Source organism: Meleagris gallopavo, chromosome 3 (genome assembly GCF_000146605.3).
Source record: "Meleagris gallopavo isolate NT-WF06-2002-E0010 breed Aviagen turkey brand Nicholas breeding stock chromosome 3, Turkey_5.1, whole genome shotgun sequence".
In the NCBI taxonomy this organism is placed as follows: Eukaryota; Metazoa; Chordata; class Aves; order Galliformes; family Phasianidae; genus Meleagris; species Meleagris gallopavo.
In genome coordinates, this window is record NC_015013.2 from 76,508,535 (window position 1) to 76,580,623 (window position 72,089).

Here is a 72,089-nt window from a genome sequence, read left to right on the forward strand (position 1 = left end):
CATCAGAGATGATACAGCCTTTTTAGCTCTCTGTTTATTCCAGAATAATGTTAATGAAAATAATTCTCCATTCCCCAGACAGATTGGATTGAGCAAATTCTGGTGTTCAATTGAAAAACGAAGGAGAACAAGAACCAGAACTGCAGTCAGTGTTCTCAGTTGAAATTCCTACAGGTGTTTGTGGAAATGTGACTTGAACATGAGTAGCAGAATTCAGTCATGTTACCCAATCTTACACTTTTTAAGGCCTGCACACCCTTTATGATTTAATATATCTACAGTTTTGAAACATTTTGTTTTTCACGTTCACTGGAAATATTTTAATAGATCATTTTCTACAGTTCAGAAAGTATATCTTATATAGCCAAAAAATCACCCTGTCTTCTAATGAAGTGACTTTTCTTTCCCAAATACTTCCCTATTGCCATAACATCTGTAGATCTAGATTCATTCAGGATGATTTTTTTAGGGTTCCTCTACTGTCCATCAACATGTTAAACTTAATCTGTTTAAGAAATCTTCAGGTGTCAGTTTCATCACCCAAGCATTTTAAGAGCCCTTTGTTTGAGACAAAGTTTAATACAGCCAACAAAAGACATGAAGAAAGGTTACATCTTGGGCTAGGGCTTTTTCTTTGGCTTTAGTTAATGAGATAAAAAGATAGTAAATGGTATGCTACTACTTGTATCTGTATGGCTAAATTTCCTTTCGCAAAAAAATATGGTCCTGTTTGTGGCACAGACTGCCAAGACCCTGCTCTGTGGAATCCCCTATATGGAAAAATACTAGTTTTATCAGGCTAAAACTATTCAAAGAAAGGGACAAACAATTAAATATATGCAGGTAACTGTAGATTCTTTCTTAAACTCATGAATGGTCTTGGTTATTCACACCTGAAGCAGCTTCAGGTCACAGCACCCAGCAGAGTTCCCAGGCTGACAGAGGGAAAAATAGCACTGTGCTACCCCAAAAATCCTTGCCTTTCCCCTGCCTTGGGCTTAAGACAGGCCGAAATCCCCAAAGCATTTGCAGGTTTATCTGCTATATTACCAAAAAACAGCCTAGAATTTAAAAACAAGACAAGAAGTTTTCTCACTATTTTGCCAGGAATTATATACACGTATTCTTAAAATCCTTAACATAAGCTTTAACAGAAGTTAAATTTGCAGCATTCTTCTGGTTCCTCAATGGTCCACGTTGTCGCTGTTCAGTGTAGAATAAATGCAAGCAAAAATGAAAATGACAGTAATTCTGTCAGCAAAGTCTCTGTCATTTTAATTCACATCTAAGTAATACTCCTGGCACCTTTAATTTTCATCATATTTTTTAGATGTACATGTAACTGTATGTTGATTTTTTTCCTCATTTGACAAGTATTTCTCTTATCTTTTCCTCCTGTGTTTGAACATCTTCAAATGCATAAGGTTCACATAATACACATTTACACTTTTGGTTTTAGGTTTTGTAGAAGTGCTTCTATCTTTTGTTTTAAGGGATTTTCTTTATTCATTTCACTCTTTGCCTAAGAGTAACTAAGAGTGATTCAGGTGGAGTTCCACCTCCATCTTTGTGAATCAATGTTTTATCTTCACATAGTAATATACAGCATTCTGATTTTATTCATCACTTACTCTAAATTTTAATTTGGAAATATCGATATTCTAATAGTACTTTTGAGTACCTTTTCCTATCTCCATTGCTTCACTCTTAATATTTCCAAGACAAAAATTCTCAATTTGTAATATAATCCTTTTTTTTTTTTCCTATTCAAACAGTTTTGAGTTTTGATGCTCTTAGGTATGCAAAAATTTATGCAATTTTAAGCACTTCTTACAAATAGGGCCATTGTTTGTTCACTCCTTATTTCTCAAATGTATTAGATTTTGTCTAACCTTTCATCAATGAGAAATTAGATTTCTATGTCATTTTTTAGTATCCTTTTGACTCTACGTAAAAATTAAAATCATATTATTATCCTTTCTCATATTTAACAGTGAAACAGCAAACAATGTTTATCACTCAGCAGAGGAAAAAGAATTTCAAGAGATTCTTACCTGTAATTTTGCTTTTCATTTCCTATGTGAAATCTGTCATACTGTGAATAAGCCCTATTTCCTTCCCAGTCCATTAATTCAATTCTTAGAGAATATTGCCTCTGACTTGTAATTGCAAAGATGAATTCATTCCCCAGCCAATGTTCACCTGATGGGCTACCAAAACCCTGGAAAAAAGTTGGCAGAAAAATTAGATTTAATTATCATAATTTATAGAATATTTATATAATAATAAAATCACCATCACTTTTTACCTATATATCTTAATTACTGGTCATGGAGTTTTGTGTCCTAGTCTCTAAAATGAGTCCATCAATACTTAACATGAATGAAAATTGTGAAATTCAACTGATATTTTTGGGGGCAGTGGATATTATCTATTGAAAATCACTTCCCAATTACAAGATATTAATAGTAGGATGCTAAATTTCTACAAGGATTACTCCAAAAGTAATACTTCCTATTTAATTATGTTGGCAGATAATACGAGGCGGATGCTGGTGGTATGGCAGTAGAGGTTGATCCTTCCCATCAGTATCTCATTATTTTTTGTCACCATGTGATAGATGGCAGCTGATGGACAGTATGACAAAAAAGGCATCTGACACAGGAGTGTAGATGAAGAAAAAGTGTGAAACTGAATTCCTCCATGAGGAAATAATTACACCCATTTACATTCACTGATACTTGCTGAAAGTTTCTGGAGACCAAACAGTGGATGTGATCACAGTGAGGCGGTGGATGGTGTGTTTCAGCAGTGGAACAGCAACAGTGGATCACTTCCACTGGTGCTAATTTTTAGAAGCATGGCATGCATCTTGTTCATCACTGGCAAAAATGCGCAGCTAATGATGGAGACCATGTTGAAAACCAGTGTTTTGTAACTGAGAATTTGCACTATCAAACAGTGTTATTTCTCTCTTTGTATCTTTCATATTTTCCATGGTAATAAATAAGAGGCTTTACTTTCAGAAAAACCTATGTATATGCTTCAGTGGCAATATTGAACATAAAGAATTACTATGATACATTTCATATGATGCTATACCTCATTATCATTAAGACAATTAAACCAAATGAAAATTCTATTGTATATTATGATTTTTTTAAAAAAAATATTTATTTATTTACATTTATTTAGATTACACACCGAATTGAAATTAGCTATGGAGGACAGTTCTGACAATTTCTCTGCTGTGACTGTGCGCTGTAACTGAAGGTGTCAAACTTTTGGTTTAAAATTCTCTTCTGCATATAGCATATGCAGGACAAGATCCAGCCGATGAGTGATCCCCAGTGAAACTACTTGTTTCCCTCATTCTTGATGTACTCAGAGTCATATTGCCTAAGATTTTGTCTATTATAAATTTCATTTTATCTTACCAGGCTGAGGTGGCGTAAGATATCTATATGTGTTATGTTACTTTGAAACCTTTAATTTAAGGAGATAGAATATTTTTATAGATTAGCCAAAGCACAACAGAGGATAATGTAATTAAAGGTACCTAACTCTCCTTACATGTCCTATATTCAGATGATCGCATTTCCAGGCTATACAATTCTCTAACATGGAAAAATGAAAGAGAAAATATAACCAGTGTTCAAACTGCACTCCTAATCACATATATATTTTTTGTGCATCCTCCAGGTTTTAAACTTGTTTATGTTTAATTAATATTTTACCATAATTAAAAGATTTATTTAGCACAAAAAAAAAAACAAACAACACTATATATTAAATTTGTTCTTCTTTTTCTTATAAAACTGTTATTTTATACTACTGGCTCTAAACAGTAGATATTATTTTAAAATTGTAATCTATCTTTGTGAAGAACTATTTCAAGGTTACTAGTTCATGCTTTTTCATATTTCTAGTGTTAGGAAAAGTGGAAGCTGGAAAAGTGCTGATTTACTTATACTGATACGCCAGGAATGATTTTAGAAGCCCCTTGTGAAAATTTCCTGATTAAATTAAATGAATGACAAAATGATATTCTTGCTTTGATACAAATTCACCTTCTGGTACTAAATTGTGTCTGCCAGACATATGAAAGAAATGACAGAAGTTAACAATAATGAAACTCTGCTTCTGGAGTAGACTAGACTGCAATGAATGTCAAATATTTTCCTTTACCATTCACTATGGGAAGTTACTTCTCTCTGCAGTACCCATCGTAGTATTAACAGATGATATTCTGTATGGTTGCCCTTTAGGTAAGAGGGCATGAAATGATACCTGCGTACAAAGTGTTTAGTCTGCAAGAACTGAGATTCAGTCTGTGGTGAGTCTCAGAGAGGACTTAGACTTCAGTATAGAAGCATACTGTAATTCCACACTTCTTTTCCTGCACATTATTTCACTATATCTTCCTTCTGAAATAGATGATTTTCCATTTTAGTACCTGTGAATACTGTTTGTAGTATTCCGTTGATATCTTACTTTGAGTAGAGCAGTTTGAGCTCTACTCCCCAAGCTTTCCCATGATGATGGTTCTGTGTCTCTCACTTACTGCTTTATTCTGTTTGCATGCATATTTTAATTTGTACATACTTTCTAAAATGTAATGGCCTATTTCTCATCTGCATAAACCCTGCCTGAAGCTGAATAGTTTTCAGTATTTCATATCTGTTCTTTTGATCCTTTCCATCACCTCACCTTCTCTCTCTGCCCTATGGCTCTCATACACGGTCACTCCTGCCGTAGCAACTTTGGCAGTGACCTACTGGAGCAACCTCAGCCAGTCTCTGACATCCTCTTTTGCCCATGGTTATTGCTGCTTGTCTGAGAGGAAGGGAAAACATACTCTGCAGGGCTACTCAGCCGGTAGCTTTTCTCCCTAAAATCCAGAAGTGAGAAGTTCTTTTATCACTGGAGCTTAGGTGTCTATATACCAGTCAAAATATGCGACATTGATATCTAAGTGGTTTCTTATTCTAGAAAATATATATTATTATTTTTAATAGATTTCACCCTTTAAAAGAAGATTTTTGTCAAATTATTTCTCCCATTTTCTCATTGCTGGCAAGCAGTAGGGGCTCTCCTTTGAACTGTGGCTCTACTGAGTTATATTAGTCTTATCTTATTTAAATTACAGCTTATTCAGGATATAGTACATATGGCTTTTTAACATTGTGTTCCCATATGTGTTCTATATAAACTCCAGACACCATACATAATTATTCTGAAAATAATAATTTTTCTTCTTCACATTTACACTTCCTTCTCCTTTTTTCACGTGTTATTACGCTAAGATGAAAATCTATCACTAAGTGGTTTGCTCTCCTGACCACAGGAAATGAAGTTGAAGCAAAAGAGAACAGAAGGAATATAAAAATGAAAAAAAAAAAAGTTATGGGGAAAGTCTCTGCATTAGCTACATTAGAAAGTGCTACTTTATTGAAAATCAGATTAGAAATGAGTAGGCTAAAAATGATTTGTGTTTCAAATGTACTGCTGAATTTCTCAATTAATATTTTTTTTAATTGGAGAACAGCATTCTCGAAACCAAATTCCATTTATAATTAAAGGCTTTTTTGTTACTATATACTCTAATAAATCTCTTGACATGCCCTAATTAGAAAAAATACATATGTATTTTTTTATTATCATCTCTTTATCGGTGAGACACTCCTTTTAAATTAAACTGCTTTTATGAAATAAAAACAAAGAAGTAAGCAGAATATAAAAAATACCTCTGAAGAAATGAATAATCCTTATGATGGGTACTGTATTTTATTAAGCAATTATTATGATTGGAAACCAAACAAATAAACAGGTAATCAGAGCTTTATTAGATCTATTCAGACACTAGTCTGATTTAGTATGAATTAACTTTTAGTTTGCATTCCTACCTTGAGGCTGGTAGAGAAAATGATAGCAAAGAAAGATCATACAAGGCCCTTTTGGTTATACCTCAGTGCCTTTAGCCCTCAAGTACAGTTGTGAATTTTATCTTCAAATACAAAATCTTTTTTTCTTCAGCCAGAAGACTTACGGAAACAACTTGTGCACTTGTGATGCACACCTGTATGCTATTTTTATGAATTGCCTGGAACAGTTTTGAAACATCTCACAAACATGAAGTTCAACAAAGTAGCAGGAGAGCTGCTGCCTGGGATGGGCAGGCCCAGGGAGATACAGCAGCTTTCCAGCTGCCTATCAGCAGGAGCAAATCAGCCAGCCAAAAGCAGATATTCAACACATATTGCCTCTGAGGGATCCTTAGACATCTGGGAGAGATTTGATGGAGATTACAAGGGAACTCAAGCTATCGCCACAGCAAATCTTAGAAAATACTTAGAAATTCAGGAAGATTTTTAGTAATGAGAAGGGACTTCAATAAGAGACAAAATTCTACAAAAACAAACCTCATTAGGATTGTTGTTCACAAGTTGACTCAGTAATTGTTCAGTAATGAGAGTCAAGCATTTTAGTTAACAGGAAAGTTATACACATTCTGCTGTTTAACTCTGTGCCAAGTGATAAGATGCTTTCAGCCTTGCCTATAAACCATGTTTATCAACTTACATGGGAAAAAGTTGTTTATTTCAGACCCCAAACTGTTATTAAATGTATTTGTTTTCCTTCACCTATTGACTCTGTCAACATTTTTGATTTTTTGTATTCAGATGACTGTAACAAATGCTTCATGTTAAGAGTTTGCACTTAAAAACAGTGAAGTACGAGAGGTGTTCCAAGCCATCCTCAGCCATCAATTTAGTAGAAGAAACATCTGTATTTCATGAATGTGTTTGTATTTAATTATAATTCCCTTTGAAACCCAATGGGATTTCAGTACTGTTCCAAACTGCATTTAAAGTGACTAAGAGATACAATTTTATCATTAACTTTTTGTATTTCGTCCATTACATGTTTCCAAGTACAGGGGTTAATTCCTTAAACTTTAAATTTTACTGCAAAACACTGTCATATTCCTTTTTCCTTGAAATTTGCATAAGGTTTGGGGATAAATGGTAAACTGGGCACTTCAATTTCCCAAGAAAGTAGTTATCATAACAGCAAAAATTCAGAAATTTCCAAAGGTTTTCAGAACTCTTCTACATTTTCCTCATTAGCACTCTATAGAAATTGAGAAAAGCTTGCATTCCATATTGTATTTTCTCAACTGCTCAGCATTAGTCATAGGCAGGATATACAAATCTTTGCACTGACTTAGGTTAAGTTATTTTCATGTTTCATTTTATTTTTCACAAACTGGAAATATATTTTTGCAGCTGTTGAAAACTGCATTATGATTGTATTTTGGCCAAGTTTTACCTGACGTTAGGAAAAAAGATATTTAATCACAATCAGCGAGTAGTTTTGTTATCAAGGAATAATCTTGTGGTGTTTTGCACTACATTTAGAATGGGTTTTGAAGACATGATAACACAACTTACTTTCAGAGCAATATGTATATGTACTAGGATGAAGTATATATATGTACTAGGATGAAGCATATATGTACCAGGATGAAGCAAAGGAGTTTTCTGGTTCTCTATGCCTACTGATATATCATAGAATTGTGTATGTTTTGACACAGTGTCCAATTGTTACATATATATATTTAAAAAGAAAAAAAAAAAGGAATGTGTTGTCCTTTTATATGCATTAACACATAGAATCAAATACAATAAAAGTGCATTTTATAATTACTCTAGATGATTTCCAGGTTCTACATCACCTCATTTACAATGGCATAATGATTAACAAAAACAAAAATCAGTTATGAGCACAAAGAAATTTAATTCAATTCTGATTTGAAAAATGACCTGAAGAATTTAAGAAGTTGATACTTATTCAAAAATAATAAGTAGGGTGCAAAAGACTTTTATTAGGTTTGGCAAATGCTGTGGGGGTATTCTGCTTAAATCATGTTACTCTAAGTTTATTAAAAAATTATCTCTCTTACTTTATTTATTTTGTCTGATAATGTTCATAGGAAGCTTTGACTTTTATAGACAAAATAAAATTGAAACCAGACACAGTCAATATATTCTATGGGTTCATCTTCTGTCAGACAATTCACTGAAAAAGGCAGATAATATTTCAGTGTTTTACAACAGCAGTGTCTTCCCAGAAGCCATAAAGAATATTCAGCTCATTTTGCCGTAGCTGAGGATTTGGCATGCATTTTGTGCAAGAGGATAATTTCTTAAAAGCTCAGAATAATTTTTCATTTCCATCACATCAGATTATTCACTGTATATTTATTTTAAAATAAACATATGGCCTATAGAAACAGCTTAAACTTTTCTGAAATAACCAATGTGTTAAATAATGCTAACTTAAAAATATATTAAAATAATAATAAATATTCATAGTTATTTTTATTAAATACAAATAAATACTTTGTGCAATGTTTCAAAAATATGTTTGGGTGGAACTCAAAGGCACCTTCTCCAAAGTTTAAATGAAAAGTTACTTTCAAACTAAATACAGAACTAAATGTCTGTACAATTATTCCCCACTTGAAGTATTTCTCACAATCTTGTTCAAGTTCTGCAGCCATACTTGTTCCTTCTAATCCAAATGTATCAGCAGACACAGAAATTATTGTCTTTGTCCTTCCTTAACATACAGAGCATCAGTAGAAGCGGATTACCTCATGAGGAAAAATCCCAAAAGTAGAGACCAGTTTTGAAGTACAAACTTCGCTTAAATGGTACCTCTAGCCTGGCAATGAGTCCCATACAGCTCACTTTCCTCCAGTTATCTACATACAATAGCCAGTGATTCTTCCTCTTGCCTGGATTTCAATCTCACGTCTTGACTCTACAACTAAAATTAGGTATTTCCTAACAAGGCAGGCTAGGTGGAGAACCCCTTTCCCAAAGTTCCTGCACTCTAGCAAAAATGGATCCTGGGAACATACAGATACTTACTGTGGCTCTTACTATATGTATTCAAAGGAGATGAGTTTATTTTAAAGAAAAGAAAGCTTGATTTTGTATTCTAAGACAAATTGGGAGTGTAAGAGAAGTTTCTCTTCTGTTATTTTCAAATAAATAAATTGTGTAGATTAGAGGTAAATATTCATGTCCTTAAAAAGAAAAAAGTAATTTTATTTCACTTTGGGCAAAAAGAAAAAATTTTGGAGGTAGGACTTAATTTTCTTCTACTCTCTCTCTCTTGGCTTACAGGTTGCTCTTCTCTCTTTTACTTGGACTTCACTGGGATACTAAAAATTGAATGAGAGTAGAAGATTAACACCAGAGTTAGATAATTATAACACTGATTTTACGTAAATTCCTAGGTGAAGGGCTGCTTCAGCGAGTCCCAGATGGAACAGATCAGGCAGACATATATCCGTCAAAAGAAAACTGTTCTGTGATGAGAGCATACATGTTCATTTGGAGAATAGCAGAGCAGGTACCTAAGGATCTCTCTCCCTCATTAAAAAATAAACAAAACCTCTCAAAATATCTGCTGGATCTTGTAAAATAGCATGTCCACCTTTTGCTTAGAGAGTTTCTTCAATAAGTGTTAAAGACTATATTCAATACAGCATAGTTAGAACGCAACTGCTCAATACTATGCTAATTTTTTCATCAGGAAATATTCCAAAAAATGAAGATGCTTTCTTGTGTGATAGCATCTCTGTTGCCTAGTCTAGTGATCCAAAGCTCTCTGAAGCAAAAATGATTTTGTTCTTGCTCTCTTAGATCCTGTGGTAGAAGTTCTGACAGCCTTGGTCAGAACTAAATAGTTTCAAGAGCTAGCCTCTACTGGACATGCTAGACCTCAGAAGAAGAGGAGAATATGCTGGCTCATTTTGTAATACTGATGAAAATGTCAATTATTATTACAATTAACTGAGTAGCAGTTTCAGTCAGAAGTGACTTTTTAATAAAGTATGGTGACAGGCAGTTCCTTATCAGAGATGAGTGAGTTTCTGGAAAGGCGTTACTCGCAGGATATCTTAATACACATTCCTGTCACTAAAAATCATTTCCTTATATCCAAATTACTTGGTAAATGTTTGAAAGAAAAAAACTACTTCTATGTCATATATTCCACTCACTTGAAGTAATGATTTTTTTTCAGATGCAGACAATTTATAACTCACGTCTTTGAAATGTACTATTTGTAAGAAATGCATTTGTGCCTATATGTTATGAAATTATTTGTGTCTTAATCGTGTCTTTTCTATCCCCTTGCATTCCTCTCTCATGAGCTTATCCATGTAACAAATATCACTTGACTCATCTTGTTTTTTTTTTTTTCAGTAAAGGAGCAGCATGCTTTCTGTCTTTTCTGAGGATGTGTATTCCCTATTATTTTTCTTTCTTCCAGGTCCATTCTTGTTCTGAAGAAGTGAAGCCTCAGGGGAGACTTTATAGCTCTCTACATCTACCTGAAAGGAAGCCTTGGCGAGGTAAAGGTTGGTCTTCTCTCCCAGGTAACTAGAAATAGAACGAGGTAGTGGACTCAAGCTGTGCAAAGGGAGGTTCAGTTTGCATACTAGGACAAATTTTTTGCTCTGAATGAATCAGAATGAGCAGACTGACAGGGAAGTGAGGGAGTCACTGTCTCTAGAGATGTTCAAGAAACATGGCAATGTGGCACTGAGGGACATGGGTTAGTGGGCATGGTGGTGGTTGACTGACAGTTGGAATTTATTATTTCAGTAGTCTTTTCCTTCTTTAATGATTCTATGACGCTGTGATTCTCAAAACCTTCATTTTTCAGGAAGGATCATGCTTGCACTGCAATGTAATTTGTATAGTTCTTCACATTACTGACAGGGAAAAAATTGAATCTGTTCCTGCAGAAGTTATAAGATATGCCTCCAGCTAGGTAGATAGATAGACAGATACAAGATAGATAGAAAGATGCATAGATTAGACAGACAGTCTATTTGGAACCAGCAGTTCTTCTCTTCAGATCTGTTTTAGTAAGCCAAAGAAGGAAGGAGAACCTGATCTGAAGACTGCTCAGAACAGAAGTCAGACCGAAACTCCACTCAGATGAAAAATTGCTTAGATAAGGTATTATTTATTTATTTACTTATTTATTTTAAAGACATTCTCTTTCCAGAAGTTGAAACTCTAATTCCCACTTCAAACAAGGAAATGTGAAAAACAGCAGAAACCTGCTTTAGGGTGATCCTAGCTGCTGTTGCTAAAGGAATTATCAGATACTAATATTGAAATATTTTTGATAAGATACTAATAGTAATGTGAAAAATCCATTGCAAAACATGAAAGAGAAGATAAATACTAATAAGAAAAGTACAGGAGACTGAATTCAAAGGACTTCCTCAGAATTTCTTCAAATTTATATATCTGAATATATAAAACTGATACGGTCTACAAGAGTTTGTATTCAAAAATGAGTTATTAAGAACAAAGGCACAAATTTCACTGCATAGGATATGACTGATGTAAAAAAAAAAGAACCGATAAGAACTTATGCCAATAAGAAATGAGATAACAGAATAAATCTGAACAAGACTTTTATTCGTCAGCTACTGTTTTAGATACCAGAGAAAGTTTAACTTTGTTTTCCAGAATGGGTATTGGGTATGAGTGAAAATGGAGCTAAAAGAATGAGGAGAAGAAGTTTGTAGTGCTGTTATCACTAACTTTGTGGTGATTAAAGTGTGGATTGAGTTGTGCATTTCCTACTTATGAAATATTTATGGCTGTTTTATCTCTCTATTGATTCGTTTCATGTGTTTATGTCTGCAGAATACACTGAACAGGAACTGAATTCCATAAATCCTTGAGGCACCAGTGTGAAACTGTCAAAGACAGTGATTACCTCAAGGTTTTTCAGCAGGATTAATCAGCGGTAACTGGGTAACTTCTGTAACCAGCAGTGTTGTCAATCACCTTTGCAGAGAACATCCCATGTCCATCCTTTCAGAGCTACTTGTCATAAGGATCTCAAGGTAGGGTTAGAGAAAATACGCAAGGGTTTCATAAAACTAGTAGAACCAGAAATCTGTGAAGGTGCTAGAAGTACTACAGGTTGGTGACCTGAGATTCTTAGGACAACATCAAAGCTGGCATTCAGTATTTCCTTGTAACAAATCTTTCCAGTGTTTTCGAGGTTCTTTTCCCATAGAAACCAAATGCACTGAAGGTGAATGAATCTACAGAGATTCATTATTGCTGTTACATCATCATGATAATGCTTATTTCTGTTAGATTAGATGCCCTAGTGAGAAAAGCACAAGAAGAATCTTAGAAAATCTAGAAACTATGTCTGAGCATATTTTAAGAACTGCTGCATCTCCTACCACAGCACCTGGTTTTCACTGGAAGAAAAAATAAGTAGATGTGTTAGAACAGAGCTGTGAAGTGACCTAATAAACTCTTCAGACCCTCACTGAGAAAAAATAAAAATGAGGCAATTAAGTCAGTAGTGCTCTTATGTTGAAGCTCAAACTCCTACACGTTAGAGTAATCTCCAGTTTCTTCTACCATCTTCAATTGTCCAACATTTGATGGGATAAGATAATCACAGCTAGAGGCCTTCAGTAGTAACTTTGGTGGAAGCAGAGAAAAAGGTATATACCAACTGTATTCATCATTTATAGGATGTTTATCAGTTAAGTCTGAAACAGATACTACAAAACTGAGGCATCTACTAGAAGATTATATTTTCATAAAGAAAATGAAAATGAATTCAGATTGTTTGAACTAGTCAAACCCTCCATAATCCAATCCTCAAAATGTTCATACTGTTGCAATGAAATTAAAAAAAAAAAAGAAAGAAAAAAAAGGATTGGTCTATGAAAAAGCAAATGAGGGAGTAAATCTCTATAATTCATGTGGAGTGTATAAATTAAAACAAAAAAAGAGCAAGTTAGATTGCGCACACAAATTCTAATTTCTTCATAAGTAGGAATGGTATAATCTTAAGATACCTGGTTCACCTCCCCAAAATGACATTTTGTATTTTATTTGACTTCATATCAAAATAGAGTAGAACAGTTTTCAAATTTTCTGCTATATTAAAACTCCAGACAGCCTGATTTTCTATTTTTATGATTTCTAAAAAATTGTGTCCAATTTTGAAAATTCATTCAAAAATATCTGTCATTTCAATATTAATTTTATCTCACATATATTAAGTGACAGATTATATCATTTTTTAATCCACTGTCAACAAGGTCTGATGTCAGGAACCTAAATGGTTAATTTTTCCCTAAAATTTATATTTTCTAGTTATATAAAAATATTAAAAACAAAGCATCCTTAGAATCCAAAATGATATTTTGGCTAAATAATCTGACATTCCTTTTATTTACTTATTTATTTTAATTTTAATTTCTGAACAGAACTTTTCTGCATTTAAATTATTACTGACTGGACCTTACTTTATTTTTTTTAGCATTTTAAATATTCTTTCCATATGGTACCTTTCAAAAACTGCTAGAAAAAAGATTTTTCTCTTCCAAGCTTGTAATACGGTTCTGAAAACTTCACTGAGAATGTCTCGGAAATAAAATCCAGTTCTCAGGAATTCAAAGAAAGAAACTCCACAGAGAAGTTTGATCTGGGAATGAGTGAGAAGCTCAGAAATTATTTAGACTAGAATTATTTTTTAAGTTGGCAATGGGAAAATAACCAGCTAATGTAATGTTATCTGTAATTTGGTAAGTTATTTATTGTTCTTTAATTCTATTTGAAGTATCAACGTTTCCAGTACATTGTCTTAATTGGCAGAGGTCTTGTGTGGCTTGGGATAAACCCCAGTAAAACTCTTTGTTCCTATCTGAGAAGCTCCAAATTCTGAAGGAGTTCCCCTTAGTTGAAGGCATCTATATGTTAGGAATATCGGCACATTCTCATTACCCGTCAATGTGACAGCAATTCCAAACTTCAGAGAGGCAGACAAGACATTAACATTCTTTACTATATATGCCTGGACATCATCTCATTTTAATCTCAGTAACTGAACTGACAGAAACCCTAATTCATGCAAAATAATACTCAGCTGAGTAAAAAAAAAGAATATTATGACTTTAAATAGTAACATGCATGAAAAAGGTAGTTCACAAAGGACTATTGGACATCACACCATTATAAGACCCGCTTAAGACAATGAGAAATACTATTTGAAATCTTTTTCCTATGAATTTACAGCTATTCCACATCTTTTCCCTTACCATTTTGTATTCTTTCCAACCTTTCTGGAAATCCAGACTCCCATCTTCTCGGTGCTGTATAACTGTCCATCCTCCTCCATTGATTTCCATATTACAAAAGACCTGTGCAGTAACAAAAAAAAAAAGAAGAGATGCTTGCACTGGAATCCTGTCATTTTAGAGGTGGAAAATGTGAATAATGGAATTATGGAAGCCTGTTTCCCTATGGATTCATGCTTTATGCTTTTGATGGCATGCTCAGACCCCGTATACATTCAGTGTAATTCTCTCAGTAAAGTATGTTCATACAGAAAAGTACCCATTTAAAATGGATATTTATTTTTTATTCATTTTTCACCCTTCTTACCCTACATTTAAAAAAAAAAAATAGAGGATAAGTTATAAATAAATTACAGACACTACTTATACATTCACTTTTCTTGGTATGTGGTGGTAGCATTCATTATTGTATGAAACAATTTTAAGATCCGACTAAGTTTCTCAGTGCTCTTAATTGAAGCAAATTTTCCTGATTTTCATTCCCAAGTACTCGTCCACCCCAGAGTGGCACTGCAGTTATCCTAATTTTCATTTGACTCTATGCTTTTATAGTTATATTTTGTTTTTTAAGAAAGGTGCTAATATGTGAGAAGGTGGAATAGATGCCACCTATCAGTTTTAGCTTTTGGCATTCACATCGACTGCACTGGAGAGTAACTTAGAACTTTAAGTTGCTTTGCCAAATCAAAGGCTAATATCCAATTCATAAGATCTCTTATTTGAGAAAGAACCATATTCCACCCTCAGGCAAAACAGTTTAAATCTTTCTTTCTCATAACCATTGTCACAGTAATCTGTGCAAGAACTTTTGTTTTAATTTGCTCCAGGCATGACAAGCGAAGAGACTGTGTAGGTACAGGAAGGAAACAGAATACTGAACAGTGCAAATATGTGAACTTCATTTAGGTTAACCACAAGAAAACCCACAAATTTTTACAAATATTTTGGCCCTATACTTTGTTCAGGGAAGATGGTGAGAGTCAAAACATTTATCTGCAAGATTTAATTTCTTAATCTGATTTACAGTGAGAATTTCTAAATGACGGATTCACTTTCCTTACAAGTCATGTAAAGCTCCCATGAATCCATGCCAATTTCTAAAGCATTAAATCCTCAACTGTACTAAGACTACTCATTTTAAAGACGCACACACACACACACAATACAAGTCTTTTTATTCTAGAATAGAAAAAAATGCCTATTAAAGTACTTGAATGTTTCTATATAATATAGCAGATTAAAGGAGAAAACTGCAGAGTGAAAGAGAGATTTACAGCAGCTGTCATTGTGTGGTCTGGCACTTTCTGTGGTGGTAGACACAAACACCTGCCACACTAACAGGGGTGCCAAGCTCCTTATAGATGTTTGCTGTGCACAGTTCTAGCCAACAAATGTCCTGGACTGGCTTCTGTCCCAGGCAGTGTCAGAGCACTCAATCGTTAAACAACTTTTAGCACATTCTGATGTTTAATCCTCTACCAAATTAAGAAAAGGATGAAGTTACTTTGAATTTTTACATATCTCTACATTCTGAATTTATCATCAACAAAAAGAACCTGGTTTAAATTAAAAGGGTATCCAAAGTGTTTCACTACTGCCTTCCTTAAAGGCATGAATAAGAATACCCAAGCTATTAAAAGAATCATAGAATCATAGAATGGCCTGGGTTGAAAAAGCCCACAATGATCATCGAGTTTCAACCCCCCTGCTATGCACAGGGTCGCCAATCACCAGACCAAGCTGCCCAGAGCCACATCCAGCCTGGCCTTGAATGACTCCAAGGATGGGGCATCCACAACCTCCTTAAGCAACCTGTTCCAGTTTGTCACCACCATCTATGTGAAAAACTTCCTCCTACTATCTAACCTAAATCTCCCCTGTCTCAGTTTAAGACTATTTCTCCTTGTGCTATCACTATCCACCCTAGTAAACAGTCGTTCCCCCTCCTGCTTATATGTTCCCTTAAAGTACTGGGAGGCCACAATGAGGTCTCCCCGGATCTTTCTCTTTTCCAAGCTAAACAAGCCCAGTTCCCTCAATCTTTTTTCACAGGAGAGGTGCTCCAGCCCTGTGATCATAATGGCCCTCCTCTGGACCTGCTCCAAGAGCATTACATCCTTCCGTATTGGGAGCCCCAGGCCTGGACACAGTACTCCAAATAAGCCCTCACAAGAGCCAGGTAGAGGGGGACAATCAGCACTTCTCCCTGCTGGCCACCCCTTTTTTAATGCAGCCCAGAACACAGTTGGCCTTCCGAGCTGCAAGCACAAATTGCTGGCTCATGTCCAGCTTCTCGTCCAACAGGACCCCCAAAAAGCATATATGGAATTATTTGTACATAATTCACAGTTATGGATTAAATTATTAAAAATGTATAATAATACTGTAGAGGTCTAATAATGTAATTCTACTATAAATGAAACTGGTGGGATTACTTCATAATGTACTTTAAGTGCTTCCACAATATGACTTCACAAGTCGACACTGTAGATTTGTATCAACAAGCTCAAGATCAAACAAGCCATTTGAGATTCAGGGAATATATCTCTTATACAGAAACCAAGGCTGGAGGTAACTGAGCGAGAACCACAGACTTTACAGTGCATGCAGCATCCATATAGTTAATGAGTTAAAGTTCTGGCAGATATACTCAGAGAGGTCATCAATGTGAAGCTTGCAGAAAGTCCACAGGCAGAAAGCAGAGAGAGGGTGAAGACAGAATTCATGGCAGTGCAGATTCTTTGCAGAGTTGTAAACACACAGATACGCCAGCATTTAACATGGCATTTTCAGTGCAGTGCACAAAGAAGTTTATAGAAATCATCCTTGTGATGACTTTGGTTGATGTTAAAGCAGAGTTATAGAGTGAAGCATGATAGGATATGGAGATGCTGCAATCACTCAGAGCTGTCCCTTTGGCTTCCTCCACCTCCTGTAACAGCAGTGACATCACCTTCACTGCCCCTCTATCCACAACAGCCTCTCTTCCCCCAGTAGGTGCCCCCACCTGTGTATAACCCTGAGCGGACTCTTACCTTTGCTGTCACTATGACTGAGGGATAATTGTTTATCAGCACCATCAAGCACTGCATGCCCGCACACAAACACACACACCCCTAAATAAGGCAATTGATTAGCTTAATATTTTAAGGCAAATCTTTTCTCAAAGATATGGAATATAATTTGGATCCTTTTCATCAGAAATGAATAACTTATTTTTCATGTAGGATTGGAAAACATTTTAAGCCAATGAACAGTTGAAGCTAGTGGCATGAAAGAAAATTTGCAAGCTGTTTTTTTAAGCATGAAAAATGAGGCATATAAATATTATGGAGCTGTATGCATAAAGGACAGTTTTCCATGAATATAGGAAGGTATGAAGAGCAAAATTATTAGAACTGACAGTAACAATTGTATAGATGATGAAGGGGCTTTTGCTATTCAGTGTCAGGATGCAAGTATCCCTAAGGAAATACATAATGTAACAAAAGTCTATTTTCATATCCCAAAGTATAAAATGGCAAAAAATGAGGCAATTGCTGGTGGCTGCAGGTATTACAGAAGGCAAAAATATTAGGCCACTTCAGAAATGTAGAAATTGTGCACTGCTGTTGTGATAATCCAGATAACTGAGCCTGCTTTAAGCAAATGGGTATGTCTCCATGGAATTCAAGATACTGCATGGATCCCAGAGCAATCTAACTGTGTCAGCATGGTGCTCTCTCTGGGCTAATTAGTCCTGCCACAGTGATGCGCTGATCTGATTTTGAAGCTACCTCAGCTGGAGTTGGTTCAGCTTTCTCTGCACAGCACTGTTTTGCAGATTGTTGATACAATCTGAATGTCTGAAATAACATCTGTTAAAGCAATTAGAGTCCTCACTTGATTAACTTGAGCATGCCTAGGATCAGTTCTTACTGTGTTATCATTAGGGCAAGACAGAAACAGGTGCTAGCAGAAACTCTCTCAACACACGCACATTCGCACAATAATTCTAACTCAAAAGGAAGCCTTCAGGAAAGAAAAAAAAACAAAAAGTAGTACAGTGATACCAGCTGAGCTGTGCTACACGTATTGATTGACAACATTGTCTGCAAACAGTGATATAAGCATGGACACAGAGTAGTTTCCATTGTGTTAGTGCACTTGCATCATCAGTGAAGTGTGTTTAGGTACTCTGATGCTCCTGGAAGTATACCAGGAGCATAAGTGCTACAGTGCTTTCAGATACCTACTGTTTTTCATTGCAATCCAGATTCTGGAACATTAATAAGGCTAAGTAAATCCAACTTGTGCATGCAATTCTGACTTTGGTGTAACAACTCTGTTTTGAGATGAACAGCTTCTATGGAACTGCTTTTGTTCTTGTCCTGTTCAGTAAAGCTTAAAGGTGTCTCTGCATTTCATGTCATGTCCTTTCATATTCATCAGAGCTTTATTGGCCTTTGCCCAAAGCACTCTCCCACTACAATTATAATCATGCTTTAACGAACACTAATTACTCAGTAAACCATAACGAGTGGACATTCAGAGGCTTCCAAAGGCTGTCCAAAACCAAATTTTCTTTAGAAATAAATTTTACATACCGTAGTATCATTGTAAAGTGCCTATAGAGAGTTACATTGGTAATATTTGTACTGCGTTCTTCTATTTGCAGGGTCACCATTTTACTGCAGTAAGAATAAAATCACCTCAAAGACAGAGTTCCCTTTCTTCCATCCAAACCAATTGCTGGACGACACTCTACTTTTCTCTGGCAAGTAACTAGCCCATAGCCATGGTGGGGCTGCTCGCAGTAGTGCCCTGTCAGAGGGACAAGCCTGCCTTTCTCCCTGTCTGAATTACCATTAACCTATTTGTTCACTTTCCTAGCTTCAGCTGGCTCACTTTAGCCCCAAAATCATTCTAGAAAAAGCCTTTTTATATACTGTTTCATTTTCATCCAAAAAAGCTTGTAAATATCTCTTCAGAGGACAAGAAAATACAAGATTCATCATCAGTGCTAATATTTAATGTGTTCTCTGCAGTCATTCTTCCTTACTTTGTACAAGAAAAGTATGATTTTCGTAAATTTTTATTTTTAAATCCATTAATTCTTGTCTTTCTTTCTCTGCTACTACATCATCTGCTCATCAGCTTCCTCATTACAGCATTTTATGAAAGAAAATAATATAACAGAAGAAAACAATTTTATAATAGAAGATAATAATTTTCTAAGCCTCATTGCAGGCTTATTGGTGGTCATACAGGGATTCAGCTGAACTTGCTGAGTGGGAGGAAGTGCATAAACTCTTGAGTGCATGTTGGAATTTAGGAGGGATTCTCTGTCAGTGAGAAAGAAGAATGTCTGGAATAATACACTTTATCATTTTCTTCATTCTATTGTATTTTTTTCAAGTCTGAATATAACCAGGTTTATTTGTTTCAGTGCAATAGTTTGAAGAATGAGAATAAAGGCTCCAAATGCTCCTTTTAAGGTCAGGGTAACTTCCCATTTACAAAAATGAAAATAGATCATATATTTGCCTTACCTTTTTAGGATCTGACACATTGTTAATATAAATAGTGTAGACACCACTTTTGTTAAAACCAGATTGGTATACATCTGCACAGTCTCTGAAAGGCTTTTCTTCCTCCTTCTTCGCATTCTTAAGTAAAACTGCACAGCAGAGAAAAATACAGTAATATAAGTTACAACAGTAATATTAAGCATGTTTGTATGAAAGAGACTCGTGCACACTGTATTCACTTTAAACATTCACATTAATAACTATACTGTGGTCCTTAGTAATTGAGTAAATTCTATTAAAATTTATTATGAAACTGTCAGACAGATGGCAGAGGAGGCACCAGCAGAAATAAGTCATGATGAAAATAGCTATATAGAGCATCCTGTCTACAGAGAGATGAGCACAGCAGATTCCTTCTGAGAGCTAAGGACCGTGCAGCTGCAGGTGTTGCGCCTGAATAAAGCTGTGTCTGAGAGGTTGTCAAAGAACACTCCAGCAACAGCATGTGGAGGTGGACAAGCTTGTTCAGTGCTGTGATCCAAGACAGACTTCACCTGAGAGAGCAATACAAAATCTGGAAGGAGACTATGCCTTTTCTCAATGATGCACTGCCTTTTGAGCAGCCTTGGGGCTTGTAGCAAGGGAGATGTTTGCTTAAGTTTGCTTTTTTTGGATGCAGAGAATGGTTTCATGAGTTTTACACCTACATATAAGTTGCTAGACACAGCCTAAGGAAAAAAAAGAAAAAAATGCTCCTGAAGTCAGTTATTTAGAGTCATGTTTAGTCTTTTTATGACTCAGAACAGGAAAACAATTAATATTGGAACACTGATGCAGATCATCTTGCATATCACAGATTGCTTATGAGGGCTGCCCCAAAAGTAATGTCTCCTATTTTATTACACTGGCCCACAACATCAGAGGCAAATGTTGGTGCTATGGCAGTAGAGTTGGACCTTCCTGCCAATATTCCATTATGTTCTGTTACCATGTGAAAGATGGCAGCAGAGGGGCAGTCTGACATGGAAGTGTGTTTGGAGAAAAGGTGTGGAGTTGAATTCCTGCATGTGGAAAAGATTGCACCCATTGACATTCACTGATACTTGCTCAACATTTATGGAGCCCAAACAGTGGATGTGAGCACAGTGAGGCAGTCGGTGGTGTGTTTCAGTAGTGGTGACAGCAGGTCACCTCTGTTGGTGCGTTTGTTTACAAGTGCAGCATGCAGTCTAGCAAAAATTAATCACTTTGCCAAAATAAATAGCCAGGGATGGTGACCATATTGAAAAAGAGTTTATTGCATCTGAGAATTTGCTCTAATAAACAGTGTTATTGTTCTCTTTGTATCTGTTGTAGTTTCCATGGTAATAAATAGGAGGCATTACTTTCTGAGTGAACTGTGTACCCGGTCGAGGCTGAGAACTCAAGAGGGAATATTTGAGAATCGTGGTTTTAAAGCTACAGGAGATTCCCAGTAGAAGGAGATGTGAATGTTCCCTTCACTTTCACAAACAAAAGTAGTCTGACCCCACACGATACCGTAGAATATGATTTCATTCCAACAACACATACTTTAAGCACATCAGTATTCCCATAGAAATCCATCAGTCTACTCAGAATCTTACAGTTAAACATGTCTATAAGTGCTGTGCGTGGCTCAGGCCAGCACTTCATTAATCCCTTCAATAAGGAAAAAACATTTATGTCCTTCAGACACACTCATTGTCTGGTGACACACACATTTTTTTTTCATTTCTTTTGCTTGAAAATCAGATTTGTACGTAGAAAAAGGATTGTGTCTTATTCAGTCTCAATAAAGTGATCCATAATGTAAATCTGGTGTTTAATGATAATGATGTGCAAAAGAGCAACAGTCTTGCACAGCATGTAGGATGATCTGGGCCATAAAAGAGTTTGCTTTGCAGCTTGTTATGCTAACTTACCTCTGAACACTTCAAAGCAATATTTGAACATGGTGAATTTCTGCAGGATTACTTGTCATTTACATCACTAAACAGATGCAGAAACTGAGGAAGAAAAATGTTAAGTGTTTTGCCCCAGTGTGTTTTTGTGAAAAGGCAAAAATGAAAAAAAAAAAAAAGTCCAGACTTGAATTATAAGATTATTCTACTCTGTAGGTACAGATGCAGACAAAATCCTCTTAGTTTTCCCTTTCAACGCATGTTGTGCTTATTGTTTTTTTTGAACATCATCAAAAAAATAAATAAAAATAAAACTAGGTTCAGGTACTTCCATGTGAACTTCATTTGGAACTTGGAAAAGAAAGGCAGTGCTGGTGATGTAATAGATGACACTCCCCTGTGAGATGGGGCCCTCAGCAAGGCACACAGAACACTGCACGATGGTGTCAGGTTTTAAATAAATCATAGAAGTGAGGCCTTCATGACTCGTATTAATTAAAGATTTCACAGTACTTTTCTGTATGCAGATGGTGTTAGCATCAGTGACCAAAGTCCAGCTTGAATAACTACTTGGGGTTTGAGCCAAATCCCAGAGGAGTTAAAGCAAAGACTCTCATTGATTTCAAGGGGCCTTAGATTAAATCCATTCTTCCAAGCCTGAATTTCTCTAATAATGGTGTTTCAACTGCAGACATTAGTTTCTCTTGTTTAAAAATGTATTTTATTGTACAGAGGCAGAGTCTTCATTTCCTTCAGTTTTAACTACTTATATTTTAATATGTATAATACATATAGAGAGGTCATGTTACCTCTATTTTACCATAATATACACATAGCAAAACACTTAAGAGTCACTCAGGGATACTAAGATTAGAATTTTGTTCCTTTTTAACTGAAAGTTAGACAAAAATTTAAGGATTATCTCCCAAAGTTAATATTATCTGACTTTCAAATGAAGTGAGATTTTAATTTCAAATGAATTAGAATTAGATTTGAAAATAATTTTCTCAGGAAATGAATATCTAAAAAGCATTCTTAGAAAAATATTTTTACCTTTTGCTTAGAGACTAGAGAAAACACAACAAAACTTCTGTTGACATCAGAGAGGAAGGTGACAGGGACAGATAAATGCCTTGCATACACTCAGTTTTCTTCCTTCACTTCAGTATCAGTCAACCAGAGACCACACAAAGCAGATATGTTAATTTCCTATAGACTAAGCAACCCAATTATTTTACAGCAGTGGGTTTCATGCACTGAACCGCTGTAGCCAGGAGAAGACAGCTTTCTCTGGGTGCCTGTCATCCGTTTTCCAGAAAACGAGAAGGAAAGCTCAGCCACTTAAGTGTGAATAAATATTAAAAAGTAATAAAGTTCAAGGCAAGACCTTCAAAACAAATCACGTAGTCATTTAATTTCTTTGTTCAGCTTAGACACCTGAACTTTCTTTAGAATTTTCTAATGCTAGTTTAGCTATTTTCAGATATTATACTTAGTCAAAGGTTTATGCATCCAAAGAAAAAGATACTAAGTCAAGTAAAATAATATCATGATTTTTAGACCTGAATAGTTAGCAAAAATTAGGAGACCTGGAGGGTTTTTTTTGTTTTGCCTTTTCTAGATGAATAAACTGGTGATGAAGTCATGCCCTGTGAAGACACAATGTCTATACGTAAAAACCTACTTTCCTGAACAGAAGATTAATTAACAAGCAAAATGAATTTATTTCAGTGTATACCCAAATACTTCTGCTCAATTTTCAGTCCAATAACTTTCTCTTTGGTCTATACTATCTACGTTTCCCTATCTGAGGAGTTATTTCAATTGTCAGTTCCTTGGTTTTATTTTTTTTTTTTCTCCAAAGCCTTGGATGACAGGTTGAGTCCAGGTAATATAGCAAGTATCTTCTATAAGTGCTCAGGCCTCTTCCAGTTGACTGTTCCCACATAGGTGCAAAAGCGCTGGCGGGGTGGTTGCTTTGCAGCTTCACAGAAGGACAGGAATCCAAATAAATATGGTTTCTGCAGACGCAGGAGCTCTGAGGTGCCAGAGCTGAGCAGTTCTACTGCTAGTAAGTGCTTAGTAAATTAGTTCATAAAGGTCATCTCGAAAGGAATGAAGTACTTAATTCACTGTTTTTCAAGTCTCTCAGATATTTGGTGAACGAACAATGTGGTTTGTATATAAATAATAAAGAATATCAAACTGCAGTTAATGATGTTGACTGAATCAACAAAATCACATTCATATTTACTAAATAATTTAAGTTCTGAACTGACATACTTTTGAAATCAGTTGAGACTGAGTTAATCACTAGAGTCCTGTGTCCTGTACTGATATTGTCAGTAAATGAAAGGCAGCTGTTGTTTTTTTCTATCGTGGTGACTTAGTTGGACAGATATTCAGAGATTTCTGCAGTACCTTATTGAATTCTTTTATTTTCATGGCTTAAATGTTTCATTTACGCAAATCTAATTTTCTTTATCAGATTCAGTAGTCACTAAACAAACCAAAAGACACAAAAAATATTCTTTGTGCTTTTGAATCTTAGAAGGAAAAGTCTCTCTCCAACATCTTACTACAAACATATTTTATCTAAATTCTAGCTGCTTTGTCAAAAGCATTTCATGTGTCTCAGATGAGAAGCTATTAACAAGTTGAAAAGGAGAATCTTGTAAACCGGTGTCTTTCTACCTACAGCTTCAGCATCTAAGGACAGGGTCATTCAAGGACTACAGCGTAGTAGTTACTATCAGTATCCAAATTGCAAGCAAAGTTTGCCTTACTCTTGTCATGGTTTCAGACACACAGTGCGGAATCCTACACTTCCATAAGATATCCTGTATCTCTAACCCTTTTTCCAGCCATTTGGGTGCAGCTGCTGTGTCCACTGCCTTTCCAGTTAAAATTGCAAATAGCACCTGGCTTGCGAAGAATTGAGTTGGGAACAGTTTGATAATGTTCTCAGAAGAATGTCAGTCAAATATCCCCAGTGTGGAGGCCTAGAACATGGCCCACACCATTCATATATGTTCCCAGAGTTAGTGCCAGGAGCCATAAGCAGCTCTGACAGAGAAAGGGTGAAGATTATTTTTGTTTTGAGAGGAAAGTTAAAGCCACTCTGTTTTTGCTGACTTACAGCCAGAGGTACAGTGTGCCATTTTAGTGCCCTACTCTTGCAGATACCAACCTCCGCTTGAGAACAAATATTGAACTGCAACATAGATTTATGTGTTACGCCAGTATTCCTTTCAGTAACACAGTCGTGTTGGAAATGTTCTGTGCACCACAGAAACAGACATAAAACTGGAGATGTGCTCCAACTCAGATTTGCTCTTCAGACAATCATGGTGCTGCCTACAGACTGAGTTGATAGCCATGTAAGTGCATGTTTCTGTACCTGGCAAAGAAGATTTGAATAGTGCATTTCCTGGGCTCCAGTCTGTTCAGATACATAAGAAGCCAATCATCTTTACTGCATGCTACAATATTTTCACCACCCGAAGTAGATCTTATATACTTATATACTTGGTGGACTCTGTATCACACTCTTCATGATTCTTTTTTTTTCTTTCTTGTTTAGTTTTTCAGGCATAGGATCAAATATTTTGCACAGTATTTGAGCACATCATCAATTATACTGTGGTACATATTTTTTCTGATTTCTTTCCGTTCATTTGTAGTAATTTATGATTTCATAATTTATACAATTTTTCATTTCATTCATTAATGGTCAAGAAACAAATCCTGTGCTTTCCATTCAAGATTTACTTGGGAGTTTACCTTGAATTTACACAGCTATTTAAACTGGAAGGAAACAGAACTCTAGAACTCCTTCCTTGACCATGCTCAACTGCTGAAAAATTAGAATGGAAAATGCAGACCCTCGCTTGAACTTTCATGAACTTGAACTTATGACAGTATGAGTAAACATTTTCATTTTATATTTAAGGGAGCATTTCATTATTACCCCCAAATAAATCTGCAGTGTCATTTAAATGAGTGGTGCTGATCTTCCCATTGCTGTTGGTTGCAGTCTCTAAAGCCAGAGTGAGTCAACTAACATGAGATCTAGCAGAAGGCTTGGATTTTTTATTTATTTATTTATTTTTGAGGTGAGGGTTTAGCAGTACCCTTTTTTTCTTTTTTTTCTTCTTTTTTTTTAACAGGCATGTAATTCCACTGGAACAGCTCCCTTAATTTTACTTATTGTGTGGTTGTAAAATTATTTGATGTATGGAGAAGTGAAAGGATTTTGTTCCCAAAGAGCAATGACAAAATAAAAAGTAGTCCTTTTGCCATCAGCCCCTAGCCCTTCATATTTCCATGCATACTACTTATTACTGCATGTGGGAGGTCCAAATGAATGTGCAAACCTCTCTTAATATAATTCAACACAACTACCAAGCTATGCTGAAATGTAGTTAGCAAGGTTAGGTTGATTCTGCCAGCCTAAGAACTAGCACAGTCTCAGATTCATTAGAAACATAAAGGGTCATTACATGCAAGAATTTCAGACCCACATTTTTAAGGGGAGAAGGGAAGAGAAAAAGCTCAGCAAATTAGTTGCCTCATACTAACATTTACTGAAAAGTTTTAGCAGCTAACAGAATATTACATTTCTCTTTTTTTCCTCCCCACTAAGAGTGTAAAGTAAGAAAAGCAAACAATGGCATAGCAGGAGTATTGAAGCTATCCAACTACTTATTAAATAAATCATTTAAAGCAGAATTCCTCTCCTGTAGTGCTGCAGGAATTGACTAGGTCTTGGAAAATGATGTTAACTTAGTGAGCTTTCACCCTCTCCAGGGCATAATTATTTACTACCTAATAAATTATCAACAGTTATCAAGTTTGTTTCCCAATAAATCTGGCCTTAGTGACTAGTAACAACAATAATACTTCGATTCACTGTGCATTTGAAAGACATCACTTAGGAATACCATAAAGTGGTCCTCATTAGTGAGCTGAAATAGAATGCCTTATGGCCCGTTTACAAAGAGATAAAGACACTTAATTATCCAGCTGTAATATAGTTCCTTAATAGTTTCTGCTTGAGACAGCAGTTTTGTGAGTAACCAGCTATTCATGGAGAGATGAGAACTAAAGAAGTCTTTCACAAACTGCTAAAAGAGAGATTAACCACTGGCTTTGTTTAATATCTCTGGTGTCCATATTTCTTTAACTGATTTATATTTTTCCACACAGAAACCCTAAGGTGCAGTTAGTGTTTCTAGTTGAATCATGCATACAAAAACAACTTCATTAACAAGCCATTTGGGTGACACTAGCAGTGTTGTTGGCTGGTTTATACATGGCTGATATTCCCTCTAATATCTTCACTGTAACTGAATAATAGCATTTTCATAAAGCAAAGTGAAGAGGGATTTGGCACTGAGATATACTGTAGGAATGAGAGATGGCAATTGGTTTCAATATTAATAACCAAGAACTGAAATATAAAAATATTCACTCAAATTGTTCATTCCTCAGTATTAACAAATATTGACCCCTTGCTGTCACCATTAGTAACTCAATAGGGATAAAATATAGGAATCCCCAATTCTGTTTTGAAGAGCTCTAATATTTTTCCCACTGAAAGATACATTAAATAATGTACTTCAATTAACTTATCTAAGTATGGTATCTCTATTAAAACATGGTCTGACTTGATCATAATTAAAAAATTTACTTGCATTTTATTGTACAGTGAGTCTATAGCACATGAACAAATGAACCTATGAAGAACAAAACAATACTGGTGTTGATGTGCAGGTGTTTCCTACACAACTGCACAAATACAACTGCAGTGTCTTTCTCCTCGGTGGTTCTGTACATAGAAGACAAGGAAGACAAGAGTATTTTCCATGGCACTCAGTAAATTAAAATTCCATTTTTTTATCCCTAGATTTCAATATTTCAAAATACTGATATAGGCAGTTATTCTAAATAAGTGGAATGGGCTTATAATAGTGAGGTTTGTGAATCATGGGTGGAAAAATGTGATCTTTTTTCATAGCAATCTTCTGCAATAGCATAGAATAGGTCAGTTGGAAGGGACCTTCAAAGATCGTCAGGTCCAACTGCCTGATCACTTCAAGGTTAACGACAATGAGGATAATGTCCAAATGTCTCTTGAACACTGACTGGAATGGGGCATCGGCTGCCTTGCTGGAAAGTCTGTTCCAGGATTTGATCATCCTCACACTAAAGATTTTTTTTCTATATCATTGTACAAACACATTGTCATCCTTAGCTCTGACACCTTTGAGTATCTCTGTAATGCTTTATGGCAGAATAAGAGAAGTGTGGAACACAAATGGCTTCAGTGCATTAAAACAGGTTTTATTCAAAGATCAGGCTGCTCTAGCTTTGCCAAGTCAATTTAATTGTGTTTTTATTTCATTCTTAATCAATAGTAGGAAAAAATAATAAAAATATTTAGAATTTATAAATAAAGTGTCATGTTTTGTTATTTGTGTTAGGGTTATCCAATTCCAGCCACAAAAGAAAAAGAAAAAAACCTATCAGTTTATTCATGTATTTCTTTCTTTTAACCATACTTAAACTGTGTGGATCAAGGCACAATCTTTATCCACATCAGATCTACAGCTTGCAGCTAAAATTGGTCATAAACTTCTTAAATTATCAAAAAATCTTGTTCTGATTGCTTCCATGCTTCAGAAGAAAAATGAAGTGACTGGTATGCCATACAAGGTTCCTGCCTCATGAGTTACACTATGTCATGTTAAAAAAACGTTAACAAAGTTAGGGATGAAGTACAAAAAGGAGACAAGCATTAAGGAGTTAAAAGAGATTTCTAGTGAAATAGTTACCACAGATTATATCTCAGATGAATACCAATATCATTTTTGCTGTGCAAATAAAACCAGTAACTGTATCATACAATCTTATTCTTCTATTCTGCGTGAGTACAACACAGAAAATTCATGTTGCTGCACACAATTCAAATAGTAAGACCTAAAATTATCCTTAGGAGAACCTGAATCTTTTAATCTATGTTGGCATTCTGATAAATCTTTTCTAATTTTCTTTTTCTTTTTTAAAAACTGACTTGTATTATAGAAGTTGTCTTTGAAGTCTTGCTAATGAAATAGGCCAGCTTCTCTGCTGGGGTAATTTTGTTAGTGCCAATGGAGTTTCCCCTGTGTCTGCAACCTCCAGGTCATCTCTTTGAAGTTCTCATTCTATCCTCAATCTGTACATTTCAGTATAAATTTTAACATGATAACAATATATGCCCTACGAAATAGAATACTTAAGGTTTAATGTTTTGAGTAAATGAACTGCTATGCATTTTAAAAGTAAGTATTCTAATAGAATAACATTTTCCATGCAGCATTTTCTAAAATATGAAATCTGCTCAGAAGTCTAGAGATTTGAACCTTTGCAGAAATGTCAGACCCACTAACGAAGTTATTTACTTCACAAACTCAATAGGCACTTCTGGGGAGGTAAATTCCTGGCATATGTGTGTATTATTTTGAGAATTAAGCTTAGCTTCTCATCAGCATTCAAGAGGAAGCTAATGCTTTATTTCTCCCCTACTAGGAGGTCACAAAAACAGACATTCATGACAAAAGTTTCTTTACATTTCCATTAATCTTAAGTGCATGAATTTAGACCAAACATTTTAATAAGGTATGCTAATATACAGTCTGACAGAAAATATACATTAAAAAAAAAAAAAATCCGAAATCAGAAAAGGACAATAAATGTTAAATATAAAGTTAAATGTATTTCCACACTGAAATTTTAGATTCCCTTATGCTGTGGGTAGGAGTACTTATGAAGTTATGCAAATCAGTGTTAATATGATAGGCACACTAGGTCAATTTTCTTCTACTGGAGCAAAAAAGAAAAAGTATTTGAAGATAGATGAGACTTCAGACTGAGCACATTTCGTGACCTTTGGCTTTAAACATAATTTCCCACTGGACTAATGCAATTTATGAATTACTTAGTTTCAACTTGGGTATACTTCCATGATGAAGATATTATTTATTATTTAACACAATTTGCAGTGCATTCCTTGCAGTTTTTTCAGTCAACACTAAAAATCCTTTTGAAAAGTACTTTTTTTCTGATCTGGAAGCTTAGTAAGTCTCTCAAATACCTTTTATTGTCTTAGGTGTTTATTTGTTGATGGTAAGAGCAATGTGCCTAAATCAACAGAACTTTCATGCTTTTCATACTCTGAAACACTCATAATACCAGTTGATAGTGGGAGAAACAGAAATTTAGATGGACTTCCTAAAATTTTAGAACACACAATCTCAAACATGATATTTTCATCCAGAGAATTGTGAAATCTCATAGACAGAAACAGAAAGCGATTGGTAAGCCAAGGCCTCATGTTTTTCCATTCATACACTTAAGACTAAAATGCTTTATCCATCCTCAGAATAATTTTCAAAGTACTGTGAGGAATGAGTAGTTTTAAGAAAATGAGAATCACAAAGTCTTTGACAAACTTTGCAAACAACTCAATGATCTATATCCAATTCTTTGTTATCTTCTATAAGTGAAGGACTTCTACAGCTTTGCAGATAGCTGTGCAGTACCTCTACAAGGATGAATTAAGCCTTCAGCTCAACATTTCTTTTTCTCTAGTTTTCTGTTGCAGAAATGTTACAGGCATTTGTCTATTTGTCTATTTGTCTTTTTTTTTTTTTTTTAGATATGAGTATGGAGATTACTTAATTTCTAGAAAGTTTCTTTACATTTCCACAATACTGAACAGTCATTTCAAAGAAGTTAGTGCCTGAAAGCACTGCTGTTTTAGAAATTCTATTTTAGAAATTATTGACAGCCCCTTTCAAGTTTGTTTAGCCTAAAACTATATATAAATAAGCCATAGACACAGGCCAAAATGGAGACTTGTGTGTCCCCACAGTATCCTGCATTTATTTGACTCTTTGTAATCTTTGGGACCTTTCAGATTTTCTATTTTTATGGATTATATGCATTTGAAATCCTAGAATTACTCACTGTCAGAGAGAGGTGGGTGGTATTTTGGAAATGAAACTCACAAACAATTTGTGCTTGACAGGTGGCCCCCATCTCAAAACTAGCCTTCTACAAAACCAGCACTGAAAGTGGGATCTGGATTTTATCTTTCAATCCATCTGTCTTTTTAAAGATTATCCTCTTTCTTACTTCTTTTTTTCTCTCTTCCTCGTTCCCCTTTAAGTTCTTCAGAAATCCTCACAACATTTATCTAGCCAAGGTTGAAGTACCAAAGCAGATTATACTGTAGGATGTCATCCAGTATTAGGGACTATGTTAGTTAAGCTTCTCGGAGTGTAAAACTAAACAAAAGCAGTCTCTGTTCAGTGCTATATCTTCACACTAGCCACTAATTTCCTCACAGACTACTAATAGGCAGACTTCTGAAAGTCTTCTAACTTACTTAAACTAATCTAAAAATAAATATTCTGATACAATTACATCATTACTGGAATAAATTTATCTCATGATTTATAATAAAAAAAACGATTGGTTTAAAACAAAGTCATTCAACAGTAATTTTACTTAAAATATCTTTTTTTAATTCCTAACTTTATTTCACAAATTGGAAATCCTGTGTATTATGAAATAAGCAAAGGAGATCATCTTGCCATATGTGACACTTTTGTTTTTATCACTTGTTTTTAGATTTCTTGAGACTGGCAAGAGTTTGTAAAATATATAAACATACACGTTATGTAAAATGCACAGTTGTACACTTTTAATTTATGGTGGGAAATCCAAAAAAGGTACTTAAAGACATTCTCAAAATACTGAAGTTTTAGCCACATTTTTCAATTCCTCTCATCTCCTGTTTTCATTCCTGGGAAGTTACTCATCTGTAACAATCTTGCCTCTTAGACTTGATGCCTTGCTTAGGTCATACTTCCTTTCAAAGATGAGTACCAACAGTTAAAAACTTGAAGTTTTTAAGGGAGCACGTCTTTTGCTAGCTCTTCATCTTTATAATAATTCAAAAATCTTTATTAAACTCAATGATATCTAGCAAGCAAAACTTCACATAACTAAATATTATCTTTTGTCAATGAAAGATATCTGTTACTGGGACTCCCTCTTCTCTCCAGAGTTGGTGTTTTTGTAGGTTTACATAACAGTATATCGTACATACTTTTTTTTGTATTTTACAGCTTTCTCTCCTCATATGGAAATCGTTGCAGGTCTGTAATTATTTCCCTTATGCTATTCTGTTCTGGATCATTTCCATTTCTGCTATATGCCTTATGAAATTAGATGACCAGTATTTAACAGTATAAGACAGAATGGGTGTCACTGATGTATGTTTCACATTTTGCTATTGTCTACCTCCCAGTAAACACTTCTTATGACATATTTTATGTGTTAAGCATAAGTGCACACATAAAGACTTCTGAAAGAGTAAATTTCATACTTTTGGTGAGAATTGTGAGTAGCCTTAGTTGTATTTCACAGCACATGTACTCTTCTATTTTCAACACATATTTGCATAGACTGAAGCTGATAGCAATTTTTACTACAATGATTTAGTTTTCTGCCTTCATTGGAATAGTCTCATACTCCAGGATATTATTTTAACTTAAAATATCTGGCTTCTTTTCAGCTGTGGATATACTTACCAAATACATTAGTCAGCTCAACTTAGACAGTTAGTGGAAACTTTTCTGCAATTATTTCTTTTAAATTTTTCTCAAAAAAAGCATCCAAAGAATATTCTTACCATGGTAACACACAAAAAAAATTAGTAATGTCCAAAACTGAGGGTGAGAGTTAAGCAATTAGGATTATATTTCAGCATTTAGCCATGCTGAGTACCTTTTACTTCCACAGTTCCTCAGCTGTAAAAAAAAACTGCTGAAAATTCAGGTTTTCAGACATCTGAATTTGGATCCAGGAGCCCAGCTTAAAACATCCACTTCTGAAATCCTCATTCAAAGTCTTTATAAGAAGCATCTGAGGAAACTAAGTTTAGAAAAAATGTTTCGTTTTTTTTTTCTTTGAACCTAATTTGGAATATTTTGAAACTCTTTTTCTAATCTTAAAGAGAACTTGCAGTAAAGATCCATATGAAAATAATATATATTTCATATTGATATTAATTTTAGAATACTCCTGAGCTCTATTAGAAAACCCTGAACACAACTTTGCCAGGTTTCTTTGCCAAAAGATCGCAAAACGTGATAAATGAATTGCATTGCATCACAATTTTTCTTTAGAGATATGAGAACAGCCTACTATGAAGGATGTTATTTACTTCAAAATGCTGGGGAACTGTCTAACAGAATAAGCAGAAGGGAACACTTAGAATAAATAGGAGGAGGAAAAAAAAAGTAGTCTATCAACATGGGTCCAAGCAGGAAACACTTCCAAAGGATGAGATGTAATCCTCGCCACTGGAACTATTCAGATTTAAGCCACACAAGTTGCATGGGAATATGCAGCGGAGAGAAAACCCACACTGCCTTGAGCTGAACAGCATGAATGATATGTTTTTCTGCCTATTAAACCAAACATTGAGTAACAATGCAGGTAATTTTTTTTTTAATTTTTAAAAATTATTTATAGTAATTAGAGCTCTAAAATTACCAAGAGGAAACAAGCTGGGAACCTTGGAGTGCTGGTACTTAACCTCACATAAACCTTTCTTTAACACTTCCACACTCACTGAATGACTAGCAGAACTTGTGCATCTACAGTTACTCTGTATTTACCCTGAATCTTAGAAAAGGTTTGACTACCTCTTCGTCATCAGAGAGGTTTCTTTGATGTTTCTTTTCCCAACTTTCTTTCCCCAGCAGTAGTTTTAACCTACTACTTGGCATATCAGACACAACTGTTTACCCCCTTTTAGTTGTTAATCTTAGCATGTGACCTTTGCTGTTACATTCTCCCTTACATCTCTTATTCCCTCTATTCTATATAACCTTGCCCAATTTTTCGTAGTTATTAATGTGTTCTTTCCAGTGTCTCATTTTCTTCCCTCACAGTGATCTCCAAGAAACATTTGTCTCTTTCTGCCATCTGTCTTGGATAGTCCTGATGAAAGGAATGTCTGTAATATTTTTAGCACTAGAAAACTAAAATCCCATCTCAATTTCTTTCTCAATGCCTAGAAGAAATGTGTTTACTAACATAATCAAACTTGAGAACTGTCCTAGATGATTAGTCATTCCTTTCTTTCAAAAGATGTTATTTTTTTCTTATATGTTGATAATGTGTCTTATGTACTCAGAAATAAACTAGATCTAGAAAAACAGGAAAAAAATACAATCCTTTATTATAAACAAAAACTCATTCAGTGGAAGAACTTCTTTTGGATGGCTACTGCACCTCAAGTTCCTACAACTGAATTCATCAGCTTTAAAATACATTTATGTGTAAGGAATTCTGATTTACTTTCCTTTATTTTCTCTCCAATAACTGTAAAGGAACTCGAGAGTTGACACCCATAAAGTAACCATCAGTAAACACATTTGGTCACAGCAGGAGACAGATGATCAAAGGAACAAAATAGTATTGATAATGTGAAGTCAATGAAATTTTGTCTTACAGCAACTAAGGTTACGGTATAATAGCTTAATGATATTAAATTTAAATAATAAGATATGACAGTTAACAAAAGGGTTGGCCTCAGAACTGTCTAAACATTATTTGATTGGTGGGTTCTTATCTGGTCTTGTGTTCCTGATTGTTATCATGGAATCATGTGAGTTATTTTGGTTAGAAAGGACCCACAAAATCATCAAGTCTAATCATAACATTACTCTGCTAACTCCATCACTAAACTCTGTCCTTAAGCACCACATCTACACATCTCTTAAGTACCTCCATGTTCTTCTCTTGCTTGGAATAAGCTCACTAAGTTATATTAAAAAATAAAAAAATAAAAAAATGCAGCATTTAAGAAAGAAATTTCCTAGTATTTGTAATGTTTTAAAATTCTGCTTTCTTACCTCCTTCCTTAGAACAGAGGGTAATTAGAGTATGAACTGTATCCATCAATTCAAGCTGCTGCTTCTGCAGAACACTGTTATTAGTTGTTGCCTTGTTTAATTGCTTCTCTAGTTCCTGGATTATGTAGCTTTGTCGAGTGACCAAACTCTGTAGATTCTCTTTCTCCTCTTTCAAAGTGTCCATCTCTTCTTTATGTCTTTCTTCCATTTCTAAAATTTTGTGCTCAAGTAAACTAAAATAAAATAAAATATCAGCAGATATTATTTCATGGTAACATTTTTCACAACACAGAAAGTATAGCTACTTTATCTTCACTGTAGAATTCAAAACAGAAATTATTTATTCTAAAATGTCATAACTGTTAATTCAGCAAAAGATCTCCATCAAGTAGATAAATATGATTTATCTCCAGTGTTCAATCTTGTAATTGTTTGCTTTAATATGGTGCTTGAAAAATAAAGATCATGGAAATACATGTCTAGTTATTATAACCATCTGAGTGTATAACCATACAGACTAACAATTTTTTATTATTGGGGTTCAAGCAGAAAAGTCTAAGGTGGGCAAAGAAGGGAGAAGTGAAGAAAATGTCATTACTAGTATGGGTAGTTCAATTTGATGAGAGGTAAAAAAGAGTAAACTAAGGAATTTTTGTGAAGCCTTTTATGACAGAATGGAAGTAGGTAAGTACTAGAAGCTATCAAAGGATGTGGAACTCACAATAAAAATATCATTTGATGTCCTCTGTGAAGCTGAGAATAGAATTGTGTATCAGCTGAGTGCTATCTGCTTCCACATTTCACAGCTAATACCTGTCAACAGTGAACAAGATGTTTTTTCAAGCCCTTGTTTTGATTCTGTGGTGATGCACTGGGTTAACATAATAGGGTTTTGATAGCTAGGGATGGGAGAGGCAGCCTCTTGGAGGAGACCAGGAGCTGTCCCAGCTAACTCCAAAAGGAACATATCTCCGGCCAGAGCTGAGCCAGTAAGCAACATTTGTTGTGCCTCTGGGAGAGCAGATTGAAAAAAGGCATGAATACTGCACAACAGTAGCTGAGAGGACTGAGAACATATGGGAGAAACAGCAGTCCCCAAAGCCAGGGCAGAAAGGCAGGAGGTGTTCCAGAACAGTGCAGAAGCTCCCAGAGCCCAGGAGAGGCTTGTGGTAGAGCATTTTGTCTCCCTGAAGCACCTGGGCATCACACAGAGCAGATCTCCACCTGCAGCCATGGAGAAGGCCATGGTGCAACAGTGGATGTGGCCTGAAGAGCTGCAGCCTATGGAGGGCCCCTGCAGGAGCCTGGGGCCAGAGCTGCAGACATGGAGAAAAGCCCAAAATGGGTCAGAAAGGCTGAGGAATCTGTCACTTGTGGGGACCTGTGCAGGAGCAGAGCAGTCCCAACAAATGAACCATGTGGTATGGTCCCATACTGGAGCATTTCTTGAAGAGCTGCAGCCTGTGGGAAGCCAATGAGGGATCAGTTTAGAAAGAAAGGCATTTTGTGAGGGACTCCACAATGGAGCAGGAGTAGAGAGTGGTCATGTAGGAGGTGCAGAGCATTATCTACTGACCACAGCTCGCATTCAATTTCCCTACACTGCTCAAAGGGAGGAAGAAAAAGGTGGTGATTGCAGTGGGAAGATTTTTTAGTTTGCTTTTAGTTTTTCATCACTCTTGTCTGTTATCAATATACAATAAAGAGAAGGCATGTAGTATGTACCATGAGAAAGTGTGGTAGTTGTTAGTTGCCCATCAATGGTAAAATACCAAAACTGGGAGCTTAAGAGAAAGATTTTATTAATATTAGATAAATAAATAAATTTGTCTTCTCTGCTACTTTCTTCTGTTTGGTAATTCTACTGTAAATGCCAAAAGAGGTGTTTCTCATGCTCAAAACCAACTGGTTGTTACAAACTTCCCAACGAACTGCTTCCTGTCCAAGATAGTTCTAGATTTTATTTATTTGCACTCTTCCCCCACCTTTGTTTTTACTTCTGGGTAATAGATCAGTGGCAAAATGCCTGCATAATTTCAGGTCATTTAACCTAACTGAAGAATGTAATAAAATCCATATGGAGTTGTTTCTACTAGATATCACAGAGCTTTAATATGAGCTGCTACAAATGATAACAATGCAATGATTAAATTCAGGCCCTGGATTTGCTGTATAAGCTGGAGTAATATAAAAGGTTTTTTTTGATTGTTTGTTTGTTTTTTCTCACTAAATAGAGGAAATCAAACAGCAAATCTCTTTCTGAAATTATGAATGTGGGACTTGCAGAGATATTCAAGAAAATATACTCTGCAAGATCAACATATCTAGTTCTGTGAAAATAACATGAATCTGAGTGAGGAGGAAGAAATGAAAGAAGGGGGAGGGAAAACACTTTTTCAGCTTCATTCCCAAAAGCAAGGGTGAACATGATGTTTCATTCTTAAAGTCTCATTAGTTGGTAACAAAAGCAGAACAAGAATTTCTGCACTAGAATTTGATAATAAAAAGTTCCAATATGAAAAATGCATGGATTCTAAAACCAAATATGTTCAATTTTTGTCACATCTTGTCATACCTATGGATTATTTTTTTCATCACATGAAATCTAATGTTAAATACAATACTTATATGCTGAAGATCTACTTGGAGTTTTGAGGATATTTCTGTGAAAGTCTTTGAGCTTTGTTATGCTCAGACTAATTAAGGAATTTTGACATAAATGTTTGAAAATTTTATGATGACAAAGTTGGTTTTAGTCATAAATCACTATTTGATAACATTAGAAAATTTATATGCAAAATTTATTAATTTTACCATATTTTCACAAAAATTATTAAAATGCTCCTTTTGACACTAGATCTTAATTTTTCTGATAGATTGTGAGTTACACTAGTATACAGATTGGATCACAAAGCAGTCCCTGGGCACAGTCTGTGTTTGAATAGGTGCTAGATATGGCTACCTCCCACTTTGACATCCAATTTAATATACTTTTATAACAAGGTTACCCACTTACTGAACAAAGAGAAGATAGTGGATGATGTATTTTTATAGATTTTAACAAAGACTTTGATACTATCTTTCACAGTATCCTTCTGGACAAAATGCCCAGCATATAACTGGATACATACGCAGTATCGTTGGTAAACAACTGACTGAATGGCAGGACTCAAAGCATTGTAGTACGTGGGACAGCATGAGGCTGGTGACATTTCTCCCCAGGCCTCAATTTCAGGAACATTTATCTTGAAATTTTTTATCAGTGACCCAAACAAAGAAGCTGAGTGCACACTAAGTCTGCATATGGCACTAAATTAGATGTTTCCCTTGGAGAGATCTTGATAGAACATTAGACCATAACCAATCATATAAAAAATAATAAGAAATATAATAGTGGATTATGCTTTTGGGATGGTGTAATCTGCGATATATGTTTAGACTGGGGGACAAGTGGCTGTACTGCTGCAGACCGATTTGGAGGTTTTGGCTGATGATAACCTCATTATAAGTCAACATTTCACCCTGCCAGCCAGAAGGGCCTAACTGTATTAAGTGCATTAACTACTGTATAGCTAACCTGTCAAAAAAAGTGATTGTCCCACTATATTTAGTGTTAGTTTAACTTCATCTCAAATACAGTGTGCTGTGCACACTGGGGCTCCACAGCATAAGGGACAAAACTATTAGAATGCGTCCAATTTTGGGCAACAGTAATGGTAAAAGGTTTAGAGGGCATGACGTAGAAGTGCCTGAGGATACTTGGTTAGTTGAGCTTAGAAGCGACTAGGGGTTGATTTTATTACTTCTTCGTGAAGGACAGGAGAGAGAGGTGCTGATTTCTTCTTTCTGGTGACAGACAATAGAGCATTAGGTCTGAAAGCTGCATCAGGGGGAAGTTCAGATTGTATATTAGAAAAAATTTCTATTGAGAGAGTGGATCAGCCTGGATCAGGCTCTCCAGATAAGCTGTCACATTTGTGTCTGTTAAGAACTGTATAGATCATGTTCTTGTGCGTATGATTAAATTTTTAGGTTGCCTTTTGTGGAGTCAGAAGATGGATTTACGATTACCACAGGACCCTTCAAACTCAGGATATTCTATCATTCTTACAATCTGTGGAAAACATTCAGACAATGTAGGAAAAAAAAAAAAGCCATATCCATATTACACTATAGTTAGTGTATAGTAGGTAAAAATAAAAATAATTCCCTTTGTCTTTGTCCATGTCTCAGTACAAGGCATCTCCTTAACTCTTGTCCATGTCCAAATTTAAATGACTTCCATATCTTAATGATATGGAATATGTGATATTAATGATATGTCACAATACGTCTTATTTGTTTCCTACCATAGCCTTAAGAACAGAGCAAATGTATCTATGGAGATGGCAGTCTTATTTGAAATAACACTGGACATGTCAAGTAAGAAGGAGGAAGCTGACAACATTTAGAGCTTCCCGTTTAGCATGTACAGAGACAGACAGCAAACAGATGTTTTACAGCTTTAGGAATAACATATCCTAATATTTAGGAGTGGTGTTTTGAGAACATGTGGTGGAAAGACGGGATTGTCAAGACACTTGGTTTCTTTACAGTTTTCTACGTAGATTAAAATTCTTGTTATTATAAATTGCAAAACCAAGCTATTTTAAGGAATGCATATGCATTTATGCAATGATCTTTCCATAGCAGCAAGTATACCACAGATAAGAGTAAGTCCTCAGGATAGGACCACTCCCTATATTCCTAGGAGAAATCCATAACAACTGCATTTAATTTGATTTTACTAAAAATCAATGAGAAAGTTATTAAAATCTCTGATGAACAAAAGGAAAAATTTAAATAAACTGGAGACTTCTGCACTAGCATGTTCCAAACAGAAAAAAATTCTAAACAGTATGAGAAAAGCTGCTCTTGTGGACTTCGACTCCAATAGGGACAGATTTTTTCATATTTGTCATTAAATTGATATATATTATAGTTAATTTAAATAATAAAAAGTTCTAGAAACCTCATCAAGAAATCTTTAAACAGGTTGAAAAGCATACATAATACATTTAGGATTTTTAAACGGTTGTCAGAGCACTGTAGTGTGGAAATAAGAATAAAAAATTTTAATAGTCAAATAGAATGAAGAAAGAACTTTGTTGAGTTCTTGATAAACAAATTTTATCCATTTTTCAAGACACATTATGAAAACACAGTAGAAAATATTTCTACTAACTTTCATTAATGACTGTTATTGACATACTCACAAAAATTAAAAAGAAGGTCCAATTAATCTGTAAACATTGAATATAATTGTACAACACACTTTGATGTGGAATGCCACTGATGCGATGAAATGACTGCTTCCTTTCTACTTCAAGTTTACTGTACAATTCTCTTTTAGGTCTGAGAACATTACTGACCTAAACAGATAAAGCAGTCATGGGAACCACAAAGAAATAATTCACTATTCACTAGAAACATCGTATCTATATATACATAAACACACAGACATATGCATACATGTATGTATGCTTTTAAAATTGTAGCTTTCAATCTGAAGGAGAATATTGAGCATATTGGGAACACAATGGAGTTACAAAGAACAAAAAAAATGTTACTATATGGGCAAGTATCAATATCATCTATTTGAAAATGGCTCCCTGGAGTTATTACCTTAAAGACATTTAAATAATAAACAGAACCCTTAGTTTTCCTCCAAAATAAGCATCTTTTTTTTTATTGTACAATACACTGCGGTTCATCAGGCTGGGAATCTATTTTCAACAAATGATGTGCTAGCTTTATCAGGATATAACCCAGTGATATGCCTCAATGCAACTGTGCTGTGTTCAGGTAATTCAGAAAAAGCCCTGTGAGGATGCTGAACAAGGTAGAAGGCCAATACAGAAGTCTGAGAATGACTTCCAGTAAAAACTGCTGTCCGTTTGAAAGGTGATGAAGGAGAACATGTAGAAAGCAATCTTGTAGCTCTCTGGGGAGGAAGGAAGTCTGGTTTAGACAATCTGCCTTATAAGGTACATAGTTTATTCACTAATCCATTCCAGATCATGGCAGTTTCAGAGAGTTTTTTAAAAAAACAAAAACAAAAAACAAAAAACCAAAAACTCTTTGTTTTCAGAGGCCTCAGACATGTGGGAGTGGTATATAGACCAGATCTTAGAGATGGACATCTTCTGCATTAAAATAATCTTTAAAAAAGAAAATCAAGATTTATTAGGAAGACAGATAAAATCATTTACTTTGCTAAGCTATTCAGTAAATAAAAAATAAAATTAAAAAAAATGACAAAAAAAAAATCACACTGCAAAAAAATTCTTTACCTGCATATATGTGCTTTTCTTCTATTAAGAGTGTATGGGAAGATAAACAAGTGGAGAATTTAAATGCCTATATCTGAGTGCAGTACATGACTGAATTTTTTTCCTGAATTTAAAGGTGCTAACTATCTGTAATTAAGTAGATGGACTAATTGGTTCAAGGAGTTATAAAAAAAGTATTCCCATAGTTCTTCAGGCCACGTTATTTAGCCTGTCTATTTTTTATTCCAGTTATAAGACAATTCTACTGAAATCACAAAAATGAAGTGAATAAAATGAACCTGAATTTACCTTGCATATGCACAGCTTGTTAAAAAAAAAAAAAAGTCACACACAGTGTGTTTCCTCATCTTTCACACAGTCAAATGGTAATTCACCATTTTTAAGTACATCTTTCATAGGATGACAGTTCTTATACTGAATGTTACTGTAGTTTGATTTTCTGCAAATTCAAGTTGGAATTTATGTTTAAATGTAATGCCTGCTGTTTACTATGGAGTGGTCCAGAATCCATTATGATTTTCCTCTTCTATTTCAAAAGTGAACAGAAAGTTATTTTCATATTTGCATATTGAAACAAAAGGCACGTAAGTTAAAAGCAGCTAATACACTATGGAAGAAAAAAAAAAAGAAAAAGAAAAAGGCTCAAAAGAGGACATTAACAGGGAAATCTTTCAAGAATAAATTAAAATAGCATTTAAAAAGCTCTTGTGGGATTAAAAATGGCAATGCAAGAAACCACCATTTACATTACAGTGGGTGGGAACCCACAAGACGAAATTATTTATGGCATGAGAGCATTGAATAGAAACAAGATACTGGGGCAAATGTGACTCTACTTATGCTATGGAATATCTTTCACTTCAGTGGAATAAAATAAAAAAGTTGGCCACTCTTCCCAACAGAGACGGGAAGTAAAGAGTGTAAGGCCAAGGAAAGAGTCTAGTCAAAAAACATGAAACGGTCCCCTGTTGATAAACAGTATTCATTGTATTTAAGGATAATATACAAAGTACTGTAATATATCAACAATCACTTATTATTACTATAATACTTTGTATTTCTTTCGTCCAAAATCCAGTTCTTTGGAAGTGATTAAGATCTGTATTTTTATTTTACACGGAGGAAAATTTAGCGCAGAAATGATCTCCACCCAGTGCACCGTTTTGATTACATTTTGGATTGTAATAGTTCCTGCACTCATTCCCACTGTGGTGTACACCTACTGAAAAAGAAAGGCCCTTTGCAACAAGTTTCAGTCCATGTAGACAACAAAAACAAAATGATTTCTCCAGCTGACTGATTTCAAAATACTATATAGATAAAGTCACTTTAACTGCAAACAACTACTGAACATCATCTGATGAGTAATCTATAAACACTGTTAAAGTTAAGCAAGCTAAAAATCATTGGTATATTCATTAACTTTTATCTTGTGAAATCACAAAAATTCATCCCATCCCATCCCACACACATATAAATGATTTCATGATCAAGAACTTACAAGACTAAGATTATGCAGTTTTTCGTTATGAATAGATGATACAGAAGATGGTGATTCCTTTTCTAATGTAACTATAATGCTATCCTCTCGCTAATTTTATCAGTCCCAAGGACACAGGAGGAAGATATGAGAAGTTTTTGCCAAGTTCCTGCTTTATGATAAGATGAAAACCCATGTATTGTACCTTTTATACACAAACGCCTGTCAGAGAAACAATGGGTTCTTAAATGTTTCTTTTTAACATACTACTCCATCTCTTTTTCTTAAATACCAAGCCAGACCATTTTGCCATGACATAGACTATTTCATCATAGTGTCAGTCAAGTCAAAGGTCAACTTCAGTCAAATTTATTTGTTTACTGACATGAAGGCTTTACACCCTGACACATCGCTAAGACAAATAAATTCAGATTATTGAGTACACAGGATATCACATGAATGACTCAATCTCTGGATCAGGATCAGTGAATAAATTTTTGTTGCAAAACAGACAGCAATAGATAAAAATACAAGTATTTACATACTTAAAAGCCAATACTTGGGTTAATCTCAAATTGAAGTAGGTCGTAAGTAAGCTTGCCTCCTGCACAACAGCAAGATAACACTTTCCACCAACTACAAGAATATCCCATATGCAAAATTTAAATGAATTACTTAACTCCTGAGGAACTGGAGTACAAGATAATTTCATACTCAACCACACCTACCTCCAAAGGAAATACATAGACTTCAAGAGTTTTGAATATAATCCAATTTCTCCAGAAAAAAAAAAATAATAAAAAAAAACAAACAAAACAAAAACAAACAAACAAACAAACAAAAAACAACCAACATCTGGTGGAATTAATTAATTGAATCCCCTTCTTTATAACAACTGAATGCCAGTTTTCATAACTGGTAGCACTTACAGCATATTATTTTCGGCTAAACATAATTCTTTGCAATGACATTTTCTACTTCTCTTCATTATCTGGATCCCTGTTGTTTGCCTTCTCCCTGTTGCTTCATGCTATTGATAATCTCTGTCCACTCTGCTTAAACCTAGCTGTTACAGAGACAGGAATATGAAACTTAGTTTGCCAGACAGGGGTGTCCATGTTCCCCCATGTCCATGTCCAAGTCCATTTTGTCCATAACTGTAGCACAGAAAGGAACAATACTGGAATTTCTTCTCAACATTAGATTTACTGCTTCATAAGCTATGTGCTGTTGAACAGTTGTTTTTTTTCACTCTTTAATTTCAGCAAAAAAACAAATTTTGTAATTAACTTTAGTTTTTTAATTAAAAAAAGCATGGCTCCAAGATGCAATATAGAATGAAATGTTATATTTAGTACAAAAAGAAAGATTCTTCTACACGTTAGATCATCATAACCATTTATTTTAGTTGAACTACTGAAGCTTTTCTATTTTTAATGCATGTAAAAATAGCTGATGATCTCATAATTTATGTGTCTGTTTGAAAATACTCATCCGAATTACCCTTATGTCTTTCAGTTGTGGTCACATGACTAAGTTGTCACGAAACAAATTGAGATATGAACTTACAGTGCAAATGAAAAGTAGTAGAAGTCAACTACATTATACAGGAGCTAGACAGAGTAACTTCACACTAGCTCTTTCAACCATTACATAAATATTAGCTATGGTTTCAACTTAATGTATTTATTTCATCAGTTACTTATAGTACTGTATGGACAAACCATGTTATGATCAACAGAAAAAAACTTTAAGACATCAGTGAAAGTTTCTTACCTGTTTTTCTCATGAATTTTCAGGATTTCATTTGTCTGTTGTAGCAGCTGTTTTTCTAGCTTGTAGGTTGACAGTGAATTTTCCAGTAGCTGAATTTCAAGTCTGGATGTTTGATTTAGCACCTTAAAGATAAATTAAAAACATTAACATTTATAATACCCCAATTGTGTTGCTATAGTAATGTAAACATATTGAAATCCTTCTCTTCTGATTTGATGATTCATTAGAAATAACCCTCATTTCTAAATCCTTTTCTTTAAACTCAGCTAGTGCAAATGAACTTAATCAGCCTACACTGATATGTAACAGCTGAGACTCTGGAACCCTGTGTGCTGTAGAATAGTACTAGTCTTGGAGAAGAAGGAAAGGTGACTGCCAAATAAGCTTTATTTCAATGGAAAGAGCAAAAGATATGCTTCAAATATGCATTCTTATAAAGCAAGCTTAAACTAGAAGAGTATAGATGTACTTGAATTTAAGCCAAAGTATTGCATCTGCTGTTTTGTAAATGGAATTCTAACTCTAGTTTTCCCCTGAGATCTCTCCTTTGTAGTGTTGGCAGAAATCTGGTGTCTGCTTATGTTATCACCATTTGTCCTGTTACATTTCTTTTTTAAAGCTGAAGGCTGTAATCTTAATGCTTTATGCAATTTTCTTTCACCTTAGCACGGTCTGTATCAACAAAACAAATGTTACTAGGTATGTCAGACTGAAAGAAGATGTTCATTCAGATGGAAGAGAATAAATACTGAATAATAGTTCAGAAGTGAAAATAAAATCAAGAATGAAAACAATAAAATTAATTATAATTGTTGATTGCGCTGATATATCGTTTTTCATTGCATAGATTCTGGAGAAGCAAATATCAATATTTTTGTAGGTAAGTGTGCACACAATAGCTGTGAGATATAATCACTTCTGGAATTGAACATGATTCCTCTCTAAAGGAACCTATCAGACCTATCTTGGAAGGCCAAATTTCAGTCTCATCATAGGATTAAATAGTAACATCTTTTCATGTATGCCTAACAGGAATTTACATTATCATAAATGAAAAAAAAAAAATGGCGCTCAACCTTAATATATGCAGTGCCTTCTTTTTGTTTGAAGTTCTTGATACTGACAGAATGATTTGAATTGGCCTTTTAATAGAGTACAGTGGTTGAAAAAAATTGTAATTGATCTCTATACAGATATTTTGTTGTTTGAGATGTATATATTTGTAAGTACTAGGAGGCATCACTACAGTTTTAGAGGGACCCAATAGGAACTGATGTATTACAAAGGTTGGCAAGGGTCAAAGAGACATGAAGATACCAATAGATTCGTGAAGAGGATATATTTGTGGAGTAGCCTACTTCGTTCTCACTATCCTACTGTTATTAATTGGCATTACATTAATCTTCCTCAAGTTGAGTATTTTTGCCTATGATGATAAGCAGTGAGAAATTTCCTGTCCTTATCTCCATCAAAGAAGTTTTCATCTTACTTTCTCCATTGTCCTGCTGAAGCAGTAGATTGAGGGAGTGGCTTGTAGCAGGTCTGGCAACCAGCCATGGACAGTCCACCACAGTCATGGAACTGTCTGTCTGACTCATCATTGCCAACAGCAGCCACAGTTCTGCAGCCTTCTGCGCCATGCTTTTCTGAACGCTAGTGGAGGCGGAGTCTACAAGGACTTTCCCATGCTTCTGTGAGAGTCAAAGTAGGAAATGTGACACTGGGCTGGAAGTCAGATCAAGGACTGCTACAAGGTAGATACCAACTGGTATCCTGAGCATCCTTTAAATTCTTCAGCTATAGGTATAGAATAAGAAGCGCTGGTGGTGCTTCCACCTTGAACTGATTTGTCAATGGAAGTGAGATAGGGGCAATGTATATATATTTTTTCCCTTATGTGTTCGGATGAGGTAACAACAAATGAGTTCTCAGTGCCTGCACCTAAGGAGGTCTTTTATACCTCGTCCTACAACTCTTTCTCTGCTGAGCAAGTGATATCACAGTTTATAGAAGGCATTCACAGCTGGTTAGATATTCTGTTGAATTTAGATTATGGTATTGATTTATAAATTCTATTGAAATATCGTTCCCAACATTGTCATAAGTTACTGTGGTATCTTTTTGAAGCTGTGGTCATTTCAGATCACCACATTCTTTAGTGGATGCTTATCTACTAATAGAGATGTAGAAAAAAGGTACCTGTGTAAGGCAGTGCACCAACAGCTTGTACCTATCATTCCTAGCCAGAGTTATTTATAGCATCTGTCTTTCATAATTGCCACAGATTCTCAGTGTATTGTAATGCAGTTATATAATAACACGGTAATGATATTTTAAATGTGAATAAGAATATTGTGATTTCTCAAGAAGTACATATGCTACTAGAACAAACCAAATAAATGCAACACATAAACTCCTGTGTAACATACCACATGCTAGGAAGATAAAAAATAAATAAGCATCATAAACTGATAGAACTCAGAAGTCAAAAAGTTGTATGTTGCAATAAGCCCAATAGGAAATTGTACTCTGTGTTATAACAATGATATAAGTGTCACTTGAATTAAATGTGTTATTTTAGTTCTAGGAATCATATAGAGACGGTTTTTCAAATTCATGTGATATGCAATTTTGTAATAATACAGTGTTTTATAAAGAAGCTGATGCTGGTCCCTCTATCATCACACTGTAAAAGCTGCTGATGTATAATACCTTTCAACTAGAAACATCTTCCAAAAAGTAACCTTATAAAAAGAATAAAGGCAAGTAATAATGAAGATCAAAGGCTCTGTTTTAGCCTGAAACTCATTATCTCGCTTGACATTTGTATCATTCACAGTTGGTAACTGAGCTATTAATTTGAAGTCAAGTACTGATTTAGTATTCATTCCAGCCTGCTTTATACACCTAGAGCTAAATATACCAACAAAATGAAACCTAAAGAAAATCACATAAAAAATCACTGCTGTTCATACCAACGTGTAAGTTTCTTGGAAACCTTTGTTGAAATGTTTTGCTTGACGACGTACTAGAAAAAATGGGAAAAATTCTCAGCAAATAAAAGCTTTTAGAAAACTGCTCTGGGAACATACCTGTGTTTCAACATCCGTGAGTTTTCTTGTCTGTTCTGCTGTCTGGCTGAGGAGGCTGGTCCCTATCTCAAGCATGGTGGCAGTGTGGTTCTGCACAGCATTCTGCTGCAGTTGCACCATCTCCGATTTCATGTTTTCCACAATGTAGCTCTCAAGCTGTAAAAAAGAAAAGGTTGTAGTTGTGGTGTTTTTACCTACTGGCCTTCTGGTGACATAAAGATGCATATCTGTCATTCTTGCCAAAAGGGGAAATTTCAAAATTTTCAAGGGCATTCAGCTGACCAACTAGAGCAGAGACCAGACATTCTGGTGGCTCCTTCCAATCTCTGAATCCCCATGTTTTCCCAAGTACCACTGCCTGCTGGCATGAAGTCCTGCTTGTCTCTATCTGTGTCAAAATTGCAGCAAATATTTCTGGTAAAGTTCCCATGGCAGTTCCAAAATGACCACCAAAAGATCAAAGCTCACCACAGGGAAACTCCAGGTCCTCTTTGAATATTATAGCATATGAGTCCTTTCTGGAAATGATCCTACCTTTCCTGGATTGTTACTATCTCACAGTCATTCAACAACATGACATTTTACTGGGTTAGATTCTCCACAAAGAGATCCACAAACTCAGCAATGGAAGCCCCATTGAACAGAGGAACAGAGACACCTTCATGGTAATAAGAGAAGGAAGCTGTTGATCAAAAACTCTTGGAAGCTGTTCTGTTCCTTTGCCGCAGAATAATTTGGTTTTCTTTTACGTTCAGTTGAAAAGAATGTGAATTAGGATTCTCAAAATAAACTGGGCACCCCAGAGGGTGACATTTTTTTGTTTTGTTTTAATTAACATAGGCAGGGTCATTCCCTTCTATCCACCTAGATCCCTGCCCTGCCACAGAAGACCATGAAGCAGGACTAGCCTACAACACAAAGAGATTGTTACATGCATAACCATTGTACTGCCATCTTGCTTCATGTATTCCACAAAGTATTAACACGTAGAAAAGTGTTTTGGGGCACTGTCTGCAATACATTCCATTGAAATAAGCTGGATTCTAACCAATTTACACCCAGTGAAGATTTGGTTCCTGGTTTTGTTTTGTGGCTCATCATGTTTTTTTACGGCAAGCCAATTCCAGACTTAAGCAACCGCTCTTTGCCTAATAATTTTAACCACATCGGACCTCCTTCTGTAGCAGCAATGATGTTTCTTTGTGAAAGGTAAGCTGTAGAACTAAATAGTGAGAGCCAGATGGAGTTGATTTAAAGGCTGAAGAAAGGAACAGGAGTCAGGCATAAACTGCATGATTAATAGGAAGGGTTGCTTTCATCTTATCTATTAGCATTCCTGTGCTGATGGGTAACTACTGTAAATGTTCTAATGAGCCACATCAGGTGAACTTACTAAAGATTTGTTACAAATTTGATCACTTATATTTGCCTCTTACTAGTTTTAAAAATATTTTTACAGAAAAGAACATTGTCGCACTGTAAGGTGTTTTCTGAATAAGACAGCTGAGGCTGTTGTTGTTGTTGTTGCTTTTTGTTTGTTTATTTATTTGGTTAAACTTCGGTTTGGAAAAACAATTAATGCACATGACAGTCAAAAGTGGTCATCCTTTAGTTTCAGACCACAAAAACTTCTGCTTGAACTAGCAGGTGACCTCTCTGGCCTAGAAACCTGCAGAATGTTTTAAGTGGTGGCGATTTTTTTTATATAATATTTAAATGTGAGCTAACAGCCAAAGAAAATTCCATGTATTGCAAAAGATGCCTGAAGTGAATATCCCCATTTTCCACTGTTAAAGCAAGTTCACTGCTCAGTTTTAGTTAGTAAACTAAAACAGTTTAGTTAGTAAACTAAAACTGAGGTGTTGCAGATATTAAGCTAGGTCAAGGGAGTTTTACAAATCTATCATATTTCTACACCATGCTTTTATGTTCAGTAATATTTTGCCTTTATTTCTTTCACATCAGATGGTGCATTTTTAACCATCCTTTGTTTCTTGGTGGTTTTATAGCCATTGAATTTATTTACAAGTTATCCTTTGGTTGCCAATAATCCCTGTGAAAAAGCCCCAGAAAAGAGAATGGTTGTTCTTCTCCTTATTTTACTTCAAATACTGGAATGCATGAACAGGAAACCCAAATTTCTCCCCCAGCATTAAACTCCTGATGAAACACAGGGCTCTCAAGTCCTGGTACAGCCTAGGATTGGGTACAAACACACCACAAATTTCCATGTATCTGATGTCTTCTTTTTTTCCAGATACGCTTATAGCATGTATGCATCATGAATGTGCAGTGCATTATTTGTTCAGCATTCTGAAACTGCCTCACTCACTGTGTAAGCTATGTTATGCATGTGTGCTATGGATCTTTGAAATCCATTCAAAAACATAGTGTCTGGGTTCATTATTGACACGTGCTGAGTTTTTTTTTCTGAAGCCTTGCATTTTTGAAGGCTCTGTATTGAATTTATTGAGCCTTAGACTAAGATTTTTTTCTGCTTAGGTAACAGGGATAACATCTATTTAACAGGTGATAGATAAAAAGATACTTGCCCAGTGGGCTCACTAAAAATAAGTGACACACAGAAACTCATTCACAAGAGTAATCCTGTGAACACTTACGTTCCTGAGTCTTTGAGAATCTGTTCATGCCATAAATTATTTAATTTCAATTTTTCAAGAGATTCTGCATTAAAAATCAATATGTTCTTTCAGGTGCATGTACATTGTATATTTGGATTTTCAAATCCTTATGCTACCAGTTACTCTTATTTCAGTTACTTTTTGTTGAAATAATGAAACAGAATTCTTTTCTGCATTCTTCACCCCCCATTCCACCCTTCCCACTGCATGGCTTTCTATTGTTCATTGATGTCCCTGTTGTTAACTCAGATGCATCTGCTTTTGGTAAGACTCATTACGTTGTACAGGAGTTTTCAGAAATGCAGAATTACAAGTGGGATGCATAATAACACTGTAACATTCTCAGATATAAAACTGTCAGAAGGTTCACTGTTATTGTTTAATAAACATTCCAGAGGATTATGCTTTAAAAGTATCTAGCTTTTTCTGGACAATGTTTATTGAATAATCTTCATAGAAACCACCCAAACACTAACAGAACTATTAAAATGGAAACTGCAACTTAGGGCATAAGTAAATGATAATGGTTTATGGCAAATGGCTTATAAATAAAATAAGAGGTTTTTCTTTTACTTTGATCAAGTACTGTTGGTCTCATGTAATTATATGGTAAGGACTGCTATGATATCCAGATGACATTAGGCTTTCATATGTGCTTTTGCATGAGAATGCAAGTTAAATAACAACATGCTGCTTTCCCTCTCCTACCAACAACGGTATATTGCACAGCATTTGTAATAATAGAAAGACAATATACCAGTGATATAAGAGCTGTTCTGTCCTATCTTGCTTTGCATACAAGAAAATGTACAGTAAAAATGTATTACAGCAACCAATTAACACTCTTTTCTCAATTTTTCTGTCAGAGTGGGGGATCACACCTTCCGCACCTTAGGGAGTCATCTGAAAGTAATATTTGTAGCAACACAGTAAGTTTATTTTTCAAATACATAAAACACCTCAGTAGGAAATTCAAATATATAAAATTTCTGTGAATTTTGCAAAATTGAAGTAGTTAGGAAGGAGCTTATCTCTAAGAAAAGCCAAATGGATAGGATAGGATAGGATAGGATAGGATAGGATAGGATAGGATAGGATAGGATAGGATAGGATAGGGTAGGGTAGGGTAGGGTAGGGTAGGGTAGGGTAGGGTAGGGTAGGGTAGGGTAGGGTAGGTAGGATAAGACAGAATAGAATGGAACGGAACAGAATGATAGAATGGAACAGAATAATTCTGTTGGAAGGGACCTTCAGAGACCATCTAGCCCAACTAATTGATCACTTCACAGATAACCAAAAGTTAAAGCATATTATTGAGGGCATTATCCAAATGCTTCTTGAACACTGACAGGCATGGGGTATCAAGCTCTTCACTAGGAAGCTTGTTCCAGTGTCTGACCATTTTTGTGATAAATAAATCTTTCCTAATGCCCAGTCTGAACCTCTTCTGGTATAGTTTAGTGTCATTGCTGTGTATCCTATCATTGGTGACCAGAGAGCAGAGTCCAGCACTTCCCTCTACTTTACAGAAAGTTACAGAAAGAAATGTTGTTACCTTGTGGCCTCCTCTGTACTGAACAAACCAAGTGTCCTTATCCTTTCCTCATAGGACATTCTGGCCCTGTTACCAGCTTTGTTGCACATTTCTGGGTGCTTTTAAAGACCCAAATGTGCTTTTTATATTGTGGAGCCCAGAACTGCAAGCAATATTGAAGGTGCTAAATTCAGCAGAAGAATTACCTTTTTTGACCAGCTCACTATGCTGTGTTTGATTCATCAGATATATACTTGCGTCTTTAAAAAAACTGATATTACAGTTTTTTTGTTTGTTTGTTTTTTTAACGGCATCAGCTACAAACTATTTGTGAATAAAAGAATAGTCAGAAAACAGCAGTGTTACAGAAACTGAACCATCGCATACAGAACGAGAAAGTTGGGACGACCTAAATTCAGCATTCATCCTTCCACTACTTCTGCTTGTATGCAATCAATAGGAATCAGAGAAAACAAAAGTGGAAAGGACAAGAAGGCAATGAATAACACTCAGAAATTAACACATTCATCTACTCCTGATTTGGAGCAGCTCTACCTGGATCTTAAGCATATCAAGGAAAGTGCACATCAATCATAAAAAAATGTAGATATATGTAAGTTACTCTGAAATTAATGCCTCCTCTTTGTTTTCATGGAAACACAATACAAGGAGAATTATTTTGTAAATTCTTTGTAAATTCTTAGCTATGAAACACTATTTTTCAGCATAGTCACCATCATAAGCTATTCATTTTGGTTAGCAATGAACAAAAGCCTGCATGCTGCACTCCTAAAGATCTGCACCAGCAGACGTGACCCACTGTCACTGTCACCATTGCTGAAACACATCACTCACCACCTCACTGTGCTCATGTCCACTCTTTGGTCTCCATAAACATTCAACAAGCATCAACAAGCAATTCTAATAGGAGCCAGAACTAATAGGGCTAGGAGAGTAACCCAGCAACTGTAAATGTAGCTGAACAAACATTTAGGAGAAAAATTAGCTAGAGAAAATTTTCTGAATCATTTCTGTCTTAATGTAATATATCCAAACTTCTAGCCTTCATGCAGCAATAAGATAATCCTGTTAATTTTTTTAGTTATCCCTTAATAATAGTAGTTTATTTGCATAATACTTAAGCAATTAATTATTCTCTACTCATGTTTCTGGAGTTTCATATTTTCTGTAATATTGTAACCAATAATTTTTATTTCCCACTTAGATTTTTTTTTAACATCCTAAATCACCGTGATGTGGTTTTTCATATTCTATCCCTATCAGAGAAACAACAACTTGCAGTATATATCCTCCTAAACCACTCCATGCTGAAATGAATATATGCAATTCTTAACTGAAATATTCATAGCATTACTTTTCCCAAACCTAATCTTGTAACAGATAGAAGATACTTTGCCTTAGTGAAAACTGAATCAGTGGCAGTTTGTGTGTTTACTATCTAGCTATAAAGCATAACTAATGGATGCTTACAATTAAATTGCTCTCAGGAAAAAAAAAAACTATTGTTGATTATGTATGTTTAATTTATAGCCTGTATAAAATTTACATAAATAAATCAATGAATATATCCTGATATGTATAGCAGCACACTGCTACAAATATCCACCACTTGTATCTTTTAGCATCTGACCAGTGAAAGCAGTCTCATTTCTGGGCACACAGAAGCCAAAAATTTCCATTCAGCTAACAGTTACTGAGATCTCTAATCCAGATGACTTCCCTTGTACTAATTACGCTTGTACTCATGGTCTTATAACAAACTTCAGTTAAAAAAATGCTATGAATATAGATGAATCTTTTAGGTATTGCAAAAAATATGTATATTTTAAAAAAAACAGATTTTCCTTTCAAATAAAGAAAAAATGACTATGCATTTTTTGTCAGAAGAAATTAGTCATAACAGATGTAAAATATTATTTTAAAGCACATAAACATAAATAGCCTTTCAGCTTCATTCAGGTTCAATTGTCTACAGGAATTTTGTGTCTCTCTCAGAAGGTTGGATTTCAAGAAAGATGTACGTTATTTTCAAGGAGACTTAAGATGATGAAAAATGGCCATAACTCTGGAAAACTGAACAAATCAGGAAAGTTTAACTTAATAAAATGTTTAACAGAAAAATAACTAATAATAAGCATTTAAGACTGCAAAGAAAAAGAGAATCATCTGTTTTCCATATCCATGAAGGAACAGTATATGAAGTTTAACTTTTTCATATCAGAGAAATGTTTTATAACAGTACAGGTAGTAAAATACTAGTAGAAATTTTGCTAGAAAACTGAAAAGAGCTCCATTACTGGGGTCTTAAAAGAATGTTTTAAGTAAAGATCAGAATGAATAAGTGGTATTTTATGATTCTTTCTTTTTATGATTTTTTTCATTCTCATTTTTGTATTGTTTTACTTCAATTCTTAAGCTGAAAGACTCAATTTTTGCATTTAAACTCTGTAATATAACTATCACTGGTCAGCAAAGAATTTGGAGTACTCATCCAAGAAAACATTCTGAATGAAGTCAAAAAAAAAGAAGGTTCTCATCATTAATTAAAACCAACAAATTTTAAAATCAAATGTAATTATACAAATAAGAAAAACTGTTCTGTACAGACGGCAAAATCAAGAATGTCACTGAGGATGTTTCTGAATGTATGCATATATCTCAATAAGAATGTGGTCTGCAGACCCATCTGAGACTATCCATAAAATCACAGCAGTGTACTGTACTTAAATTACTTAGGCTGCTTTAGAGATGGCAGTCTCTGAAAATCAGTCCATTTGTAGATATTTGAATGCGTCAGCGGTGGCTTGGCATTTCTGTGCCATGTTTATGTGACGCAGTAAAGTGCATAAAATGTAATAGGTAATAATATATAATGATTGTGAATAATGCTGTACACTCTGTGACATCCCACTGGAATCTTGAGAAACTGGAACACTTTTTCTATTAAACAGTGTTCTTAATAAAAATAGAAGTAGCCTTGCTGTGTCTGTCAAGACAATATATAGGGAACACAAAGTTCTTTGTTTCAAGACATCAGAAGACCTCCTTGGAAACATTTACAAAATAGTAAAATATTCAGTATATGAGTAACTTAGAGAAGCAAGAAGTATCATGAAGTATCTGGCATATCAAATACAGTGTATTTACATAGGCAAAATATTGATTTTACTGGCCTGATAATTCAATCTGAGCTTCCTACTAAGGCATCTTCAAGACATCCTTCCAAATTGTTTTCAGAGTTTTATATCACTCTAAAAACCCTGCTTTTAGGCAAAAGCCAAAAAATCAATAAAAATTGAATTTATTTTTCATTTCAAATGTGATTAATTACAGTCATTGCAAAAGCATACAATGCATTTTAAGGATTAATTTCAATTACTTTTATATGAATATTAGATCTCTTGGTTTTTAATCTTAAGGTTTAATAAAAACAATAAGCAAAATAACTGAGAATCATATCAAATGTTATTAAATAGTCCCATATGGAAGCTACTTAGAGCAACTAAATTAGAACAATATGTTCTTATTTTTTACTGATTAGTAATATTTCTGGTTCAAAGAATTATCCAGTTTAATGTTAATCTTTAAAAATTTTATGCAGGGTCAATTGTATTTTTCTTTCTTGATCTAAATTTCCAAGTCACTTATTTCTATAAACAAAATTTATTTATGATTATACAGTTGGCTGCAAACATGACCCATCCCTGATATTCACCAAAGCGGAAGGTATGATTGTGGAAAAGGCAATGTCTGCCATCTTGACCTAGACAAACAAATGAATCCTGGGAGGGATTTTTTTAGTTCACTGTGGAAGTGTGGAACTAATTTTCTTTGGTGAAGACACCTTCATGATGAGTACTTTTTGGAATGGCTGATTTTGTAACAACTTCTGCATAGCTGAGTGTTTGGACATATTGTGGCTTATTCCTGAGGAAGGGCGTACTGTTTATAATCAAAATAAGCTCCAATCAAGTATCTCCTTTCTGCATTACATAAGGTCTCTGAAAAATGTAACTTTCAACTGCATAAATAGTTCTGGTTGCTATATTACTCCGCTGGCATATAGCTAAACTTTCAGTGAACTTCAGAAACTGTAGTATAGTTTGGAGTCAACACATACCATTTTATTTGCATTATAGGAGGTAGAATAATGTTTTAATATTGTTTCACTAGTTCATTTGTAATTCTGCTTGGTTTCTTACACTCATCACTATGACATATGAGCATATTTTTGGTATTCTGTGTATGAAACACTTTATCAAGAATGGTTATGAGATTGAGACTCAGCTACATATTGCTCTAGTCCTTGCACAAGTTTCTTCATCCTGTAGTGCCTGATGTAAATATCATAGAAGTGGAATCTCTTCATTCATTTCCAGGAACTATGCCTTCAGCTTTTAGATCCTTTCTGACAAAGAAATCATCAAACCATTTTATTACATTTGTCAGTGTTTCATGTGTAGCTGTAACTTCCTTGAGGTATAATCTTCTTCTGCCTTTTGTCAGTGCCTGATACAAGTGCTCATAACCAGCTGAAGACCCTAGGTATTGTATTATGACGATGACTGCCAAAAATCTACTGTCATAATTTTGGGTTTTTATTGTTTTTTAAAACATAAATGGGAAGTATTGATACACTAAAACCACCCTGAAAGTACTGCAATTTCTGTTCATATTGGGCTACAGGAGTTCCAGGACCATCAAAGACCTTCCCCACTGTTCTAGGCAACTATTAAGCCAGAGAGACACATAAAATATCTACTCCCTGTCTCCCACCAGCCTTAAAACTCTTGGCAGAAGTGGTGATCTCTATCCGATGCATGCACATCCTCTGTGTATGATTCTATCATAAATAGTAGTGAATAAAAATGAAAGTGATCTAGTATCATTTTCTAGATGACAGACAGTAATTCAAGCTTCCAAGAGTTTCACTGTTACAGGAAATGCAGAGCTTACTGTGTGTACTCCCTGTCTGTCTTGAATGTGATATTTTATAGATTTCTGGAAAGTACTGAACCATGGTAGGTTTCTGCTTTGTCCAAAAACAGAGAAAGAGTACATCTAGTGGTTCTTGTGGCCATGATTATTGTTGGTCAGGTTAATGTTATCTCAAAACACAGAGAAAACTGGAAGCAGAAGAGATATGCAGTTTCACATTGGTTCATGGTCTGCTACAGGACAGAGCATGCTGCTACCAATTTTTGACTCTTTGCTACCGATTTGTGATGTTTGGCAAGTTAGAGCAGCTGAGTAGCCACAGTGCTTGTAAACAGATTGAATCTCTCAGCTCAGCACATATTATGTAGTTAAAAATGTTTTAAAAAGTGCTATTTACACTACACAGAATAAGAATCTCTTAACCAAGATCTCTGTTCTTTTATCCTAGCATTCCTTGTCTAATGATGACAATTATTTTGCTTTATATCTTGTCTTCAGCATTTGGCTTCAATACTGTGATTTCACTTCATATCAAAGACTGATATCCTTGTCTGTTGGTCCCTAATAGAAAAAAGAACAAAGTCTGTATGTCCTGTAAAATATTTTCCCTTATAGAAAACGGGAGATAGAGGCCTGAAATCTGCTGACCTACTTCAGTCTATCAGCATTTAATATCTAGACAAAGGTTTATATACTCTCACATGCAGTATTTATGTGCATGGATTTACATGAGTGTGTACCCAATAACTATGTCTTAAATTACGAGAAGCAAATGTAGGTAGAGAGCAATATTCATTTGTGTCCCATAAAGTTTGGCTATATTTATGGTTCTTAACTTTTATTACAATAATTTGGACACAGCAGTTTAATGATAGATTTTGTGAATATATGACAATGTTTGCCTTACTTTTATTGCAGACATTAAAAAATGATATCGATACATCTCTGCTGGGATCATTTTATAATTTTAAGTCACAAATAAATTAATTTTTCAGAAGCATCTATAGCAGTAAACTAAGAACTTTTCACAGAGTGCTATAAAAATCTTTACCGCTTGTACAAAATCTAACACTTTTTCTTTCCTTTCCTGAAATTCTATATATCCCTGTTAATCTCTTAAGTGTCTCCATACATACCTGTAATTCTAAGCTTTATAATGAATGTGCAACTCTGTTAAGTGGGGAGGTGGCCCTGCCAAAATATGTGCAGCCCCAGAAAATCCGATTTCTTCCTGTGCTAATGGAACATAGCTATATGAAATTACTGTCAAATACTTCTTTCTAATTATTAGAGTGAGGAGCCCATGTAAGAATCTCAGATCAAAACTGTCATATATTCAGCAAGTATGTGCATATATTTACAAATACAAATATAGGTATGCATATATAAAATAAATATGAGTGCATTCCAGTAAGTAGATTATAAAATCCCTGATTTAGAAGCAACAATGGAAAGATCTGAAGTTCACTAAATCATATAGTGAAATATCTGGTACTCAACTTGCAGAAAAGACTATGAAAACTAATAATAGAAAAGCATCTTGGTTTACGTGGAATGAAATAGTTCAAGAGAGAAATTAATAATAATATAGTGACAATTGTTTAATAAGTATATAGAAATATAAGACCTTTTTTACAGAAAATATTAGAGCAATATAAGCATAGCAGATGATCCTGGTCCCTCTCTTCATTAAATTCCTCTGTGTATTTTGAAAAGGAGCAGTCACGCATTTCCTTTAAGCCATGAAAGTGTGTTAATATAACCTCCTTCATCTCCAGCAGTTGGAATAAGATTAAGGATGTGATTATGGGGATCAATTCCTTGTCTTTGTTTACTTCATGAATGCTACAATCCCTGAATGAGAAATGTAAGACTACAGGTTTCTCCGGAGAGATCAAATTGTTGGGAAGAAGTGTTATCGTTCCCTTTAGCTGCTAATGGAATGGTATTTGTGGATGTGCAACGATAAGGAGTAGAATTGGGTTTTTCTGTACTTTGCATGTACCACAAACTGAGTAGTAGCTACAAGAAAAATGGATCGACAACCTCTTATTTTACTGTAATTCTGTACCATAAAAGCCATGGTCCAAACATATCTGGATTTGGGAAAATATGCAAATTTTTTTGAGATAGTTCTACACTTACATCACTGCAAAGAGGAACAAAAGCAAGAAGAGTAACAGAGGAATATTTCCTCCTTGGAGCTAGGCTCCAAGACCAGCATTTTTACCCTTTTTCCAGGACCTGGCAAGAATATTCCATTCTACTTCAGTTTACCGTAGTCACAACTCTTCCTGGAAGTCAGTGTTATTGAAAGACATTCCCCTGTAAGTCATGAAAAAATGAACTAAAGCAGGAGACAGCTCAGCCTTCAGTTTTCCTAACTGCTAACTCATTGCCAATAGTTTCTCTGGCTGTTACACAGTTCCTATTGCTGTTGTTAACAAAGGCAGGGCAAATTGATTCAGGTAAACAGCTAATCACATACATAAGTGACTGAAACACCCATGCAGAAGAACAGATGTGGTAGATTACAGACAGAAAAAGAGGGGCATGTGCTAAAGGTGGATAGCTAGACCAAGAGACAGACAGTTTGTATACAGTAATTTGAAAATATATCTGATTTTACAAGGGAAAACAGGAGCCACTAGACATTATTCTTAAGTGTTATGCTTAATTAAAAATAAATAAATAAATAAAAATCAGAAATAATTGCTTCCAACTGGCTTGCAATGCATGCATGTTCAATTAGATTCAGAGAAATAAACTTTTTAAAATGACAACCTGGCTACTTTTTCCTAGTAAAAACTGGATGCCTGTGATGCATCCTTTAGACATTCTAAGTATGACTATCTTGCCTGTGATCAGTTAACTAAACTCCCAGGAGTGCTGGCACCAACACTGCTCCCGCATTCCCAGCAAGGCGTCAGGGTCAGCTGTCAGACTTCTGCTCTTGCTGATTAAGTTGCCACTTCTGTTTGTAAATTTCCACAAAATGTCCATGTGCCCAAAGTGATAACAATCACAATCACTTCCTATTTGTAATCCAGGAACATGCACTGGCCCTTGCCCCAGTGGAGCTTCATAGTTCACAAATACAATGTGACACTCCTTTTGACATGATTAATGTAGTGAAAACACAGATCAGTAAGTAAAGATGAGACAACATCGTTATTTTAAATTCTTTTGCTTAGATCTTGTATGAATTTTTAGTATTTATCAGTAGTTTTGCTTTCTTGATGTAACTTCTACAGTACTTTTAATTTTACAATAAATCCCAGGTAGATTCTGTGTAACAATAAGACTAATGTTTTCTTGCCAAGTAAAACCTCATTCAGAAGGGCGGTTTTGTAATAAGTCAGAAGCATTCAGAATGTAATAAAAAATACAACCCTAAACTAACGCATCACCATAACAGTACTATTAAATAAAATGAAAATGTATCAAGCCCTTAAAAAATGCTGTAACTTCAGAATCAGGGATGTCCAAGTTTCAAAATCAAATACAGATATTCCTAAACTTTCAAGTATTCAGATTCAGGATTTTTGTTCAGTCTCATTTTCATAATGATAACCATACTGTTCTTCTCTCTCATGGGTAAGGAAAAATATCTGTTGCACTGATTTTGTAGTTGCAGTATATAAATGCAAACATTCAGGTCATTAGTTTAACCACATGTGCAGAACACATAAGAATTAAGACAACATTTCTCATGACTACAGCTATTCGATCTAAAGAAGAATTAACATCAATAAGGTTCATATCTGTCACACTTTGTACCATAATAGTAGAGAACAAAGTGCTCATGAATCCTGAGGAAAGTTTGGCAGTTGTTTTGCTGAGATGTAGGTCACAATTACACTAATAGTAAGACATTCTGCCCATTAGCTGGCAATTGCATTCATGCCCTATAGTCAGAGCATTATGGCATGCCAATTTCTTTGGTACTGAAAACAGATGAAAAATCTTGTCAGACTTTAAAAGAATGCTGTGATTGTAGATCTAATCATATTCATGTCTGTTGCTCCCAGATGACCCAAGGAAACTGTTTATTACTGCAAAGCACATCAGTCTACCCCCTACAAGTCCCTATACCCAGAGCAAATGAAACCTATGTAAAAGACACAAAAAAATTCATGCATAAATGTTCCAGGATAGAGTTTTTTGTTTTTTGTTTTTTGTTTTTTTTTTGCAGAACATAGGTCTTCCATCCCTGGTATTGAAACAGTATCAACCTAACTGTTTGCCTTGCCTGAGGGTCTAATTGCATGGGGGGGAACAGCAGAGCCATGCAAGAGACCTGTGGGGTGACAGGACAGGAAACCCCTGATTCCCCCTTGCATCCCTGTCTCATCTGGATCCAATCCTTTCAGTTCAGGTAGCTCTGAGGTTTCATTTCCATGAGGTCAAGTAATGTGGGGTTAGGACACATGTGAATTTATCTCTGGAAAAAAAAGCAAATGATCCTCTACTGGGATGAGACAGGAAGGTCAGATGAAGTCTGGAATCCTGATATATTAAAGTCAATGGATGTTTTGCAGTTACCCTCAATTTGGCCAGGATTTTACCCTTGAGACTTCACTTTTCATTTTCACTTTTGGCTCCAGAGTGGGTCAAAATATCTTCAAAAAGCCAATAGGAATGCCATTATTTTAATATTAATTATCTGTCTGCAACTCTAATCTACTCTGAAACCAAACAATGGGGTTTGTCATCTTACTGTAAATCTATTAGCGTGATATCAATGATTATTTTCTCATGAAAAGAATGATGTTAACATTACTACAAATGTGTAAATAGGGATTATTAACCATTATTATACTTGGACTAAAATGGTAACTGCTAAACATTAAAAAAAAGATAAAACATAAGTGCTTTTGTTCTACTTGAAATAGATTACCATCTTACCACAAATTCCCAGCAGGAAAAGGGAAGGAGAGATGTAAATTTCTGCAAAAGGTGTAAAACGTTTAATGGATTTCTATATGATAATAGAAGCAGTGTGACAGTTCATTTTGTCAGTTTGGTGACAAAGAATCAGGAAAACAGAACTTTTTTCTTTTCTTTGCAAATGGACTGCAAAGCCCTTCACAAAGCTGTTTTCTTTAAAAGGAAGAATCTAGGAAGAAGTATGTAAAATGAGCAAAAGCTGCAGAATTCCAGTTGAGAGCTGAACTTCCTGAAAGGTCGAGGTGTTTGGTGTTTGTTTGAAGCTTATCTTTTTGTCTCTTTGCAGTTGTAGCCAGGGCTCCTTCCCAGCTGAGCAGCAGCAGTGGCTCTGCTTTCACGGCACCCCAAAGGAGAGGCCATTCCAGCAGACCGCTACAGACAGCAGGTCATGGCTCTAAGGCATCTTCTCCATCATAACCCACAAGCCTGTTGAGACCAGAGGCTCAGATAGAAACCGGCAATAGCATCGCAGATCTGAAATTCTTCTTCCAGGTAGAACTTTTGCTTGCCAAACAAAACTAGGAAAATACAAAACTGCTCTGGCTGACAGTTCCTACTCCAAACTGACAGCCGAGTGTTCAGAAATTGTGATTCTCCTTCCTTCCATTCATTTGCTTATCAGCATCTGCATTAGTTAGGGTTACTCTGAGGTTACTTTTTAATCTGGGATGGTTGCACAGCTTGGCACTGACAGCAGAGGAACCCACCTGCTTCCACCAGTGAAAGCAGATTTTTGCAAGATGTAAAAGGAATATCTCTAGCTGTACTAGCAGAAATCCCTGCAGATTTCTTCTTTGGACATTACAAGAGAGTAAAAGAGAAGTAGTCAAGCTTTCTTCCTTTATCCCATCTTCCAGAAACTCAGCACAGATTGTGGACATACTCCTCCTACTTGAATGCAATGCATTCATAATCCTGCTTCTATTTTTGAGAGGTGGAAGGGATGTGGGCTCTGGATTGCTGGTGGCTGGAGCTGATTATTCTCAAGTCAGCTCAGTACAAAGGTTTAGTCTATTCCCCACTTTCCTAGTGGTGACAGTGTACTGGTGTAAGTGACAGTTCTGTAATATGTAAGAAGTAGCTTCTGTTCTCATCCTGCCAGAAAAGATTGTATTCCACAGCTAAGTCAATTAATTTATCAGGTAAAAAGGAAGCTGACACTGATAAACCATCTGCTGCTAAAATTAAGAGTGTGAGTCCCTGCTCAATAGTGATGTCTATAAAGCACGCTGAAATAGGAGCAGCTAAAGAGCACGTAACATTTGAACTTTTGGCTTCCTGGTTTCTGTGAACCCTCCTCAAGGCTGTTACATTATCTGACAGAGTTTCTGATACACCTGTGAAAAAAGAAACTGAAACATGGGCTGTCCCAGTAGCTTTTCTTAGGTGGCAGCTCTAATTTCCTTTTGTAAATATAAAGTAAGCACTGGTTTTCAGAAAGTAAGCTCTGTGTGGACTATCAAAATCACAAATTGCAACTACATGTCACATAAATACTTTCAGAAAAAAGTTTCCTACTATTTGCTTCTTGCTTCGCTTATGCTGCTTCATAAATGAATATCCCCATAAACAGACATGAAATTATTAAAAATGCTATGTACAATTCAATCATGGAGCCAGTCCTGTTTGCCCTCTAATTACCAAGATGCTTCAAACAAACAGTGAACGTTTAAAAGAATGAACCAAAGAAAAATGTCAAGAACAGCTCAGTGCTTGGATGGACTTCCTTCATCCATGTTCAAGAGCACTGGAGGTCTTGCTGCAGACTGCACTTTAGATCAGCTGAACCAGAGCAAAAAACGCTCAAATATTTTAGGGCCATGGATCTTCACTATACCCATCCATTAACATGTTTGCAATGCCAGAATGGATTTTTAATATAAACTGCTTTCTGAATCCTGATGTGCTAATCAGATTGGTATTTCATTTTATTTCTTTTATACGTAAAGCCTATTCTACTTTTGCATTTACTATGAAGATTTTATTGTAAAATGAGTTAGATGAATGCTAAAAAGTAATATATGGTATATAATTAGCTCTGGTGTAGTTTATAATCAGAGTGCAGTGCTATAGGAAATAATCCTGAATTGTCAAGGGAGGAAATAGATGATCAAATAGTTTTAATTAATCTATATTTTTAAATATACTGAGGTTAACTGTCCTTTTGTACATCAGAAAATTGATGGCTTAATAATAAATAGGAGATTTGATTTAAAGGTGACTTTTAATTTATATTAATAGTTCCATTAAAAGAGGGGTGGCCAGCAGGGACAGGGAGGTGGTTGTCCTCCTCTACTCTGCGCTTGTAAGGACCCATCTGGAGTACTGCGTCCAGGTCTGGAGCCCCCAGTACAAAAAAGATAGGGAGCTGTTGGAGAGGGTCCAGAGGAGGGCAACAAAGATGTTCAGGGGACTGGAGCACCTCCCCTATGAAGACAGGCTGAGGGAGCTGGGCTTGTTCAGCCTGGAGAAAAGAAGGCTGCGGCGTGACCTCATTGCAGCCCTTCAATACCTAAAGAAAGCCTGCAAACAGGAGGGATATCAACTCTTTGAAATGGTTGACAACTGCAGTACAAGGGGAAATGGTTTTAAGTTGAGGGAGGAAAGGTTTAGATTGAATGTCAGGGGGAAGTTCTTTACAGAGAGAGTGGTGAGGTGCTGGAACAGGCTGCCCTGAGAGGCTGTGGATGCCCCGTCCCTGGAGATATTAAAGGCCAGGTTGGATGGGGCCCTGGGCAGCCTGGTCTAGTATTAAATGTGGAGATTGGTGGCCCTGCATGTGGCAGGGGGGTTGGAGACTGATGATCCTTGAGGTCCTTTCCAACCATGGCCATTCTGTGGTTCTGTGATTCCAGAATAATCTTATGTAAAATAAGATATAAGTATACAATAAAAATGGTTTACAGACTCTTGCTTGGATAATTGAAATTGATTTTAAGTAGTTGCAAGTCATTAAAAAAAAAAACAACTTCATGTTTTCTGCACAGAAAATTATGTCAGGGAGAGACACTGGAATTCAAAGTGCAGTTCAGTGTTTCTGATAGAAAAAAAATGTCTCTCAAATAACAAGACAGCGAGCATATTACAGAACATCAGAGTTGCTGAAATAAAAACAACCCAACAGCTATACTTTAGTACACTTGCTAACTTCCAAAATCAGATTAAATTAGTTATTTCTTCTCTTTCCCTACTTTTGTGTAATACACAGAATTAGTGTAACTTTGATACCATTCAAGGATAAGTTTGTTAGCACATTAAATTAAGTTTAAATTCATACACTTTTTCCAACATAAACAAATAATCCAAATATTTTCATCCAGACAATGTGATTTTCAGTTAAGGAAACAGAACATTCTGTAAGAATTTAAATCCACAGTGTGACTTGGAATATTTTTATAACACAATGCCAACTTAAAGTCAGCCTCATATTTGGCTCTTTTTTGCTTACACTCTTTCCAAGTAATACCAACAATAATACGTAAATGCATGATGGCACAAAGAAGGTCTTTCTGGTCAATTTGTTCCTTTTTCATAGAGTAGCATTTTGTTTCTGTTCAGTGTTCACTGACTTAACCAAGCCCAAGATACGTAAAGCTAAGAAGACAATGGAGGACTATATGCAAACCCAATACTTACTGTATCTAGCCAACTTGCACAGAAGGACATAAATTGGTATACTTTATGATGGTTGTTCTTTGCAAAAGAGTTGGAACTTCTCACTCTAGATGGTGAGCATCTGTCATTGTACAGTTCCTCACATGGAGATCTCAGTATAGGATGAGGGTAAATTAACTGAACCAAAGCTGCTAAATTATTGCATTAAAACCTCCTAGAATCTAGTAAATGGAAATGCCTTTGACCATTACTGACCTGAGCTGGATTTTACAAGTGAGCTGTTTGTGATGGGATCTCCTGATCGTTATTAATTTCCTGAGTCATACCGTTAAACTGCAGGCATCTTTCTTCTTTTTCCCTTATGATTAACTGCATAAGAGTTCTAACAGTGCTCTCATTAAGCACGATAGCAAAACTCAATCAATTTAATGAAGTTTTTTTTTTCTTTTCTGTTTGTGATCTCCCCTTTTACAGAATAGTTAATAGATCTTTTCTGACAATTTACATCAATTAGCTGTTAAAAAGTCCCTCAACTTACTTAAAACCAAAAACATCTTGAACAATTAGACTTGAAAAAAAGCATCTTTTTTAAAAAGAAACCTATTTTGGCTAAGTTTTCAGTTCTGGATTTTTACTGGACTTGGTTCTGCTCTTCAGCTTAGTGCTACTGTCAACTTCAGGCACGGAAATGTTGTATCTCCACTCGTACAAAGAATTAACCACCAAGGACATGGTATTGCAGGGGCTTAATATTCATCAAGGCCTATGGCCATCACAAACCTCATTTTAAACATGGAGTGTTTCCATGATTGCTGAAATGATTCAGGGGCACACATATAAATGTGCATAATCTAATGGATGAGGAGCAGAGTGTTCAGTAGTTTGATCTCTGGGCTTTGTTCTACATGTCCCTTTCATTTCAAAATTGTCTTCAATGTGTTTAATATCTCATAGCTTTATACTCCCCACATCTTCAGCTTTATTCCAGTGTCATTATTCATGTGGAGAACTGAAGGTTAAAGCCTGACTTTGATCTGAGATGTCATAACATAAATAGATGCAAATATTTCTTTGGTGATCACAATCTGTCTGTAAATCTCCTGTTGAATCAGAACTAAAAATAATCATGTTCCATGTTATTTGGCATAATTCATCTCTTCACTTTTATACTCTGGGAAAACAGAAAAACACTGCTAGCTATTAAGAATCTCAAAGCTAGTTCATTATATACCTCAGTGCCATGGGATTGCAAGGAGGATTCTGAACTCTATTATAATGTATTTATAAAAGGTAGAATTTTGTTCTCTTTGTTTACTTTTCTCAACAAAGAGCGGCTATGAGTCAATCTGATAAAGTTTGCCAGTATTAGCCCACTCAGTTCACCTCTTTTACAGGCATATTCCTTTAGGTTGTAGAGATGAGGGTATAGCCTGACTATTTTGTTTCATTATTTGCTTTATCCTGGAAGCTGTATCAGTTCAGTATTAATACTATCCTTTCTCTAGTACATCCTAATGTGTAATGGCAGCAGCAGTTATATGATTAATGGTTTTAGAGATGATTGTTGAAATCCCAAATACTATTAAAATAGCCAACCTAAAATCTAAAAATGATACTATTGAGCAAAATACCTCATAAAATATTTTGCCAAAAGCACAGATTTAACTGTGCCAAACTAAACAGTAGACATAATGTTGACTATAGAACATGGACCTCACCTTTCAGTCACTTGCATTAGTCAAGTCACAGAAGGTTCACCACTTTCTACACAAAAGATATTCTACTATGTAAAAGTTATTCAGTATGCGACAAAAATATATCTTATATAAATAAGAAAGCATAGGAGCATTTTAAAAAACAATCTTTTAATACTAGAATAATTTCAAAATTGAATGAAATTCAGACCTACAAGGATAGATTTAGGCCAAAGATAAGTACTTAAATTCTTCCTACATTGAAAATGTGTCTTTTTGGTCTTAAGAATGGGATTTATAGTCACAAACACAGTGAACAGATAGTCCACTCAAGCCAACTGGCAAGCACTCATGTACACTTTAAATCACAGGGAGCAGGTTCAAAATATGCTTTAGATTTCCTGGATAAATTCTTCTGGAATAGGCATCCGTTACTTAGGTACAGCAAACTGATAATTTCAAGCTTTTATTTTCTTTACAAACCATCATATGAGTGTAGAAAATATGACTGCTGTTTCCTCCTCAGTCTGAGTGGCTTTAAACCACAAAATTCCTTTCTGTTAGAGGTTCCTCCCCCAACAAATATAGACTTGAATGGGGCAAATGTGTTCTCACCCAACTCCTGCAGCAAAACCACTACATCATAAATGTAAAAAGAAAATACTCATGGAGGATCATGATGTTTCAGCCCAGTGACACAAATGTATCCCAAGGTTTCCCCTCTTTCACCAGATCTGTTTACAAATTTTGCAAGAATCATTGAATAAATATACAATTCAACTGATTCTTCCATCAATAAAACAGTCAAATTACAGAGAGAATGCCACTGTATTTCACAAGATTTCACAAAAGTTCAAGATTTTAGGTATATATTAGCAAACTTCTAAAGACAGTTTTTGAACGTTCTGGTGAAAGCATACTTTCCTGAGGGTTCCTAGTTTGGATGATCCTGTATCAAGTCCCTCACAGATTTGTAAAATGCTAAAATTTAAGTGTCTCTTTCCATTGCAGATATCTGTGGCTTCGAGCCATACTGTGTTTCTGTTTTAATACCTACAGGTTTCTTATTTGAGAACAACGTGCAAAGATATTCAGACAATTTCTCCACAGATTTTCTATGTAAATAAACTTTGGGCTTGAAATTTTGTGATTCCAGGATTTCTCACAATCTTCGTACGCAACAGTGGAAAACCATTCATCTCTGGCAAGCCCATCTTCCAAAGTAATCAGAATAGTCAGTTTTATACACAAGCTGGACACTGTATCTGTGATTTTTTATTTTATTTTTATTTTTTTTTAGAAAGAAAGCTAGCAATCTTTGGGGGGAAAAAAAAGTAAAAAAAAAGTAAAAAAAAAGTAACAGAACTTGAACCTAATTGGATTTCATTGAAACTGTCTACGTATTTATTATACAAATGTCCCAGTACATAAGCCTGAGGTTTGAAAAGCTCAGCAAAAGCACTCAATATTAAGTCAAGGACATACTAGACACTAGAAGAGATCTTGCACTCACTTTTATGAAAATACTTCGTCTATACAAAAGAGGCATTGAAGAGGATAGCTAGACACAGCCAATACAAGCAGGTTTCAAATGAAGTGCTTTTTATCAGTCATCACTTAAATGAAATAGAGCTTCTTGCTGTCCTATACAAATAATGTGGTTTCTGATCTGGTGTCCGCTTGAAAGTGGTATTATCAGCTGTGATTACCTACATGGGTTATGACTGTAAAAACAAAACTGACAACAGAGTCCAGATTCACATACAAAATGTTTCATTGTTCCAGAGAATCCATTTAGTTATTTCAAAAGTTTACTAGTAACGGTGTAAGAGAGCTTTTGTTTTCTGTGATTCAGATAGCATGGAAAATAAAATTATCAAGCTATCAGATGTCAAGAATGCAATTAAAATCTTCACCTTCAGCAATGGCAACAGGATTACTGCTGAATATATCCAACTAAGCAGGACTTTGAAGCATTGCTTGTATGTTTTGGTGACACAACAAAAAATCTTTAACTTACATACAATATCACTGAGCTCTGAATATTCTGTCAAGGATTAAAGACAAAATTGATAAGATGGGGAACTGCAGGTTTCAAAAAGATCCACCTCCTTCTGAAAAATACATAGTTTCCATAGATGAGTTTTGTTTAGACTTTTCTACAAGGTGACAAATGCATGCTTTAAACCTACAAAGGATCTATCAGTACTGTCTAGTGGTTAGAAATGCCGCAATTGCTCTGAATCAAGAAAAGAACAATTTTTTCATTTCCAGATTGACTTGTAGTATGCTTCCACCTTCATCAGCACATCTTGTAGCTTACTGATGAAATACATATAGTTTATACTTTTGGAGGACATGCACTGTTTCATGAAAACACCTTTCTGATAGATTTTCTGGATAATTTACAGGTTTTTGTTTTTGTTTGTTTGGTTTTTGTTTTGTTTTTGTTTTCTTTGTTTTATTCATTTATTTCTTTTTTTTAATTTTTATTTGCATTTATCACAGAAACATAGGGTTTGGAAGGGACCTCTGGAGTGCATCAAGTCCAACTCCCTGCTACAGCAGGTTCTATACAGTAGGTTGCACAGGAAAGCATCTGTGTGGGTCTTGATTATCTCCATAGAAGGAGACTTCATAACCTCTCTGGGCACCCTGTTCCAGTGCTCCATCCATTAACTTGACAGTTAAGAATTTTTTTCTCTTGTTCAGATGGACCTTCTGTGTTGCAGTTTGCACCTATTGCCTCTTTGTTCTGTCACTGGTCACCACCAAAAAGAGCCTTGCCCCATCCACTTGACACCCACCCGTTAGATATGTATAAGCATTGATAAGAACTCTTCTCAGGCTTCTTCTCCAGGCTGAACAGTTCCAGGTCTCTCAGCCTTTCTTCATGAAAGAGATACTCAGGCCCCTCAGCGTCTTTGTGGCCCTCCTCTAGCCTGTCTCTAGAAGTTCCCCAGTTTTTTCAAACTGAGGAGCCCAGAATTGGACACAGTATTTCAGATGTGGCCTCATCAGGGCAGAATAGAGGGGCAGAATCACCTCCCTCATGCTCTTCTTAATGCACTCCTGGACATCATTGGCCTTCTTGGCCATGCAGGCACACTGCATGGTAATTATGAGTAATTTATGCATTCCGGATAATCAGTAGTCATGAAATCAACAATGGAAACTTCCATTTAATTTCTCCAACTTTTCTCCCTTCCCTTTCCTCTTCCTTTTCTCACTCCCTTCTCTCTTTCCTATTCCCTCCATAATATGAAACAGCACTACACATTTTTTCTCCTTTCCTTCCAGTTAAAGGTACTTTCAGGACCACCAACCTTTTTCAGTAATCAGTCTATTTTAGCACAAGTACAATTTGAAAAATGAAAAAACAAACAAACAAGCTGCTTGATTTATATTTGTTAGGCTGTAGGAGAAAAAAAATGTTGAAAATTCAGAGCTGGCATGATAAAATTAGGTTCTTTCATCTTACAAATAATTAAAGAACAAAATGGAAAATTGTCATTCATTACCCTACTCCTTTATTTCATGCAAAACTTTTATCTGTGAGCTTCTTAACCATTTTTTTTTTTATTTTTTTTTATTTCATTGTGGAATTACACAGGTATACTTCCTTCTCATTCATACATTCATTGTATTTCCTTTAGGAAGATGTGATACCAAATGCAGTGAATTTCTGTCTTTACTTTTCAAAATTTCAGGTCTCCCAGGAGTTTGAAACGATAAGAAATGTAATACAGTGTTGGTGCTCAGCATTTTAGAGTATTTAAGAATATTCACATTGTGTTCAGGCAGTGAATGCAAATAAAGTTACTCATCACATAGTAGTTGTTATCCGTAGAAGATCCTGGAGCAGCTCAAGCACTTTAGTAAATGTGGCTTTGGCAGAGTTTTGGCTAAGTAGTATAATTCAACATAAGACATTCAAGAAATCTTTGACTATTTGAAAGAGGGCAAAGACTTTGAGAAGCTGATGTGGATTTTCTTTTTCCTCTGCTGTTGGATGCCAAAAACTTACTATGACTGATTTTGCAGGATTAATACAGTTGTGGAGATTCACACAAAAAGAGATGTCCAACCCTGTGCACTGCCATGCTAATTTGCAGTCTTTCTGATGAAACTAATCCTATGTAGCTTACATTTTATTATTTATGGCGTAGAACTTCGATTATTGCTACATTGCCTTTCTTTTCTTTCCTTCCCATATTCTATTAAAAGCTCTCCCTTTCTCTGTTCCTGTCTGACTAATTTTATATGCTGTATCTTCACAGCATATAAAGAGCACTTAGGAATATCATTCAAGGCCTCTTTATGACTTTTTACATATGTGTCCAATAAATACATAGTTTATTTCCTTCAAAATCAACTTACTTTAAAGCTGTGAAAACAAGACTGAAATTGTATTCAATGGAAGAATAACTTTAAATTGGGAAGCTTTTCTTGAAACATATAGTCGGAGAATATATTGACATTACACTATCTGCCTCCTGGGGGCAATTTGGATTGTGTTTTCTATATGAATTAAATACTGACTAAGATAACTATTTTCCTATCTGTCCATGGAAGGCTACAGTGCAGAAATCAATTATAAGAATTGAAATTAACAACTTAGCATCCATATGTGACATAAACAATTCCTACTAATGTTAGTGGAAATACTGTAGCAGTGTAGAAATAGGCTGATGCAAGAACCTTAAATTGTGGTCCAAACAAACAAACAAAGAAACAAACAAAAAAACACAACACAACTTAATTACATTGGAAGAATAAAACTATAGGCCTGATTCTTCTTCCTTTGGATTTTTATTATTTCTTCATAGCTTATGTCACTAGCAGTTAGACTATTGCAAGAAGTTGCAAGAACAAAAGCATACTTTACTTCTGAGGGTAAAACTTACTATAAACCAGTTGAATATTTAGCAATATTTAAACCTTTTTTTTTTTTTTTCTAAACAGAAAAGGATCAGTTCTTCTGATTAAACTGGTGTCTTGCAAGTTGCATTTTTATTGCATATTATTAGAGATTAGTCTAAGCAAAAGGGTTTCTGAAAAAAATTACTATGGAGATCTGAGGTTTTATGAGACTAGTCTGTATTTTAGTACAATTTTGTACTGCTTTACTGCATTGAGAAAAACAAAAACAAACAAACGAACAAAACAATAATGGATGAAAGGAGAAGATAAATAAGAAAATAAAGAGAAGGAGAAGATAAAATATGAAAATGGGGAGAATTCAGCACTGGCAATAATTAATATAATTGCTAAAGAAATTAAGAAAGATAAGAACGCAAAGACACAAAAAAGTTACAATTATTTATGCCAAAATGTTATTTTCTTTCAAATCCTATTTCTGACAATATCTCCAGTAGAAGGTCTATTACA

At 35.2% G+C, this 72,089-nt stretch overlaps 1 protein-coding gene across 1 annotated transcript; it reads right to left on the minus strand.

Moving 5' to 3' along the window:
* Nucleotides 1-2,035: 2,035 nt before the first annotated feature.
* On the minus strand, nucleotides 2,036-47,538 carry ANGPT1 (angiopoietin 1). The gene is made up of 6 exons (XM_031552970.1): nucleotides 47,305-47,538; nucleotides 44,213-44,334; nucleotides 34,625-34,857; nucleotides 19,747-19,874; nucleotides 14,177-14,278; nucleotides 2,036-2,221 (listed from the first exon to the last, which is right to left on the minus strand). The coding sequence occupies exons 1-6, from the start codon at nucleotides 47,536-47,538 to the stop codon at nucleotides 2,051-2,053; spliced, it is 990 nt and encodes a 329-aa protein (XP_031408830.1). The 3' UTR covers nucleotides 2,036-2,050.
* Between the last annotated feature and the right edge of the window lie 24,551 nt (nucleotides 47,539-72,089).

Bases quoted from the DNA above. Each gene is read 5' to 3' on its own strand.
- ANGPT1 (XM_031552970.1), bottom strand. From the start codon at position 47,538: ATGACAGATATGCATCTTTATGTCACCAGAAGGCCAGTAGGTAAAAAC. The intron at 34,858-44,212 runs GTAAGAAACTTT...ATTTTATTTTAG, and splicing joins AAAATTCATGAGAAAAACAG to TTTACTTGAGCACAAAATTT. The intron at 14,279-19,746 runs GTAAGGCAAATA...GTTACTGCACAG, and splicing joins ATGTGTCAGATCCTAAAAAG to GTCTTTTGTAATATGGAAAT.